The 72089-nt window shown below is 43.1% G+C and overlaps 1 protein-coding gene across 1 annotated transcript; it reads right to left on the reverse strand.

The window, feature by feature from the left end:
- Positions 1-30431: 30431 nt before the first annotated feature.
- FDX1 (ferredoxin 1) lies at positions 30432-55034 on the reverse strand. Its single transcript, XM_040340563.1, has 4 exons — positions 54834-55034; positions 43563-43687; positions 34424-34553; positions 30432-33926 (listed from the first exon to the last, which is right to left on the reverse strand). The coding sequence occupies exons 1-4, from the start codon at positions 54959-54961 to the stop codon at positions 33812-33814; spliced, it is 498 nt and encodes a 165-aa protein (XP_040196497.1). The 5' UTR covers positions 54962-55034; the 3' UTR covers positions 30432-33811.
- Between the last annotated feature and the right edge of the window lie 17055 nt (positions 55035-72089).

The following is a 72089-nucleotide window of genomic DNA, read 5'->3' on the forward strand; positions in this document are numbered from 1 at the left end:
CTAGTAAATGTAATTTTTGTTTTAGTACACTGTAGAGGTGCATCTGTTCACATATAGTTTTAATGCAGCCCCAAGCAAGTTATTTAAAGTTATTGGGCTAGATTCAGATAGATTCAGATAGATTTCGGCGGGCGTATCGTATCTCAGATACACTACGCCGCCGTAAGTTAGAGCAGCAGGTCCTGTATTCACAAAGAAGTTGCGTTGTAACTTACGGCGTAAGCCCGCCTAATTTAAAATAGGCTGGTTGGGGGCGTGTTCTATGCAAAATACTAGTGACCCCACGTATTTGACGTTTCTAACGAACGGCGCATGCGCCGTCCGTGGACATATCCCAGTGCGCATGCTACAAATGACGTCGGCAAATCGTCAATGCTTTCAACGTGAATGTAAATTACGGCCAGCCCCATTCACGGACGAGTTACGCAAACGACGTTAAATTTGAAAAATTGGACGCGGTTCCGACGTCCATACTTAACATTGACTGCGCCATCTTTTTGGTGGTTTATCTTTACGCCTGAAAACCCCTTACGTAAACGGCGTATCTTTACTGCAACGGCCAGGCGTACATTCGTGAATAGGCGTATCTAGCTGATTTACATATTCTAGGCATAAATCAGCGTACACGCCCCTAGCGGCCAGCGTAAATATGCAGTTAAGTCCGAATCCGCGCTGTCGCAACTTTAAGCGTATGCTTAAACTGAGATACACTTAAATGTTGCCAAGATACGACCGGCGTAAGTCTCCTACACCGGTCGTATCTTAGCAACATTTAAGCGTATCTCAGTTTGAGCATACGCTTAAAGTTGAGACGGCGCGGATTTGGACTTACGATGGCGTATCTACTGATATGCCCGTCGTAAGTCTTTATGAATCTGACCCATTGTCTACTTTTAATGTAGAACTTTTAGTATTTTTAAAAGACTTGCTCCTTTTTGAACAGTGTTATAAGTTTTCTATTTTTTATTTTTGCATTGGTTTATGTCCCCCATGGCAGTGGCCAGCTACCCATGCATTTTTTCCCCCAAAATCTTGTGAATTGTCCTTAAAAATGGGCAGAAAAAAATGCAAATTTTTTTTTTCACTTGTACAGAACATCGAGCTAACTGAACTTTGCTTAGTTCCATCATCACTATTCCTGGTCAGTAACTCCAGAGACACCAGAGACAATTAGGCAAATATTGTTCAGCAAAATTCTTTAAAGCTGAATTCTAAGTAAAAGGCTTTTTTTGCAAAACATTTTCTGATTAGATGATGTCACCTTCCTGCCTCTCCACCTCGTTCAAACAGAGACTGACTTGCAAGATGTTCTGTGAATTTAAGATATTTTGTGAATGGCGGGACCCAGAAGATCACAAGGATCATGTTAGTAGAAATGACTAACTACTAAAGTGATTCTCTGCTTTGACAAGAATATCACAGGTAAGGCATATAAATATTTCCAAACTGGGCCAATGTAACTATGCAAAAAAGGGCATACCTGGAATTCAACTTAATAACTTGCATGTAGTCTATGCTCTTCTGCAATGGGAGAGCTATACAGTAGGCTCACAGTGTCCTCTTGTGGACAAGTCTTATAATACATGTGCAATACATAATCACAGTAATTATTTAAAAATTAAAACCATCTTTCAAATGAAAACTTTCAACAGGCAGTGTGAGTGTACAAATTTGTCAGAAAAATGCCAAATGCCGCATACACACAATCGGACATTCCGACATCAAAACCGTGGATTTTTTTCCGACGGATTGTTTGCTCAAACTTGTCTTGCATACACACCGTCACACAAATGTTGTCAGAAATTCTGAACGTCAAGTTAGCGGTCACGTACAACACGACAACTCGAGAAAAATTAAGTTCAATAATTCTGAGAATGCGTCAAATTGATTCTAAGCATGTGTAGGATTTTTGTGCAGCAGAATTGGCAAGAACTTTTGTTTTCGAAAAAATTGAGAACCAGCTCTCAAACATTTGTTGTCGGAAATTCCAACAGCAAAGGTCCGATGGAGCATACACGCGGTCGAATTTTCCGACAACAAGCTCACATCGAACATTTGTTGTAGGAAATTCTGACCGTCTGTACGTGGCATAAGAGTGACTAGCGTGTGCAGGGCAGCCATCACAAATTTTGGGGCCCCTTACACAGCTTTAGGCAGGGCCCCCCTGGAGCTCTTCTCTTTTCTCTCCTGCCACAAGATGATAAGTGGGACAGGGGTGTTGGTGCTGACGAACAAAAACAAAGTCAAGTCAAGTCTTCTCTTCTCTCTCCTGCCGCAAATTGCTAAAGGTGGGGGGTCAGATGGAAAAAAAAATGGGGGGGGGGGCTGGGCCTCTGCCGCGAGTTTATAAAGGTGAGGGGTCAAACGAAAAAAAAAAAATGAGGTGGGGGGCTGGTGACCATCGGGCCCCTTACAGGTGTAATGCCTGTACCCCCCTGATGGTGGCTCTGAGCATGTGTGTCATGCAGGTTTTATTTAGTTAGTAATGCAGCATATGTTTAAGATCTTACAGAACCATTTTTGGAGAAGCATAGCTTCACCTCCAAATTCCTAAACATACTGTAAGACATTAAATACAAAACACTACAAATGTCAAGGTAAAGAGAAATCAAAGACCAGAGGGGCCCACCTGGAACTTACTGGTCTTAACTTTTACTTTAGGAAACAGCAAGACTCAGGTCATTTTAGTGCACACTGGCCCCATTCTCACTAGCCTGGGGATTTTAGCATACTAAGCTCCATTGGCGTGTCCTCCAGGGGTCAGGTTGTGAGGACACAAGGCACTACCACTTGAGAGCAGCAGAAGGTACCACTTCCCTCTGCAGTTTTCTGCCATTTTTCTAGTGTCCCAGGCTTCTCCAGCAAAGGAACTAATTGGTTGACTGATAGGAGACAGCAGAGTGAAATAAAGATGAGCCTATCAGTCTGCTGCTTCAACTTGCACTGTCCAGTCACAGGTTCAAGACAAGTGTTACGAAACTGCAGCAAAAAAAAAATCAGGGCTGTGTTTTGAATCTCATGACTGGATGGGCAAAAATACAAATCCTTTGGCCTGTGAATCAGTTCACATGTGTATTTCGTTGGTGTACTTAGCTGCTTACCCAGAGTTTCGCTTTAAAGCAGAACTCCACCCAAAAAGGGAAGTTAAGTCCTCCTCCCCCCATCATCTGCCTCTGCAGATGAGTGGGGAGAAGCTTAAAATTTCCCGTACACATTAAAAATGGATTCTATATATGGTATATTTTCATATAGTTACATTGGTCCAGCTTGGACCAATGTAACTATGTATTCACAGTACCTGGCCAATGTCCCTGGAAGATGCAAATCCCCATTCTGTCACTGCAGGGAATGATCACTGGTGGCTGGAAGACATCAAGTGCACCCAACCCGCTGATTGTCTCTCCCGCTAGCCAGTGGGAGCGCGCGCAGCCGATGTACAATGACGGCGATTTGTGGGAACCAGACACATTGACGCAGTACCACTGCAACCGCTGGTCCATAAATGGTTAAAGGGAACCCCCATGCCAAAATAAAAAATCCCAAAATCCATACCAGACCCTTATCCAAGCGCACAGCCCGGCAGGTCAGGAAAGGAGGGGACGAGTGAGTGTACCCCCCTCCTGGACCATACAGTACCAGGCCACATGCCCCCCCAAATACATACCAGACCCTTATCCAAGCGTGCGGCAGGTCAGGAAAGGAGGGGACGAGCGAGTGTGCCCCCCCTCCTGGACCATACAAGGCCACATGCCCCCCCAAATCCATACCAGATACTTATCCAAGCGCGCAGCCCGGCAGGTCAGGAAAGGGGGAAGAGCCAGTGTGCCCCCCTCCTGCACCATACCAGGCCACATGCCCTCAACATGGGGGAGGGTGCTTTGGGGCAGAGGGGCTCTGCCCTCCCAAAAAGCACCTTGTCCCCCATGTTGATGAGGACAAGGGCCTCTTCCCTGCAACCCTGGGCGGTGGTTGTCGGGGTCTGCAGGCGGGGGCTTGTACCCCTACCCATTCACTCAAAAATTAAAACAGCACTCAGGTTTTTGACATAGTCCTTTATTAAAGCAGCTCCAGCGTCTCTACCGGTGATGTCTTCATTTTCTGTTTCTTCTCTCTGCACTGATGTCCTCTTCCTCTGCCGGTTCTTCCTTCGTTTATCCAGTTCTTCTTCTCTCCCGTCTTTTTTCTCTGCCGGTTCTTTCTCCGATCTTCTCCTGATGCTAGCTCCCGCTGTGAATGTTAGCGCCGGCATGTGTCATCACTTATATAGCCATGGGGTGTGGCCATCCGGTGACCTCTTCCATAGCCCCGTCCCCTTGTGACATCACCGCCCCATCATACCATGGGTGGTGACGTCACAAGGGGCGTAGTCTCTGGATGACGTCACCTAATGGCCACGCTCTATGGCTATATAATTGATGGCACATGCCGCAGGTAACATTTACAACGGGAGCTAGCATTGAGAGAAGATAAGAGGAAGAAGACTGCAGAGAGAAGAAGAACCGGATGAAGAACCAGAGGAAGAAGACATTAGCACAGCGAAGAGAACCAGAGAATGAAGACATCACCAGAGGGGGAAGAAATCGGAGGGAGAAAAGACACTGGAGCTGCTTTAATAAAAGACTTTGTCAAAATCCTGAGTGCTGGTTTTATTTCTTTGACACTTTTTAGGGGTGAATGGGTAGGGGTACAATGTACCCCATACTCATTCACATAGGGTGGGGGGTTGGGTTCTGGGGACTACCCAGGGTTTTCAGGAAGAGGCCCTTGTCCCCATCAACATGGGTGAGACGCAGAGGGCATGTGACCTGGTATGGTCCGGGGGAGTGGTCGCTCATCCTCCCCTTTCCTGACTTGCTGGGCTGCGTGTTCGGATAAGATCCTAGTATAGATTTTGGAGGGATTTTGGTGTGGGGTTCCCCTTCAAGATCCAAGTCGCATGCCAAAGTCGGATCAGTTAAGATGATGATCCGACTTCAATAATATTCAATGGGCTGAAGAAGAATCAAAGTCAGACCAAAGTAATGCAGGAACCCTTTTCAAAGTTGGATCGACTTCTGTCAGACCAGTTAAGAGGGCTCTCAAAGGGAACCATTGATTTATACACGTTATGCAACATGTGTTACCAAAGTCGGAGAATATGCCATACCAGTGTGAACCCGGCCTAAAACCTGGAAGCTGATTGGTTACGATGCATAGCTGCACCAGATTCGGTGTGCTTCAGTTTTAGTAAATCTCCCCCTCTGATTCTCTAAGATTCTCTTTTTATAGCCAATCAGGATACTGACCAGTTGCCAAATAATATAATTAGTTGCGAAATATTTCTCCTTGTTAGTACTACTTACTTTACCAGTTTTGTCGTTGTCCTCTCACAACTTTATTGAGACGTGTTGCTGACATCAATATTAAAATGACCTTTTTTTTCCTTAAAATTATACATTTTCTCAGTTTAAACATTTGATGTTTCCTATTGTGAATAAAATATGGGTTTGTGAGCTTTGCATTCAATTTTTTTGTAGATTTTTCAAAGTGTACTTACTGGTATTGCACAAAGCAGCCCCTTACCCTCTTACCTGCATCTACACGTAGGTAGATCCAGCATCGGTCCATTGCTGAATCTGTCTCCGCTGCCTCGCTTCTCGGTCTTCAGTGAGCAGAGAGACCGTCCGTCACCATTTGCTCTACCCCTCCAGCACATAGTAGAGAGCCAGGATGTGGAGGGGGCAGGAGCGGCTGGCTCAGGCTCTTAGTGGTGCATTCCCATTAAAGTCAGGAACACTGCAGAGCCTGGACTGGCTGAGTGACGTCCGCAGATTTTAGCCCACCATCAAATTAATATAGGAGTGCAGCACTAAGTGCACTCTTGTGACCCCCAGAACAAGTAGGTCCAAAATAGCTTTGGCCCTACTTCTCCTTTAGTTCAGGGAATGCATTAAGATAAAAAAAAATTATCTTTAGAACCACTTCAACAGTTTGGTTGATAATTTAAGCAACTTGAATATGACTATTTTGAAAAAACGTTAAATTGTTGGGTTTAGTTCCACTTTCAAAACTAAGAAATAGGATTGTTTTAATGCTTTACTGCACTTAAAGCAGAATTAAACGCATCGATTTAATGGTTTACCAAAAGTTGCATTCAAAGGCATACCATAAACGGTACCTGTCACAGTTGCTTGTGCTTTCAGCCGAGTTGCCAATCCATCAAATTGCTGGTGTCGTATTTGATCACACGTGCAGCACCTTGGCAACTGCAGATCTAACAGAGGCTAAGATGGCAGCTTCCCTGACTGTAATGGATAGGGAGGTTAGTTGCACTTTAACCACTTAAGGACCCCTTCACGCCGATATACGTCGGCAGAATGGCACGGCTGGGCGCATCCACGTACATATATGTGGCCCTTTAAGCCCAGCCGTGGGGTCGCGCGTGCCGCCGGCGCGCTCCCGCGACCCGGTCCGAAGTTCTGTGACCACAGCCGCGGGACTCGCGGACCCGATCACCGCTGGAGTCCCGCGATCGGTTCCCGGGGGTGAAAAACGGGGAGAGCTGTATGTAAACACAGCTTCCCCGTTCTTCACTGTGGCGCTGTCATCGATCGTGTGTTCCCTAATATAGGGACACACAATCGATGACATCACACCTACAGCCACACCCCCTACAGTTAGAAACACAGATGAGGTCATACATAACCCCTTCAGCGCCCCCTGTGGTTAACTCCCAAACTGCAACTGTCATTTTCACAATAAACAATGCATTTTAAATGCATTTTTTGCTGTGAAAATGACAATGGTCCCAAAAATGTGTCAATATTGTCCGAAGTGTCCGCCGTAATGTCGCAGTCACGAAAAAAAATTGCTGATCGCCGCCATTAGTAGTAAAAAAATATTTTTTTATAAAAATGCAATAAAACTATCCCCTTTTTTTTAAACTCTATAAATTTTGCGCAAACCAACCGATAAACGCTTTTGCGATTTTTTTTTTTACCAAAAATAGGTAGAAGAATACGTATTGGCCTAAACTGAAGAAAAAAAATAATGTTTTATATATTTTTGGGGGATATTTATTATAGCAAAAAGTAAAAAGTATTGCATTTTTTTCAAAATTGTCGCTCTATTTTTGTTTATAGCGCAAAAAATAAAAACCGCAGAGGTGATCAAATACCACCAAAAGAAAGCTCTATTTGTGGGAAAAAAAGGACGCCAATTTTGTTTGGGAGCCACGTCGCACGACCGCGCAATTGTCAATTAAAGCGACGCAGTGCCGAATCGCAAAAAGGGGCAAGGTCCTTAACCTGCATAATGGTCTGGGTCTTAACTACTTCCCGACCAGCCGCCGTCATTCTACGGCGGCAGGTCGGCCCTCCTGGGCGAGAGCACGTCATACTACGTCGGCTCTTAGAGCGGCCACTAGGGGCGCGCGCGCGCCCCCTGCTCGCCCCCGACTCCCGTGCGTGTGCCCGGCGGGCGCGATCGCCGCCGAGCACCCGCGATTGCTCGTTACAGAGCGGGGACTGGGAGCTGTGTGTGTAAACACACAGCTCTCGGTCCTGTCAGCAGGGGAAATGCTGATCTTCTGTTCATACAATGTATGAACAGAGGATCAGTGTTTCCCTTAGTGAGGCCACCCCCCCTCCTTCGTTTATCCAGTTCTTCTTCTCTCCCGTCTTTTTTCTCTGCCGGTTCTTTCTCCGATCTTCTCCTGATGCTAGCTCCCGCTGTGAATGTTAGCGCCGGCATGTGTCATCACTTATATAGCCATGGGGTGTGGCCATCCGGTGACCTCTTCCATAGCCCCGTCCCCTTGTGACATCACCGCCCCATCATACCATGGGTGGTGACGTCACAAGGGGCGTAGTCTCTGGATGACGTCACCTAATGGCCACGCTCTATGGCTATATAATTGATGGCACATGCCGCAGGTAACATTTACAACGGGAGCTAGCATTGAGAGAAGATAAGAGGAAGAAGACTGCAGAGAGAAGAAGAACCGGATGAAGAACCAGAGGAAGAAGACATTAGCACAGCGAAGAGAACCAGAGAATGAAGACATCACCAGAGGGGGAAGAAATCGGAGGGAGAAAAGACACTGGAGCTGCTTTAATAAAAGACTTTGTCAAAATCCTGAGTGCTGGTTTTATTTCTTTGACACTTTTTAGGGGTGAATGGGTAGGGGTACAATGTACCCCATACTCATTCACATAGGGTGGGGGGTTGGGTTCTGGGGACTACCCAGGGTTTTCAGGAAGAGGCCCTTGTCCCCATCAACATGGGTGAGACGCAGAGGGCATGTGACCTGGTATGGTCCGGGGGAGTGGTCGCTCATCCTCCCCTTTCCTGACTTGCTGGGCTGCGTGTTCGGATAAGATCCTAGTATAGATTTTGGAGGGATTTTGGTGTGGGGTTCCCCTTCAAGATCCAAGTCGCATGCCAAAGTCGGATCAGTTAAGATGATGATCCGACTTCAATAATATTCAATGGGCTGAAGAAGAATCAAAGTCAGACCAAAGTAATGCAGGAACCCTTTTCAAAGTTGGATCGACTTCTGTCAGACCAGTTAAGAGGGCTCTCAAAGGGAACCATTGATTTATACACGTTATGCAACATGTGTTACCAAAGTCGGAGAATATGCCATACCAGTGTGAACCCGGCCTAAAACCTGGAAGCTGATTGGTTACGATGCATAGCTGCACCAGATTCGGTGTGCTTCAGTTTTAGTAAATCTCCCCCTCTGATTCTCTAAGATTCTCTTTTTATAGCCAATCAGGATACTGACCAGTTGCCAAATAATATAATTAGTTGCGAAATATTTCTCCTTGTTAGTACTACTTACTTTACCAGTTTTGTCGTTGTCCTCTCACAACTTTATTGAGACGTGTTGCTGACATCAATATTAAAATGACCTTTTTTTTCCTTAAAATTATACATTTTCTCAGTTTAAACATTTGATGTTTCCTATTGTGAATAAAATATGGGTTTGTGAGCTTTGCATTCAATTTTTTTGTAGATTTTTCAAAGTGTACTTACTGGTATTGCACAAAGCAGCCCCTTACCCTCTTACCTGCATCTACACGTAGGTAGATCCAGCATCGGTCCATTGCTGAATCTGTCTCCGCTGCCTCGCTTCTCGGTCTTCAGTGAGCAGAGAGACCGTCCGTCACCATTTGCTCTACCCCTCCAGCACATAGTAGAGAGCCAGGATGTGGAGGGGGCAGGAGCGGCTGGCTCAGGCTCTTAGTGGTGCATTCCCATTAAAGTCAGGAACACTGCAGAGCCTGGACTGGCTGAGTGACGTCCGCAGATTTTAGCCCACCATCAAATTAATATAGGAGTGCAGCACTAAGTGCACTCTTGTGACCCCCAGAACAAGTAGGTCCAAAATAGCTTTGGCCCTACTTCTCCTTTAGTTCAGGGAATGCATTAAGATAAAAAAAAATTATCTTTAGAACCACTTCAACAGTTTGGTTGATAATTTAAGCAACTTGAATATGACTATTTTGAAAAAACGTTAAATTGTTGGGTTTAGTTCCACTTTCAAAACTAAGAAATAGGATTGTTTTAATGCTTTACTGCACTTAAAGCAGAATTAAACGCATCGATTTAATGGTTTACCAAAAGTTGCATTCAAAGGCATACCATAAACGGTACCTGTCACAGTTGCTTGTGCTTTCAGCCGAGTTGCCAATCCATCAAATTGCTGGTGTCGTATTTGATCACACGTGCAGCACCTTGGCAACTGCAGATCTAACAGAGGCTAAGATGGCAGCTTCCCTGACTGTAATGGATAGGGAGGTTAGTTGCACTTTAACCACTTAAGGACCCCTTCACGCCGATATACGTCGGCAGAATGGCACGGCTGGGCGCATCCACGTACATATATGTGGCCCTTTAAGCCCAGCCGTGGGGTCGCGCGTGCCGCCGGCGCGCTCCCGCGACCCGGTCCGAAGTTCTGTGACCACAGCCGCGGGACTCGCGGACCCGATCACCGCTGGAGTCCCGCGATCGGTTCCCGGGGGTGAAAAACGGGGAGAGCTGTATGTAAACACAGCTTCCCCGTTCTTCACTGTGGCGCTGTCATCGATCGTGTGTTCCCTAATATAGGGACACACAATCGATGACATCACACCTACAGCCACACCCCCTACAGTTAGAAACACAGATGAGGTCATACATAACCCCTTCAGCGCCCCCTGTGGTTAACTCCCAAACTGCAACTGTCATTTTCACAATAAACAATGCATTTTAAATGCATTTTTTGCTGTGAAAATGACAATGGTCCCAAAAATGTGTCAATATTGTCCGAAGTGTCCGCCGTAATGTCGCAGTCACGAAAAAAAATTGCTGATCGCCGCCATTAGTAGTAAAAAAATATTTTTTTATAAAAATGCAATAAAACTATCCCCTTTTTTTTAAACTCTATAAATTTTGCGCAAACCAACCGATAAACGCTTTTGCGATTTTTTTTTTTACCAAAAATAGGTAGAAGAATACGTATTGGCCTAAACTGAAGAAAAAAAATAATGTTTTATATATTTTTGGGGGATATTTATTATAGCAAAAAGTAAAAAGTATTGCATTTTTTTCAAAATTGTCGCTCTATTTTTGTTTATAGCGCAAAAAATAAAAACCGCAGAGGTGATCAAATACCACCAAAAGAAAGCTCTATTTGTGGGAAAAAAAGGACGCCAATTTTGTTTGGGAGCCACGTCGCACGACCGCGCAATTGTCAATTAAAGCGACGCAGTGCCGAATCGCAAAAAGGGGCAAGGTCCTTAACCTGCATAATGGTCTGGGTCTTAACTACTTCCCGACCAGCCGCCGTCATTCTACGGCGGCAGGTCGGCCCTCCTGGGCGAGAGCACGTCATACTACGTCGGCTCTTAGAGCGGCCACTAGGGGCGCGCGCGCGCCCCCTGCTCGCCCCCGACTCCCGTGCGTGTGCCCGGCGGGCGCGATCGCCGCCGAGCACCCGCGATTGCTCGTTACAGAGCGGGGACTGGGAGCTGTGTGTGTAAACACACAGCTCTCGGTCCTGTCAGCAGGGGAAATGCTGATCTTCTGTTCATACAATGTATGAACAGAGGATCAGTGTTTCCCTTAGTGAGGCCACCCCCCCCCCCCCCCCCCACAGTAAGAACACACCCAGTGAACATACTTAACCCCTTCCCCGCCCCCTAGTGTTAACCCCTTCACTGCCAGTGGCATTTTTATAGTAATCCAATGCATTTTTATAGCACTGATCGCTATAAAAATGCCACTGGTCCCAAAAATGTGTCAAAAGTGTCCGAAGTGTCCGCCATAATGTCGCAGTACCGAAAAAAAAATCGCTGATCGCCACCATTACTAGTAAAAAAAATATATTAATAAAAATGACATAAAAATACCCCCTATTTTGTAAACGCTATAACTTTTGCGCAAACCAATCAATAAACGCTTATTGCGATTTTTTTTTTACGAAAAATACGTAGAAGAATACGTATCGGCCTAAACTGAGGAAAAAAAATGTTTTTTTATATATTTTTGGGGGATATTTATTACAGCAAAAAGTAAAAAATATTCATTTTTTTCAAAATTGTCGCTCTATTTTTGTTTATAGCGCAAAAAATAAAAACCGCAGAGGTGATCAAATACCACCAAAAGAAAGCTCTATCTGTGGGAAAAAAAGGACGCCAATTGTGTTTGGGAGCCACGTCGCATGACCGCGCAATTGTCAGTTAAAGCGACGCACTCCCGAATTGCAAAAAGTGCTCTGGTCTTTGACCAGCAATATGGTCCGGGGGGTAAGTGGTTAAGAATACAAGTTTTTTATTATATTAGGAAAAGGTTGCATGGGTTAATCAGAAGCTGTAAGACTAGCGTGACCACTTTAAAAAATCTTCATGAATCATTTGCAGCAAGTACGGGAATTCACCCCCTTGCTAAAATACCAGCAGGTAAATAAAGAATTCAGTGGCACTGATGGTAACTAATATAATCAAAACAAATGCAGAGTCACAGAAATAATCCTCTTGATACAGCTCTGCTTTGGAGGGGGTTTACTGGCAGTTCTGGAATAAAACTTCTGTAATGAGGCTTAAAATGAAAACCGGCAGGATGAAGACACCAAAACAGATGACAGAAGCAGGGCCTCTGAAATGTTCCCCCTCCGGAGATGCAACTACAAAAGGAAAGAGCCCACAGGAGTGCCCGAGCAATTAGCTCACGATGATCTCATTACAGAAATAGAGAGAGTGACTCAGGACCGGTCAGCCATCTGTTTCTGCTCTCTTTCATCTCAATGATGACCAACTAAGTTTTGATAGCCTTGAACTTAGAGGTACATTGCCATCATGACTGTGTACACTTTAACCCAACAAAAGATTCTTAAGTGAAACCAGAAATGTACTTGGTTACATAACGAACCAAGGCAAAAGTTGGAACACCTTAAAAAACCCCTAAAGGGAAACATGAGCCAAAACGTTTCTTCTAGTTTTAGATACTATATACTGGAAGAGTGCTAGAACCTCTATCACAGTGGTTCTCAACCGTTCTAGTGCCGTGACCCCTTGATCCATTTTCCAAAGTTGTGGGGACCCCTAAAAAAGTAAAATTATTTCCGTAGCGTGGGTTGTCGGCATCCAAGGCAAGCCAAGTAATTTGCACCCCTAACCCATGGACATTTAGCACTCCCTGAGTCCCTTCCACAGTATTAAAACCCCTTATAGTACATTTTAGGATGTACCACTCTTTCTATTTGTTCTCATTTCTTTCCTTTTTATCTCTCTCTATCCTAATTTTATTTTTATTTTTTCCCCCCCATCCCTCTCTCTAGCCTTCTTTCTTGTTCTTTCTATTATTCTTTCTCTTCTATTTTTCTTTGTTCCTCCCCCTCTTTTTCTCTCCTTTCCATGTATTCTCTATTTGTATTCCTTCTCTTACTCCTCGGTGGAGGGAATTAGATCAGTGGCAGTGCTGGTGAGGGGTGGGATCAGTGGCAGTGCTGGGGGGAGTTCGGATTGGCCAACTTAGGTGCTCTTGGTCAAGGTCATCTGCTGATCTGAGAACTGTAGTGGGGACTTTTAATGGCAACTATAATCACAGGTAGTGTCGCTGTGTTTCTGGCTCGGTCGCAAAAAGGCTGGGAGAGTGGTGCAGGCTTCAGGAACAGCCCAGGATTCGGTGACCCCTGGCAAATCGCAATTCGACCCCCGAGGGGGTCCCGACCCCCAGGTTGAGAACCACTGCTCTATCAGATTTGAATTGCTGTTTTTTGTCCTCATTGAGAGTACTGCAAGGAAAGTGAGGGGAAATCACATCCCTATTTACAATGAATGACAGGCTGTTTTCGACCACCTTAGTAATCTGCTATTGGTTCTGCCACCTCATGAACCACACACTTTACTGCTGGTTATTTGAATTTTGAATCATGTTACTGGACCAACTTTGAAGTCCATTAACAATGTTGCCGATTCACCATGAACAGGACTGCTAAAGGGAGCCCTGACCTGCTTCCCTTGCTGGAAAAAACACTATAGAATCATGCCTGCCAATGGGAGGTAAGAAGAAGCACATATCTTGCTCATTTGGCCCATGAGAGAATGAGGCTTTAGAACAGCTACCGTGTATCCCCGAAAATAAGACGTACTCCTAAAATAAGCCGTAGCAGGATTTCCAAGCATTTTCGAAATATAAGCCATACCCCCAAAAATAAGACGTAGTGATGGGCGTGACTATGCGTAGCGGTAAACAAGACGTGATAGGCGTATGTACCGTAGTGTACTGGTGCGGAGCTGTAAAGAAGTCGTGCAGCCCTTCTTATCTGCTCCATCGTGACAGCTGCTACGGTATCTCTAGGTGACCGGAGAGGTGTCGGCAGCCCCATCAATAAGGTCGGCTCCCCCTGTCAGGTCCCGCTGAAAGTGAAAGTAAAAAGTCTCCTCAGTAAAGTGAGGACCAGGAGGCTCTGTCCTCAGGGGAAGAAGTAAAGCTGCTCCCCAGCACTGACCAGCAACAGTCTCTCACCCCACACAAACACCAGGGGATAGGGGGAAAAGCTTCAGCAAACAGTCTGCTACTGCATTTGAATAAATGTAGATTGTTGTACCATACTTGCCGGTAATAAAAATAAGACATCCCCTGAAAATAAGCCATAGTGTGTTTTCTTGAGGAAAAATAAATATAAGACGGTGTCTTATTTTTGGGGGAACACGGTAGGTGTTGTCCCTGCTCGTTTATCAATCCTGTCACGGGTGAATTATGGTTAGTTTGATGTGAGGTCTGCTCAGAGCCAGCAAGCCAAGAATTAAACCCTCCTATCGTTTTCAGCCAAGGAAGCTGCCATCTTAGCCCCTGTTTGAACTTCATCTGCCATGGTGCTGCACATGTGATCAGTTATGACACCAACCATTTGACGGTGTAGTTGAGAGCACAAGCAAATGTGACAGTTAGCACTCCCGTTACGTGCCAGAATGTAAATGTTTTTTGAAAACAGGTAAATCAATGGGTTTAGTTGTGCTTTAATAAGACCTGGGTTTCTTTGTTGCAGCGGCACTAAATGGAGATCAAGAGCTGCATCCAGGAACTCTTCATTGTGATGACAATCAATCTGTAAAATGTTTTTACCTTGTTTGGGTGAAGAGCCATATTTACAGGCATCCAGAAAGTATTCACAGCCCTTCTCTTTTTCCACATTTTGTTATGGTACAGCCTTATTCCAAAATGGATTCAATTCAAGGTTGTTAAAAAAAAATGGATAAAGCCTTTAATTATGATAAGATCATTGCCAATAGAGATGGAAATATCCCCCGCTTTTACAAACTGGGATCCTTGGATCCTCCTCAGACAAATTAAATGCTTGATAAAGCGTTTCACAATTTCTTGAGTGTTCTGTATCCTATCCTTTCCAATAATAAGCTAGAGCCTCTAATTCTCAGTTACCATTTCTTTGTGTTTTATAATCTTTGAACCAATACTGTACTTTATTAACGTGTTGAAAATACCTATGTACCAAGTATCCTTGTATATGTTACACTCCACATGCCTCAAGTTATTATGAAGGTCTGTTTGAAGGTACTTCTACTTACGTATTATATGTTTATATGCCTCTTCTCACATGAAAGATTGCCTCGCATTTTCTACCATTGTGGATTGTATTTTGGAAAATTTTCTCAGTAAAAAATATCTTGACCAAAATTGATTAAATTCATTATTTTCCTCAAAATACTCCAGACAATACCTCATAATGGATATAGGTATAAAAGAGGGCGCTAATGTGAGTGATCCTACCAATTAGGACACCCTCACTGGGAGGATCCTAATAGTATAAAATGTAATTGCTAAACAATAAAATAAACGCTCAATAAGTGACAACATTAACTACATCTCTTGAGAAGATGTCATGAGAGTGCACACAAAGTCCAAATTAGGACAAATAAAATATAACAAGCTAATATATAGACTCCACAAGCAAAGTCCAAAAGGTTGTGCAAAGTGAATACGATTAGAATATGCAACAAGGAGGGAGGGGGAAATGGAAGGTGGAAGAGGGGAAAGGGAAGGTCTAAAATGGTCAATGATGGTCGGGGGGGGCGGTGAAGGGAGGCGGGGTGGAGCTACTTGATCGCTCCGTTATTACCCCCAGAGTAGGTACATACCCACGGTGAATACTGGAGAAGGATCCAGTCTTGGGTATTTTTTTTTTTCCTTAGGGACATAGGGGGAGGAAGTAAAGAAGGGAGGGGGGGCTGACAGGGGTTTTTTTTTTTTTTTTTTTTTTCTCTCTCTTTGTCTCCCTCGCTCCTACTCTCGAGATGGGGACAATAAAAATAACCTCTCTGAACGCGAGAGGACTGAATACTCCTGAAAAAAGGAAAATGATTTTGAAGGACTTAAAGAACTGGGATACGGATGTAGCTTTTGTCCAGGAGACCCACTTTAGGGGGGGGAGTTTGCCATACCTCCAGAATAGATTTTTCCCTCACGTATACCACTCAATGAATCAAGAGGCGAAATCTAAGGGAGTGTCGGTTCTGATCTCAAACCGTGTGAACTGGACTCTACAAGATAAACGCTTGGACCCGAATGGCAGGTTCCTCTTCCTAAAGGGTAGCTTGGGAGGGGTTGGAGTTACCCTGGCCTCGTTGTATGTACCGAATACTAAACAAGATAGATTCATTAAAGAAGTTATTACAGAATTGATCGAATTCTCAGAGGGAAAATTAATTTTGGGAGGGGATTTCAACATTACGCTGGATCCCAAGATAGATACATCGTCTGGGACCTCTTCGACCCCAAGGAGGGTCAGAAGGGGGATAATAAAGAAATTGTATGAGGCACAACTAGTGGACGTGTGGAGGATTCTACATGAAGGGGAAAAGGACTACACCTTTTTCTCTAATCCGCATCAGGTTTACACCCGGGTAGACATGTTTTTTGTACCCCACTATTTGATTACTTCTGTAACAGAGACAGTAATTGGTAACATAACGTGGTCGGATCATGCCCCAATTAGTCTATGTCTCTCCCTTTCTAACGAGGCATTCGCCCAAGATAGAAACTGGCGATTGAACGAGGGGCTGCTGCAAAATCCAGAAGTCAGGAATGATGTGGCTAAGGAGATTGCGGCATACTTTCAGGTCAATGATATACCAGGAAGCAATCCAGGAATGGTTTGGGAGGCTCATAAGACAGTCATTCGGGGGATTTTGATAAAACATGGATCTTATTTAAAAAAAAAACGAGATAAACAGATCAGGGAGATATTAGTGGAAATTCAGAAACTAGAACTTCAACATAAAAAAAAACAACTACTAGAGACTGGGAGAAAGTTGGGGCAACTAAGGAGGCAAATTTCAGAGATTATGCGGTATAAAGCTAAGGCGATTATACAGAGAGGAAGGAAGGCCAATTATGAGTTGGGAGATAAATGCAGTAAGCTACTTGCAGGGAAACTTAAGGAAAAGAATAGGTCGGTCTATGTCCCACAGATCAAAGGGAAGGAAGGACAGCTTAAAAAAAAACCTAGAGAGATAGCTCAGACATTTGGGGATTATTACTCGGCGTTATACAATTTACCAACAGTAGGGGACAAACAGCCGGAGATAGAGGAATATTTATCTGGGGCAGGCATACCGAGACTACCATTCTCAGTCCGGAAGAAGTTGGAGAGCCCTATCTCAGTGGAAGAAGTAGGGGAAACCTTAAAAAAAATGAAGTTAGGGAAATCACCCGGCCCAGACGGATTCTCGGTAAGCTATTATAGGGAATCTTCCACGATATTAAATGGACAGATGGCAAAGTTCTTTAATGCAGTGGGAGGTACGGCGGTATTCCCCCCCGAGGCACTTCTGGCTCATATTACTGTCATTCCTAAAGAGGGGAAGGACCCGGCTGAATGTGGGAGTTATAGGCCGATTTCATTATTAAACGCAGACCTTAAACTTTTCTCCAAGATAATAGCGTCTCGGCTTCAACCATGGATAGCTGAATTAGTAGATATGGATCAAGTGGGATTTATCCCAGGAAGGGAAGCTAAAGATAATACGACTAAAATACTTAATTTGGTACACTATGTAGGAGAAAAAAAAATACCCTGTGTGCTTTTGAACACAGACGCAGAAAAAGCGTTTGACAGGGTGAGTTGGCGTTTTTTGGAGGAAGTACTGAGACAAGTGGGAATAGGTGAACAGATGGTCAGATGGATTATGAGTATATACACAGACCCACGTGCCTCAGTAAGGGTCAATGGAGTAATATCACCTCCTTTTAAAATTACAAATGGAACAAGACAAGGATGCCCCCTATCACCCTTGTTATTCGCTCTTACACTAGAGCCCCTATTAAATAGGATCCGACAAAATGTAGACATTCAGGGAATTCAGATGGGAGACCAGACACATAAAGTAGCAGCATATGCGGACGACCTGCTTTTTACAGTGACCAACCCTCATGTATCACTTCCTAATCTCGTAAGAGAAATAGAGGTATATGGTAGACTATCTAATTTGAAAATAAATAACATAAAATCTGAAGCTATGGAGGTGGCGATACCAAAACCTATGGGGGATATAATTAAACAGAATTTTAGGTTTAAATGGGGAAAGGTATTAAAGTATCTAGGCACATATATACCATCAGATATTAAAAATATTTATGCGTTGAACTTCCCCCCATTATATAACGAAATACGAAGACTGTTGGAAAAGTGGAGACATGGAATGCACTCCTGGTTCGGGAGAGGAAGTATAGTTAAAATGTGTATTTTGCCAAAGGTATTATATTTGTTTCAGGCACTGCCAATCCGTATACCAATGACCTTCCTTCGACAGGTAAATACCCTGTTTATGGAATTTATATGGGCAGGGAAAAAAGCTAGAATTAAAAAAGAATTGTTGAGAATGTCGAAAAAGGTAGGAGGGATGGCAGTCCCGGATATAATAAAATACTACAGAGCATCGCATTTAACTAGGCTGGTAGATTGGTGTAGAAACGGGGAGTCTAAACGCTGGGTAAACATAGAGCAGTACGTGAGTCAGATACCCCTGGCTAGAGCACCTTGGTGCTACGCGGTTCTTCCTAGATACCTTAAGAGACACCCTATAATTGGCCCTACACTGCAAATCTCAGCAAGAATTTGTCAAGATAAGAAATATACACCAAGTAAATCGCCATTGATACCTATAATAGGTAATCCTAATTTTACCCCAGGGATGGAAAAAAACATAAAAGAAAAATTTAAAGAAAAGGACCTCTGTCAGGTCTCAGATTTTCTGAGGCCAAATGCGTGGCCATCAATTAAGGATTTGACAGAAGTGGGAGGTACATTTGAACTTGCATTATGGCAGGCATTGCAAGTAAGTCATTTTTTAAGATCTTTGGGCCAGGTAACAGAATTTAATAGGAAATTGACAGTATTGGAAAAAGGTTGCAGCGGGGTGGAACCAGTTTCAAGGACATTATCTAAAATGTATGGGTTTTTGAACGTGCCAGCTGAGGATTATGTGATGCCAGGTATTCAGAAATGGGAAGAAGATCTGGGGAGAATATTCACCCCAAGTCAACGTAAACAAATAATATACCTGACATTCAACTCATCAGTATGCTCAAAAATGCAAGAAGCTAATTACAAGCTCCTTATACAATGGTACTACACTCCAGAAAGATTATATCAATTTGATAAAGAGGTAGATAAAAGGTGTTGGAGATGTGGTAGAGAACAAGGAACTCTGTTCCATATTTTTTGGTCTTGCCAAAAAATGCGACACTATTGGGAGGAAGTAAGAAGAATCTCTCAAAAATTTTCGGAAGAATGGATAGCGGACGATCCTGCTCTCTTCCTGTTACATAGCTCACAGATACCAGTGCAGAAATATAAGAAGTCGGTGGTGTGTCACATGATAAACGCGGCAAAAGTAGGAATCACGTTGAGGTGGAGGGATGTGCGCCCGCCATCTATTGCAGGGTGGCTGAAAAGGATTGATGAAGTAGGAGCAATGGAAGATTTGGTATATACAGCACAGAATAAGAAAACACAGTATGAAGAAACATGGTCGGGGTGGAAGGTATTCATTAGATCAGAAGAAGGAAGGAGGTTGTTAGAGGGAAATTAGAATCGTAGTGAGAAGGAAGTAGGCCAGAGGCAGATGAGAAAGTTCTGAGAGGTTCAAGTCCTAGTTACCGGGAGAGGAGAGAGGGAGGGAAAGGGAGGGGAGGGTGGACGGGGTGGGTTGGGGGGTTTTTTTTTTTTTTTTTTTTGTTTTTTTTTTTTTTGTTTTTTTTTTTGGGTTTGGGAAGGGAGGGAGGTTAAGAAGGGATATAAACGAAGAAGGGTTAGGAGGAAGGAACTGTTAAATGATAATGTGTAGAAGATGTATTTACAGTTGTAACATTTTGTGTTGTTTATTGGAGAAAAACAAAATAAAAGATATGTAAAAAAAAGAATATGCAACAAAAGAAAAAAGAAAAAAGTAGAAAAGTGTAAAAAAGTGTCTCTTGATTGCCACAGTGATTAACACCATTCATAGGAGATCGCTTTTACAGGATACTTCAATTGATGATCATGCAATCAGTTCTGATAATACTGCAGCCACCACCATCTGATTTAACTTTCACCCGATGTGCTCTTATAAAGGCATACTCCCCCCTGATGACGTGTAAACCACGAAACATATGTCGGCGGCGAGTCTGACAGCAACGCTCCCCAGCTGATCCCGCTCCTAGGTCCCTGCAGAGACGAATCCACGTCCAACAATACGGCAACACACGAGACCCAATTGGGGTATCATAGCCACGCATGCAATCCTAGTGCCGGGTAGGCACCTACAAAACGTGGCAGTCCTCAAGTGTGATGAATAGTGTACAGGCACTTAACCTGTCAAGCCTTGCAGACCTACTGTTTCACTAAAGTGGTCCACTTTTTCTGGTAAGCGCATGCCTTTATAAGAGCACATCGGGTGAAAGTTAAATCAGATGGTGGTGGCTGCAGTATTATCAGAACTGATTGCATGATCATCAATTGAAGTATCCTGTGAAAGCGATCTCCTATGAATGGTGTTAACGCTGTCTAAAGACCCAAGGTGTTTTTACAATTTGTCACTGCGCTGCTTTAACTGGTAATTGCGCGGTCATGCAATGTTGTACCGAAACGAAATTTGCGTCCTTTTCTTCCCACAAATAGAGCTTTCTTTTGATGGTATTTGATTGCCTATGCGATTTTTATTTTTTGTGATATAAACGGAAAAAGACCGAAAATTTTGAAAAAAAAAGATTTTTCTTATAACAAAAAGTAAAAAATATCGAATAAACTAAATTTTAGTCAAACATTTAGGCCAAAATGTATTCAGCCACATGTCTTTTGTAAAAAAAAATCGCAATAAGCGTATATTTATTGGTTTTCGCAAAAATTATAGCGTCTACAAACTAGGGTACATTTTCTGGAATTTACACAACTTTTATTTTATGACTGCCTATCTCATTTCTTGAGGTGCTAAAATGGCAAGGCAGTACAAAACCCCCCCAAATGACCCCATTTTGGAAAGTAGACACCCCAGGGAAACTGCTGAGAGGCATGTTGAGTCCATTGAATATTTTTTTTTTTTGTCCCAAGTGATTGAATAATGACAAAAAAATAAACATAAAAAAAAAATTACAAAAAGTTGTCACTAAATGATATATTGCTCACACATGCCATGGTTATATGTGGAATTGCACCCCAAAATACATTCTGCTTCTTCTTCTGAGTACGGGGATACCACATGTGTGGGACTTTTTGGGAGCCTAGCCACGTACGGGACCCCGAAAACCAAGCACCGCCTTCAGCATTTCTAAGGGCGCAAATTTTTGATTTCACTCCTCACTACCTATCACAGTTTCGAAGGCCATAAAATGCCAAAATAGCACAAAACCCCCCCAAATTACCCCATTTTGGAAAGTAGACACCCCAAGCTATTTGCTGAGAGGCATGTCGAGTCCATGGAATATTTTATATTTTGACACAAGTTGCGGGAATATGACAAACTGATTTTCTTTTGCACAAAGTTGTCACTAAATGATATATTTCTCACACATGCCATGGTTATATGTGGAATTGCACCCCAGAATACATTCTGCTGCTTCTCCTGAGTACAGGGATACCACATGTGTGGGACTTTTTGGGAGCCTAGCCACGTACGGGACCCCGAAAACCAATCACCACCTTCAAGATTTCTAAGGGCATAAATTTTTGATTTCACTCCTCACTACCTATCATAGTTTTGAAGGCCATACAATGCCAAGATGGCACACAACCCCCCAAATGACCCCATTTTGGAAAGAAGACACCCAAGCTATTTGCTGAGAGGCATGTTGAGTCCATGGAATATTTAATTTTTTTGCCCCAAGTGATTGAATATTGACCAAAAAAATAAATAAAAAATAAATTACAAAACGTTGTCACTAAATGATATATTTCTCACACATGCCATGGTTATATGTGGTATTGCACCCCAAAATACATTCTGCTGCTTCTCCTGAGTACGGGGATACCACATGTGAGACTTTTTGGGAGCTTAGCCGCGTACGGGACCCCGAAAACCAATCACCACCTTCTAGATTTCTAAGGACATAAATTTTTGATTTCACTCACACAAATCTTGAAGGCGGTGATTGGTTTTCGGGGCCCCGTACGCGGCTAGGCTCCCAAAAAGTCCCACACATGTGGTATCCCCGTACTCAGGAGAAGCAGCAGAATGTATTTTGGGGTGCAATTCCACATATAACCATGGCATGTGTGAGCAATATATCATTAAGTGACAACTTTGTGCCAAAAAAAATCAGTTTATCATATTCCCGCAACTTGTGTCAAAATATAAAATATTCAGAAAAACGATCGCTTAGTGACGCTGGCAATAGGGGGTGAAAGGGTTAACTCTAGGGGCAATCAGGGGTTAAAACCTTTATTAGAAAATGTATGGGGGTACCTAACGCTATAAAAACCTGGCGGGCGAACCTCAAAAAATAACTAGCTACCTAGCGGCACCAGCGACACTAATACAGCGATCAGAAAAACGATCGCTTAGTGACGCTGGCAATAGGGGGTGAAAGGGTTAACTCTAGGGGCAATCAGGGGTTAAAACCTTTATTAGAAAATGTATGGGGGTACCTAACGCTATAAAAACCTGGCGGGCGAACCTCAAAAAATAACTAGCTACCTAGCGGCACCAGCGGCACTAATACAGCGATCAGAAAAACGATCGCTTAGTGACGCTGGCAATAGGGGGGTGAAAGGGGCAATCAGGGGTTAAAACCTTTATTAGAAAATGTATGGGGGTACCTAACGCTATAAAAACCTGGCGGGCGAACCTCAAAAAATAACTAGCTACCTAGCGGCACCAGCGACACTAATACAGCGATCAGAAAAACGATCGCTTAGTGACGCTGGCAATAGGGGGTGAAAGGGTTAACTCTAGGGGCAATCAGGGGTTAAAACCTTTATTAGAAAATGTATGGGGGTACCTAACGCTATAAAAACCTGGCGGGCGAACCTCAAAAAATAACTAGCTACCTAGCGGCACCAGCGGCACTAATACAGCGATCAGAAAAACGATCGCTTAGTGACGCTGGCAATAGGGGGGTGAAAGGGTTAACTCTAGGGGCAATCAGGGGTTAAAACCTTTATTAGAAAATGTATGGGGGTACCTAACGCTATAAAAACCTGGCGGGCGAACCTCAAAAAATAACTAGCTACCTAGTGGCACGAGCGACACTAATACAGCGATCAGAAAAACGATCGCTTAGTGACGCTGGCAAAAGGGGGGTGAAAGGGTTAACTAGGGGGTGATCAAGGGGTTAAAACCTTTATTGGGGGGGGGGCTATCCTGGACCTAACAACTGCCTGACACTAACTGCCTGTCACACTGAAACTAAATGCAGTGATCAGTAAATGATCACTGCAATTTAGTGACAGTGTGACAGGGGGGGGCTGGTGGGGGTGATCGGGGGGTGACCGGGGGGGGGGGATCGTAAGCCTATGTGTCTGTGTGTCAGTGTAGTGCTTGTGTACTCACTGTGTGATGTCTCCGCTCCTCCGCCGGACGAATATACCGGCGGGAGGAGCGGTGACATCACTTCCTCCTCTGCCTGTGTTTACAATGCAGGCAGAGGAGGGCGGGGGAGGAAGCTGATTGGCTGGGGAGCGATCCGGAGGGGGCGGACAAAAACGAACCGCCGCCCCCGCATCCCGGATCGCTCCTGAAGATTACCGACCCGCGCCATGTACCGGGGGGGGGGGTCCCGATCGGACCCCCGTCAAGCAGGGCACGTACAGGTACGTTGATGTGCCTGTCCGTGCCATTCTGCTGACGTATATGTACATGAGCGGGTCGGGAACTGGTTAATCACTGTGGCAATCAAGAGACACTTTTTTACACTTTTCTACTTTTTTCTTTTGTTGCATATTCTAATCGTATTCACTTTGCACAACCTTTTGGACTTTGCTTGTGGAGTCTATTAGCTTTTTATATTTTATTTGTCCTAATTTGGACTTTGTGTGCACTCTCATGACATCTTCTCAAGAGATGTAGTTAATGTTGTCACTTATTGAGCGTTTATTTTATTGTTTAGCAATTACATTTTATACTATTAGGATCCTCCCAGTGAGGGTGTCCTAATTGGTAGGATCACTCACATTAGCGCCCTCTTTTATACCTATATCCAATTGCACAATATATCACTTTATATTTTGATTCAGAGGAGCAGCTTGATATTCTAAGTAGTTATTTATTTCATATGGTGATTTAATAAATTTACTTTTCACATTTGGTGCGAAAATACACCCCACATCCAATACCTCATAATGACAATGTGAAAGAAGTTTGTTTGAAATCTTTGCACATTTATCAAAAAAATAACATGTACATAAGTAGTCACAGCATTTGCCATGACACTCAAAATTGAGCTCAGGTGCATCTGGTTTGGAGTCCACCTGTGGTAAACTCAGTTGATTGAACATGATTTGGAAAGGCACACACCTGTCTATATAAGGTCCCACAGTTAACATCTGCATAGCACAGTGCATTTTAGAGCACAAACCAAATCATGAAGTCCAATGAGTTGTATGTAGAACTCGGAGACAGGATTGTATCGAGGCACAGATCTAGAGAAGGGTACAGAAAAATGTATGCAGCACTGAAGGTCCAATGAGCACAGTGGCCTCCATTATCTGTACAAAGGGGGTTATTTATGAAAGGCAAATCCACTTTGCACTACAAGTGCACTTGGAAGTTCAGTCACTGTAGATCTAAGGGAGACATGCAAGGAAAATAAAAAAACAGCATTTTAGCTTGCACATGATTGGATGATAAAATCAGCAGATCTTCCCCTCAGATCTACAGCAAGTGCACTTGTAGTGCAAAGTGGATTTGTCCTTCGTAAATAACTCCCAAGAAACCTAAGCCTACAGCCAAGATAACAAAGGAGTGGCTACGGGACAACTCTGTAAATGTCCTTGAGTGGCCCAGCCAGAGACCAGACTTGATACCGATTAAACATCTCAGGAGAGACCTGAAAATGGTTGTGCACCGACGCCTCCCATCCAAGCTGATGGATCTTGAGAGGTCCTGCAATGGGAGAAACTGCCCAAAAATAGGTGTGCCAAGCTTGTAGCATCATACTCAAAAAGACTTGAGGCTGTAATTGGTGCCAAAGGTGCTTCAACAAAGTATTGAGCAAAGGCTGTAAAATACTTAACGCACACGTGATTTTTTTAATTTTTTAATAAATTTGCAAAGATTTCAAACAAACTTCTTTCACGTTGTAATTTTGGGGTATTTGTAGAATATTAATGAAAATAATAAATCCATTTTTGAATAAGGCTGTAACATAAAATGTGAAACGCTTAATACTTTCCGGATGCACTGTATTAACAGTGCACTGGCAGGATGCTAAAAAAGTCCTGCTAGTCGCATCTTTGAGGCGCTGTAGGAGTGGTGTATACACCGCTCTTAAAGCGCCCCTACCCATTGAAATCAATGGGCAGCGGTGCTTTTAACCCTTTTTTTGGCCACTAGCAGGGGTTAAGGGCACCCCACTAGCGGCCGAAAAGCGATGCAAAAAATACAGTAAAGCGCCGCTAAAAATAATGCTGCTTTAGCGCCGACGCCTGGTGCTGCTCAGTGTGAAAGCAGCCTTACTTAGATGTTCTTTAGTAGGGAAAGTACTTAACACTGTAGAATGCCAGCAAATTACAGTTGCTTCAGATAAAATGCACATAACACAGTACGGGTGTTTCCTATGTAATTTTGTTTAAATCTAAACTCTGGTGGTCAAAAGTCCCCAGAAATGCTAAATAGTTAAAATACAGTAAAACCTCAGATTGCGAGTAACGTGGTTTACAAGCATTTCACAATACAAGCCGTTTTTTTGCGGTCTGCAAGCATTGTCGCGCAAAACAAGTAGGATTCAAACCTCTGGGGTGTGCAGTACCGCATTTGGCCAGAGGTGCAGGTGACACTTGTAGACACTCGGAAACACTCCGTTCCCAAGTGTCTCCCTCTCCTCCCCACCTCTGGCCACGTGTGTTACTGCATAGACAAGCAGTGGCTGTGGAGCGAATTACCTGAGTTTCCATTAATTCCTATGGGGAAACTTGCTTTGATAAACAAGTGCTTTGGATTACAAGTATTCTTCTGAAACAGAATATGCTCGTAATCCAAGGTACCACTGTAGCTTCAACCTAAAGAACTGTTGGAATCCTCTTTATCCTTAGATATAGAAACACAGTAATTACCAAATTCTGCGGTCACACTGTTGACACCCAGGTTTTGTCACAGCCTGGAATTCGAAATTTAAGACATATCATCTTGACACTTTGCCACACTTTCTTTTTCTGCTGTGTTTGTACAATGTTCATACACAAGGGGTTTCAGTTGTCTTGTATTTGATAGAGCTCTTGTGTGTCACTTATATGGGGTGATCTTTAGTTAAATGTTCCCTAGTAATTGTTGCATACATTATAATTTTGGCACCTTCTTGGATCATAGTAGAAACCAACCATGAAGAAAACCCTTGACTTGGTGTTTGGCTTCTACACAGATTTCCAACTGTAACCAACAGAGACTTTTAAGTCTCAGTTCAGACTGATGCAATTTGGCATGGCTGGTGATAAAATAAAATTCACTGAATCCACTTTTAACCCGCACAGGACCCTTTTTTTAAACCGGATCAGACTCGCACCGCATAGATGTGAATGGATAGCAAACAATGGGGGTCATTTACTAAAGGCAAATCCACTTTGCACTACAAGTGCAAACTGCACCTGAAATTGCACTTGGAAGTGCAGTCGCTGTAGATCCATTTTAGCTTGCACATGATTGAATGATACAATCAGAGCTTCCCCTCATTGCAGATCCACCCCTCAGATATACAGCGACTGCACTTCCAAGTACACTTTCAGTGCAATTTCAAGCGCACTTTGCCTTTCGTAAATAACCCCCAAAGTGAATCTATGCCTTTCAGATTGGAGCTAATCTGTATTGAATTTTCATCTGTATGAACCAGGAAAAAACGGTTCACACACCTCTGCAGCAACTCGGGTGCAAATTGCACAGGAGTCCTAAGCGCCTTTTGATCCATTTTTAGGCCTGAATTCAGCCAAAAATGTGTGCTGAAATCAGACATGAAACGGTGAATGGAGACACACCGGACTCCTGCTGTGAGCCGCTGCATTCTCCAATGTGAACCTAGCATAAATGCTAAAACCGGTAAAGTTTAGAATATAAAAACAAAAAAAAAAAAGACAATTTGGGCCCCAAATCATAATGTTGTAGTATGCATTACACTGGCGGAGCACAGTGCGCCTGTGGCGATGACATCGACAGTAGCAACAAATGTGAACATCTCCTAAACACTACATGTTTAGGAGATATTCACTGCACCTACAGGTGAGCCTTATTATAGGCTTACATGTAGGTAAGTCATAAAGTGGAGTTTACTACCATGTTAAAAGTTCTGCCGGCTAACAGCTATAACCCTATAAGGCTGTAATATTATATCATCAGTTTTAACTCTACTAAAATTAACCAGCATTTTTTTTGTTCACCTAAAGACCAAATTTTCATTGGGTGGTAAAATATGTAAATAGGCCTGTTTATCCGGACATGAAGTCAGTCAACCTATGAACTTGCCTTGAGGCAAACAACTGGACTTGATAAAGGAAGATTAAAATACGTAAAACTGCCCGAAATTTTTTCTGGGATTAATAACATGTCTAGATCAGGCATATATCACAGTATTGTTGAGTGCATTGATCAGATTAGATTTTGAACTTATGTCGATGTTGTAATTTTACAACTTTGGGTTGAAGGAGTAGCAAAATTTGCCTAGGCACCTTGCAGTTTTCACCTGTTCCATCTGGTAAAAAAAAAAAAAAAAGCCATAGAAATACTGTTTGATAATTCACAATACCAGTTTGAGATTAGATCATAAGGGTTTTTTTACTTGAAATTTTAAAAGTTTAAATTAAGGAATAATTTTTTTGACAAAGCCACCAAAAGATATGCTGCCGTTGAGAGGCCTTACATTTTGAGTGTCTATAACAAATTCATGGGCAGTGTGGATACGTTGGGATATATTTGCAGCAAAATATAAAAGTTTCCTTTGAAATGCCACCTCGGCTACATTTACATCTTCTGGCACACCATTATCATAGCTGTGATCAAGGCATGGCTTCAGTACAAATGGGACTGCAATTAATGCTCCCAAGAAAAAGATTCTAAAACAGGAAGTGGTTTCAAGCCAAGTTAGCATCCTCTTTCATTCTAGTCAGCACAACTGTCATAAAACTAAAGAGGGCGACTGGGTTTAATCCATAGGAGCCCAATTCAGCAGACATAGCCCCTTAAATTGATAGGAAGAGACCATCCACAGAAAAGGGGAGTCCTTCAAATGGAACTCCAGGCAAAAAGGTCAACTGTACATCCACCAAAAGACATTTGCAAGGACGTGTATGGACATTTCTCTATAAAAATATGTAGAGGGCGCTGCAGACAATGTGGTAAATGATATACCACTACACTTTGCAGCAAGTGCAATGTCCGCCTCTGCTTCTCAGAGGATAGGAACTGCCTTTGGGACCATCATAACGGAGCATGACTATACACATAGATAAACATAACAAATGTCAAAGTTTTCATTCAATGCAGTAGGTTTTGTAAAAAGTTTGAACATATTGTGTTATTAATAATTATAATAAAACTATGACTTGTATAATTATTTTGTGATCGTGTATAGATATATAGGCTACTGTTGAAAGACTTGATAAGCAGAATGCCCTTCAAATAAACCCTTTGTTGGTCTCTACAATTTGTTCTGACAGTAAGAGTAAAAATTATCGAAAATTCTGCTACCAAATGTTGCAAAATGACAACATTCGCCTAAAAATGCTCTAAAATGTTAAAACCCATCAATTTCTCTATTAGGAGGCCTCCTACAACATCTAAAAAAAAAAAAAAAAAAAAAAAAAAAAACGTAAAAAAAATTTATTGGCAGTTTTGTTCTATATTTGGGTCTTTTGGGGTTAATATTTCCAGTGTGCCCCAACAATGGAACTAGTACACAGATGTGGCATTGAGATTCTTACAGGCACAGGTTTGTAGAACCCAGTTACTTAATCTTGGCTTTCCCCATGTCAGACTGACATTTACTTACAGCTGCACGGGGACTTAGTCTGCCTGACTGCATTGTTTAGAAACACCCCTGTTGGCCCTCTTCCCCAAATCAAATTCTTTACCATTTATTTAGTTATCCTAAGTGCTACCTAGAACACAATAGAGCTTGACTTTGAGAATTATAATACAAAACTACCACAAAGGCTATTGGCCCTGCATTGTACTTTATGACACCATTGTGCAACTGCAGCCCAGAACATTTTACAGAAGAGGCTTTGGGGGACTTGCTGCATAGATGGAGGGACCCTCTTGAAGCAAGTAGTAAAGTAATTATACCTTATTCATCGCCCCCTAAAGTTAACAAGCATTTAACTCTTGCAGTGCAGGGGAGAAAAGGCACTGCAAATGTATCTAATTCCCAGAGTTGAGCTTTCAGATAATCCCAAAGTGTACCTAAAAGCAAAAACAACATTTTTGGATTGGTTGGAGAGGGGTTAGAAGCACTGTCAAGGTTGTATTGCCAATTGTATCCCCCAGCTTGTGAGATTCCCCTATTTATGCTGTTCACCATTTTTTACTGGGACAAAATAAATTAGGGGAAATCACAAGTTTTGAGTCGTCACCAAAACAGCAACAGAATAGAAATGTATTTTCTGATTAATCTTTTAAAAGGAATAATTAAGCTAAAGTCAACAACCCTTTAAATCAATATTCCACAAAACAAGGAAAATGATTTTAAATTGGTATTTAGGATTATAAAGAGATTACAACTGTTTTCACCAATGCAATTCCATGCACTCTCATCGACCGAAATACAATAGTATTCACAAATAAAGTGTCTCGTGCTGCTTGTCGATCATCAGTCTTCTACCCTGGCTGATCAGCTCAGTTTGATCAAACCTGATCTGAATTGTGTATATATTTGATTGTTTGCATATTTGATAGTTTGCTTAAAATCGCACATCGATCGGATAAAAAAAAAAAATGGCCACCATAAGAAAGGTTTTTCCTTCCGATTTCCTCTTACCGCGTCAGGACAGGAAGTAAAGGATAATCTGATTTTTTTATGCAACTAGGCGAGATTATGTGATACATCTTTGATGCGGTTTGCATATTTCATGAGGCCAGAATCGTTTAGGAATCACATGAAAGTAGCACAGACCCTTTTCCAAAATTGCGCTTTGCTGCATTGATGAGAACCAGCACTATTGAAAACACTGATTTCCAGTCAGGTGATTCTGTGTGACATCTGAAAATCAAACTAGTGTAATCGAACGGAGGCCCTAAATGAGGCACAGATGAAAAGTAAAAAAAAAAAATTCATGTTTAAAGTAAACACACTTTATTTGCATAAAAATAATGTAAAATATTTGGTGAATTTTGAGGACTGGTCCAATTGTGAGCAACCAGCAATTTGGTGGATTTCAAACTGCTTTATGACATGTAGAAAAACCACATAAACATTACTAAACAGATTTATTGAAAAAAAAATATTTAATGCATTGTACTATTCTAAAATCAGCATCTATCATTTTATAGTACTTGATGGCTATTGTTTACTTTTCTCAAAAATCTTAATTACACTGTTAAATAAAAAGGTATAATCTTCCAACAACCAATTATCTTCTCAAGTAAAAAAATTACAGCAATTACAATTGTCCAAAAATCCAGTATTACAAACATAAGTATCCTATCTGATAAGGCAGAGAGCAGCTGAAAACTAGTAATCCACAGCCAAGCATTACTGACTGCAGTTAGGCGAAGTCTTTCTGAATGGCTCACTGCTGACAATCATATCTGCTTTTTCCATTTTCTTACCACAAAAAGGTATCAACATCAACGTGTACTTTTGTGGACCATGAGGCTGCAGTAATTTTGTGGATGTATGTATCATGGGTGGAAGCAGATAAGGACATGTCACATAGCTTGGATGGGGCCAGTGCTGTGACTCCTATAGGGGAAAATCTAGCATTTCCAGGCGTAGTTCTTGTACCTATAGAAGTCTCCCCTATTGCATAGATGTCTCCCCTATTGCACAAGCCAGCAGAAGACTTGCAGAATCAAAAGACATTGCAGTAAACGTAGACCAATGTCCAGTTGTGGAAAACTTCATGCAGGATTCAGGTGCCAGAGAGTCCAGGTTAGGGGCCACAGGTCATGTGCTTCAAATAGCAACCAATCAAATTAGAAGCCTCCAACCAACTTCCAATATTTTGGACAAATCCCAAGCTGTTAAAAGTTGACCTGCTGTGGCACTGCAATGTACAGGAAATCACAACTACATTCCAGTGAGTCAGAGTGGAGAAAACAGGTTGACAAAACTGGAAGATTCTAAATTATATTAAAAGGCATATTTAAAAAATACATTGTGTTAACAGGTGCTTAAAAGTATAACTAAAAAGGCAATTTTGTAAAATGTTTCCGATTTGAACAATGGTTAGAACCTTGTCAGGTTGCGATTGCCGTCTACGATTCACTTTCTTTAATTGTCCTGATCAAAGTCATCAGGAATAAAAGCGAGGGAAAAATGTTGTAATGGGGAACTTATTCCCATGACAAGGGAGGCCCCTTTCACACCAGAGGACCCTGTCAGTTTTTCAGGCAGACCCAAATCAGACCACCCATTGGTCAGCAGTCCGCTGACCAATAAAAAAATAAAAATAAAGGGGGTGAAGTGGCACTGCTTTCTACTTGTTGGGTGGTATAAAGATGGAATGAATAAATTGAACAAAATAAATAGTGTACTGTCACGTAAATAGCGAAGACACACTAATGAATAAGTGTATGAAGCGTGCAAGCACATACCTGCTGTATAACATCAATTAGTGACAGAAGATATAAATAAAGTGCCCAGAGTGCAAAAAAAAAACACACACACACACACACACACACACACACACACAAATAAAACAATTTGCAAAAAAAAAAAAAAAATCAGGTTTATAGGCACACAAGTGAGCATATTCAAAAAAGTGGCTGGAGCTTGAGTGAATACTGAAAGAAGTAGAAAATTGGTGAACTTTCATGCGCCCACCCCAGGTCCACACTCGCCAAAAAGATGTACCCCTGCAGGGGTGAAAAGCCTCACAATGGAGTCAACTCTTTGTCCTTTGTTTCCTTCTACTTTGCCATTTGAGGGATGCTGGGAAGTTTATGAAATCCAGCCAGTGGAATTCATTCATGTAGAGATTTTTTTTACCTCCTCGATGCTGGGATATGGTATATATTCGTCTCTCTCTCTGTATACAATCCACACTGTACACATACAGGTTGTGTGTGATCACCAAGCACAACATTTAGACTCCAGGCTGTATGGATGAGCTGTGCTCTAGTCTCTGTTTGCAGGCTCCAAGAAACTCGAGTCAGCTCTGCAGTGTGAGGAAAGTGGCGTTTTACCTTTGTGAATTCATGAAACGATTTTTTTGCTTACAGATTTAAAAAAAAAAAAAAAAAAAAATCCAAGAAACTGACATTACCTTGTTGTTTTGCACTACAAGTACTCTGAGCACTTTGTTTATATCTTATGTCACTAATGGATGTTATTAGACAGCAGGGTTGTGCCTGCACACTTCATATACTTATTCATTAGTGCGTCTTCGCTATTTAAAGCGGAAGTTCCCCCCCAAAAATTGAACTTCCGCTTTAAGTGCGGGTGACCCTCTGATATCACACATTTGGCATGTCATTTTTGGGGGGGTACCCTGCTTTTATGGGCACCCATCTCCCACTTCCTCTCCTGGCTCCGCAGTGCCAGAAGGAATTTCACCTCTCCTCCCCTTACAATCTTCTGGGACAAGTTTCAGGTCCCAGAAGATTGGCCGGCCATTCACATGGCACAGCACGGCTTGCGCATGTGCAATGCAAACAGCCGACCGCACACAGTTAGAATTCCGGCACCTCAGAGAGGAGCGGGGCTTCGTACACACGCATCGCTGGACCGTGGTTCAGGCAAGTGTCTGATTCTTAAAATTCAGCAGCTACACTCTTTGTAGCTGCTGACTTTTAAATGGCTGGAACTGCACTTTAAGTGACAGTGCACTATTTTATTCAATTCAATTTATTCATTCCATCTTTATATCACCCAATAAGTACAAAGCAGCACCTTACCCCCTTATTTTCTTGTTAGTCTCTACGGATGCAACATTTGTGGGCTTAGCTAGGGTGGGCAGCAGCTATTGCATCACCTTAGCACAGAACACCATACTTATTTCAATGAGTCCGCTGGCACCCGCCGGGCACCCAATCCCTTAAAAAAAAAAAAATGCTCATAATAGACATATGGCGATCCGTCCAGCAGGTCCGATTGCATGACAATCGGATGTAAATGGACATGTAGTCCGTTTCCATTCGACCGCCCCATAGAGGAAAGCATACTGTTAGTATCTGCTCTGCATAGTGGAGCAGACACAAACCTATTATTCGCCTGCTCAGCACAGAGATCCGCTCATCTAAAAAGGGGCCCAAGATAGATTTCCTCTACATCGGAAAGATATCCTTTCACTTCCAAGAGAGGCAGAAGTGAAGGGAAATCACTCTAACGAGACACAGATAGCGAGAAAACAGTAGTTTTAAGTACTAAGAGTAGTCTCCTACTCTTTAGAGATAATCATATGTAAGGAGTTGCATTAAAGTAAGAACTATTATAAAAATAAAGAAAAAAATATATATCAAAAGTTAATATATTGCTCCATATTTGGCATATTTCAAGAGCTCTTGCCCATATCCACTGTTTGTCGTACATCTGCTACAGATTCTGGGACTTTTACAGTCATTCCATTCATAAATGGCTGGAGGCAAATTTGGCAACCCAATCGTGACCTGCAAATGGGGGTGAAAAAAAAGAATCATTGTTAAATGAATGTTGGTAAAAAAATAAAAAACCAACACACACACACACACACACACACACACACACACACACAACATTTACGCGTAGAATTCGATCAAACGGTTTTAAATTTGAATCAAATTCATGTATGGGGGGGTATGCTAGTTGTTGGCCATTTTTGGGGAAGGCATTTGTTAGGGTTATATTTGGTTTGGGGTAATTTGCACACAATAGTAAATTGTTGAACATCTATTCATGGACTACCTCTCAGCACTCCACTGCATCATTTTAGAAGTTAAAAGTGTAAACACAGTTTACCAAAGACACTTTACAACATCACCATAATCCCATTGAAACCAATACAATTTAGCAATATACCTGCACATATACTCAGATTGGCAGGCAGTCCTAAAGGCAACTGTACTGCCAGTGGTTGTAGGAAAAAAAAAAAAAGAAGATTTTTTTTTCCCTAAAAATAAATAATTACATTTCAGTGAGTCCATAGGCAAGATCCAGCATGTCCATTTCCTCATCAGTGACTGGTTCCAGCTTCTGAAATATGTGATCTTCAAAGATGAGGTGACACGTAGAGCAGGCCAGCGTCCCCTCGCATGCACCTGTTGAAAATATTTCAGCTATTCAGTAGGGTGAGCATACAGCTAGAGAATACGATTATACAGTCAAATGCAAAACCACATTATTGTTAGGCGGACAAGTGATAAAACCCTACAGAATATAAGCTTCCCTTGTACAACTTTGTTAAAAGTGCATTTAAGAGACTTAGAATAGCATGCCATGCAGGATTATTGGCCCCTTTCAAAATGTCTGTACTATACATGCAAGAGGGAAACCGGTCCTAAAAATTTGAAGAAACCATTTCTTAAAGTCACCACTTTAATACATAAGGTCCAATTGTGGTGATACAAGTTTATTGTCCATGCAGACTCTGTACCTTACCAGAAGAAACAAGTGCAATATGCAGAGTCAAATCATTCACAAAGCAATGTGAATGTTTGGGGGTGGGGGGGGATGGGTCAAAGCTACAGTATAACCTTCATACTTCTACAGAAAACCAGAGGGAATTGGGGAATGGCCTAAGTTGCACACCTGCCTTCCACTTTACAAGGGAAGATGCATTTGTAGGTTGTTTGTACTGGCATGGCCCCCTCCATCAAAACACAGACATTGTGGATGGGATGGCCCTAATGTGCCCATTAAAATCCTAATGTCAATAGCAGGAATAGGTGGCCAAATCTGCCACCTTTCCTGGAGCCCCATTCTGCCTTAAAGCAAGGCTCCACCCAAAAGGGGTATGACCAGGTATGGTATACAAGTAGTTACATAGTTACACTGGTGTAGGTTGGACCAATGTATAAATATACAAATGCCTGTAATTCATCTTTAAGCAATTCTGCTTAGCCAGAAGGACAGAGGACCATGCTAGGGGCTTCATGAATTGAAAAAAAGACAATCCTTAAATGGCACAGCCTGCCTAAAAAGGTTTGACACGGCCAGTTAGAGACCCAAATAGGCTGTAGCAAATCTGGGTGTAAGGTTTTTTTAATCTGTTGACTTGCTTTTTCCTTTAAAGAGAAGAACCAATCATCTTTCATGTTGCTGTCCCCTAATATGACCGGGGAAACCTGGTTTCTCTATATCTAGGCTAAAAGCATGTAATCCTTGCAACTTGGGGGCCCCAATGCAAGGAGTAGTTTTTTCTTTTTTTCTTGTGCCCAAAAGTTAGGCATTAATGTAAACAAAAAAAAAAAAAATTGTATTACCACACACGGCTCTGCAGCATATGCGAAAATTGTAAAAGGGACCCTTTATTCCTGAACTCCAACCTTCATTCTGTCAAGTAATTCCACACATCCTACCTCAGCAAAAACAAATAGGTTATAAACATCCTAGCACAAGGAGGACCAGGCATAAGAATACACAGCAGGTATAATAAAAGGGATTAGCTTGTCACCAACTATAACATGGAGTTTTAGAACAGCTGAACAATGAAATACAGAATATATTAAACTAGATTCTATTCCTTTGCACAACCAATTAAATTGCACAATATGGCGATACTGCAGTTATATAAATAGTATGCAGAGAGGGAAGGAAAGAACATTTTTACACTGGATTTCCAGGAAACTATCACCCCACTGATTAGCAAGTCAGACCCCAGCACTACAAGCGATACTCCCATGCTGCTATCATTTACATTGCTTGGCAAACCAATGAGGAATGACGATACTTCCAGTACAACTCCAATAGGACTGTTCCCAAGGGTTGGGCTGAAAAGGCAATAAGTAATCAGAGAATCTTATAATAGTAAAATGTACCCTTTTTTCTGACCACTGAATACAGTCTTGGTGAAATGGCAGTGGACACAACCTAGCTATGAAGCTTTGGTAAAACCAGGCCCAATACCAAAACTAAACCGCCCTAAACCGCCCCCGCGAACTCTTCAATCTAGTCACCAGTACCATGAACCCAATCTGCCTAGAGGCCCCTAATTCTGATTCACAAGAATTTTGAAACAAATTATCGGATTATTTCATTAACAAAATTGAAAAAATCCGTGAAAGTATTCAGCAAAATAGAACCTTCAACGACCTCCCCCTAAATCACAGAGCAAATACCCACATAAAACCGCCGCAATCAAATAATTTCACTCTAAAACCCATTTCCATCTACGCCACAAAAAACGTCATCAGTACTCTGAGAACAGCACAGCGCCCAATGATATCATCCCCACCAAACTGCTGAAAGAATGTGCCGATATTTTGGCGCCAGCTATCACGCAGCTCATAAACCAGTCAGTCATTCAAGGAGGGCATAGTGCCAACCCTGCTGAAACAAGGCATAATCCAACCCATTCTAAAAAAAAAAAAAAAAAAAAAAAAAAAAAAAACACCCTTGACCCCAAAGACCCAAACCACCGTCGGCCCATAACAGCTCTAAATGCTCTCTCCAAGGTAATGGAGAAAGAAGTTGTACAACAGCTGCAACATCATTTAGACACCCATAAATTACTCGATCCATTCCAATCGGGTTACCGTCCTGGTCACAGAACAGAAACAGCACTTCTCAAAATATGGGATGACGCTCTCGAGGCAGCAGACGAAGGAGAATCTTGTCTTCTGGTACTGCTGGAGCGCAGCATTTGACACGGTAGACCACAAATTACTATTGACTCGGCTAGCTGAAGTAGCCAGAGTCACAGAAGGTGATCTATCTTGGTTCTCCTCCTTCTTGGAGAACCGATCACAAGTAGTGAAACTTGGTCCTTTCACTTCTGGAAAACGCACGGTGTCATGCGGAGCCCCTCAGGGATCCCCTTTGTCGCCTGTTCTGTTCAATATCCATCTCCGTCCTCTCTTTGAAATCATCAGTAACCAGAAGCTACTGTACCACTCTTATGCAGATGACACACAACTTTATTTTCGCATCTGTAATAAAAAGGATCATTATCTCGGACTTGAGAAATGCCTTACCCTGATAGAAAATTGGATGACCAAGAGTTACCTTAAACTCAACGGTTCGAAAACAGAACTTCTCCTGTTTCAAGCCAAGCGAAAGAATCATCCCGCAACAACTTGGACACCCCCGCCCATTCTGGGTGAAACTATCACCCCTAGCACCAAAGTTAAAAGTCTAGGAGTAATTTTTGACACCTACATGACAATGGATGCACAAATATGGTCAGTAGTCAGCGGATCCCATCATCTGCTGCGCCTACTACGCAGACTCATTCCCTTTACTCCAAAAGAAGACATAGCAGTCGTGGTGGGAACAATGATCAACTCCAGACTTGACTATGCAAATCCCCTTTATCTCGGACTCCCCAAATACCAAATCACTCGTCTGCAAGTCGTTCAAAATACAGCCGCCAGACTTGTGACTGGGAAAAAACCATGGGAATCTCACCTTCACTGAGATCCCTCCATTGGTGCCAGTAAAAGACAGAATCACTTTCAAGGCACTCTGTCTAACACAAAGTGTGTGCAAGGAAATGCCCCCCAATATCTATGCGAAAAACTATAAACTCACAACTCCAATCGCGTTCTGCGATCCACCAACCAAAATCTACTCCAGATACAAGTCCAAAGGAGAACGGAGATTTGCAGTCCAAGGATCCAGAGTATGGAACGCTCTACCAACCGGCTGGAGGCAAACCACTTGGCCTTCAGGAGAAAGATCAAAACCCATCTCTTCTGAGGGCCCGGGGAATGGATACCAAGCGCCCAGAGGCGATTCAGTTTGCATGTGTTGCGCTATATAAGTTTCTCACTCACTCAAATCAGAGAACAGCACAAACTTAGTAGTCTGTCTAAAAAGGACTAGAAAGCATCGTATTATATTTGTTCCCAAGCATAGATTAAGGCAGAAACTACTAGATTAAAAGCAAGCACTAGGGATAACAAACGGCGCTCTTCATTTATGGACAAATCATAAATAACAGCTGTAAAATAAAAAAATGTAAATGTTCATTTTTAATATTTTGTTGAGAATCCTTTACTGGCACCAACTGCCTGAAGTCTGGAACCCATAGACATTACCAAAGACTGGTTTTCCCCCTCTCTGATGCTTTACCAGGCTCTAACTGCAGCTGTCCTTAGTTGTTCTTTGTGGGTCTTTCTGCCTTTAGGTTTTGCCTTCAGCAAGTGAAATAAATGCTCAATTGGGTTGAGATCCGGCGATTGATTTGACTCGGACATTGCAGAATATTTCTCTTTTCCTTCAAAAGCTCCTGGGTTGCTTTTGATCATTGTCCATCTGTACCAAGAAGTGCCATCCAATCAACATTGCTGCATTTGGCTCAATCTGGGCTGATAGTATCTCTCTAAACACTGCAGATTTCATCAGGCTGCTTCTGTCATATCATCAATAAACACCAATGACCCAGTGCCACTGGAAGACATGCATGCCCATGCCATCACACTGCCTCCACCGTGTTTTACATATGATGTTGTGCGCTTTGAATCATGAGCTGTTTCAAGCCTTCTCCAAACTTTTTTCTTCCCGTCATTCGGATACAGATTAATCTTGGCCACTCCTAATGTTGCTGCTATCACTCTAATGGGTTTGTTTCTTTTTTGAAGCCTTACAATGACCCGTTTTCACTTGCATGGGCAGTTTTTTTGAACGCATGATGTAGGTTCACAGTAATAGATTCCAAATACCACACTTAGAATCAACGCCAGGCCTTTCAGACCCCTTTCACACCAAGGTGGTCTTCAGGCGCTTTAGCGCTGGAAATGGCCTCTGCTAAGCGCCCTAAAACCGCCTCCAATTCATTCAATTTTTTCGGGGTTAAAAGTGCCCCGCTAGCAAAAACGAGTGGCGCTTTAACACCAAAGGCCGTCGCTTGGACCCAATGGTCCCTTTTTAGATTCAAGTCCATGTGGGTTCTAGAACTCAATGCCTTCTTTGGAAAATATTCCACAAGTTTGACAGTTAATTTATTTTCAGATATACAGTTGTCAAGAATGCCAAATCCCTTTGGGACCACCCCAAATTGTTCACCGCTAGATGTGGTAGAGCTCAGCTTCCGATTCCCCCGTTTTGGCAATATATGTCACTACTGTGCATGGCATTGTCTAACAATATCTAGGCATGATGATTTAAAAGATCTAGAAAGGATATCAGGAGCTAGAGAAATCACTTTCACATCTTTCAGCTCCCCACTTCAACTAGACACGTGCCATTTCTGCACCCAGGTGTGCACCCCAGCTCCATGAACTTGTGTCTGTATTAGGTCTCATGGTTCCATTGTCAAGTTGTTTGGATTTCTCCACCACCAGAGGGATCTCTTTACCTGCCTGGGAAGCTTTCAATAATCCAAACATTTGGACTGCCTATCCTAAACTTGAAGTGCACCAGGAGGAGGAGGTTTTGATTTTCCCCAAGCTGTGGTGTGCAAAACGCAATTATAGACACTTAGATACTAGATAGGGTCAAAGGGACACCAAAAAAAAGTGTACTAAAAAACAGACCCCAGAATGGCAAAGAAGGTGAACAAAATTACAGTATCTCACAAAAGCGAGTACACCCCTCACATTTTTGTAAATATTTTATTATATCTTTTCATGTGACAACCCTGAAGAAATGAAGAAATGACACTTTGTTATAATGTAAAGTAGTGAGTGTACAGCTTGTATAACAGTGTAAATTTGCTGTCACCTCAAAATAACTCACTGCTATTAAAGCGGGGGTTCACCCGTACAATTTTTTCCCTTAGCTTCATGCTCGTTTTGTCTAGGGGAATCGGCTAGTTGTTTTAAAATATGAGCTGTACTTACCGTTTACGAGATGCATCTTCTCCACCGCTTCCGGGTATGGGCTGCGGGACTGGGCGTTCCTATTTTGATTGACAGTCTTCCGAGAGGCTTCCGACGGTCGCATCCATCACGTCACGATTTTCCGAAAGAAGCCGAACGTCGGTGCGCAGGCGCAGTATAGAGCCGCACCGACGTTCGGCTTCTTTCGGCTACTAGTGACGCGATGGATGCGACCGTCGGAAGCCTCTCGGAAGACTGTCAATCAAGAAGGAACGCCCGCTCCCGAAGACCTATACCCGGAAGCGACGGAGAAGATGCATCTCGAAAACGGTAAGTACAGCTCATATTTTAAAACAACTAGCCAATTCCCCTAGACAAAATGAGCATCCATCTAAGGGGATTCTTTGAAAAAATTGTTTTATGGGTGAACTCCCGCTTTAATGTCTAAACCGCTGGCACACCCCAAGTGAAAATATCTAAATGGGGCCCAACTAGCTATTTTCCCTACTGGGAATAATGCGACTCGTTAGTGTTACAAGGTCTCAGGTGTGAATGGGGAGCAGGTGTGGTAAATTTGGTGTTATTGCTCTTACTCCCTCATACTGGTCACTGGAAGTTCAACATGGCACCTCATGGCAAAGAACTGTGAGGATCTGAAAAAAAAGAATTGTTGTTAAAAAATGGCCTAGGCTATAAGAAGATTGTCAAGACCCTGAAACCGAATTGCAGCACGGTAGCCAAGACCATACATCGGTTTAACAGGACAGGTTCCACTCAGAACAGGTCTCACCATGGTTGACCAAAGAAGTTGAGTGCACGTGCTCAGCATCATATCCAGAGGTTGTCTTTAGGGGAATAGACGTATGAGTGCTGCCAGCATTGCTGCAGAGGTTGAAGGGTGGTGGGTCAGCCTATCAGCCTATCAGTGCTCAGACCATATGCCACACACTGCATCAAATTGGTCTGCATGGCTGTTTCCATCCAAACTCCCCAGACAGGCTTCAGACCACTATGGAAAATGCAAAGCATATAAATGACCCCATAAACATGAAAGCCATGTGAAGCACTCTGCTTTCCTAGGGATCACTGTGTCAGGCAAGTCTCACCACCACCCAGCCGTCGCTGTTGTACTCTCCTTGGTGAATCGCTGTCTTTGTACGTCTGCTGCTGTACGACCACTGTGGTGCGTGCCCGTGGCGCATGGCCTGCAGCCATGATGTCTGCCGGCCACCCACAATCACTCCTGAGAGAGACAGAACGGGGATCTGTCAATGTAAACAGACAGATCCCCATTCTGTCAGGGGAGGGGAGACAGAGCTGCTGTTCCTAGTGATTAGGAACAGCGGTCTCCTCCAGTCAGTCTCATGCCCCCCACAGTTGGAAACACCTCACCCCTTCCCTGCCAGTGATATTTATACAGTAAATCAGTGGCTACTTTTTTTTTTTTTTTTTTAGCACTGACCACTTTATAAATGCCAGTTGTCCCAAAAGTGTCAAATTTGTCCGCTGCAATCCCGCCAAGTATATGTATGAGAGAAATTTTAATTATATATATATATATTATATATATATATATATATATATATATATATATATATATATATATATATATATATATATATATATATATATATATATATATATATATATATATATATATATATATATATATATATATATATATATATATATATATATATATATATATATATATAATTTATTTTACACACACACACACACACAACCTGAAAGACAAAATAGAAAATACCCAATAAAGTGTAGTATACAGTGTAGTACATAAAATTGTGTAAAGTCCAAGAAAATATGTCATGCGATTCTTGTGTGATAATACTGAAATCGCAAAAATAAATATCATGTGGTACAAATACAAAAGTTCATAAATGTGTTGAAATCCAACAACAGTGACTCCCAAGTGCAGTGTAGAACACAGGTAAAGTGCTCAGCAGCTGCGATAACTGTCACCACATTTGAGATGGAGGTTTACCTGAAAGCCTGCGACCACCCTTACTCAGGGGGGGTCAAACAAAGCTTAGAAGAATCAAGAACAAATAGTACCCCTAGACAAAGCAGTGTGCTTTCAGTGCAGAGTGATTTGAAAAGGGCCAGGGGACTTTGTTCCCTAAGTTTCTGCAGATAGGCAAGCCCACTGAAATGAATGAGCCAAATGCAGCTGTACAGAAGTGAACCAAGGGCTTGTTCACACGCGAGGTTGCTGGACAGTGACCATGTGGTTAAGCCATATTTACCACCCCCAAAAGCTTCCCCCTTTAGCTGAGGCAGCAGCCAGGGGTTGAAGTATACACCAAAGGTGAACAGGGTCGTTCTGCAATAGCTCCACAACAGCATTGCACATGGCCCCGGCACAGCGATGATACATTTAGGGGGTCAAAACAAGCAGTGAGGAGGCAACATATTGCCCCCTTGATCGCCTGTCAAGCATCTCTGAAAAATGGTCCGAGTATGGATTTTCAGAGGAGGGTTGGGTTTGCCGCTATTGTAAATGAGCCCTGAAAAAAAAAAAAAAAAAAGAAGTTCCGACCATAAAGGATTACGGGATATAATTAGAAGTGAGATTTTCCCTGGTCCTAGCTACACGATCATGCTCTATATAGGCGAGAGCCCAGAGAAGAGTTTTCTACGAGGAAAGGTGAGAATTTCATCAATTTTTTACTGTCAACACCAACTGTTAAAAGGGTAACTCCACTTTCGTGGGGGAAAAAAATGCAAATAAAATATAGCATATACAATTGCGACACATTCATATTGTAATTGAATGTCATTAAAAATTAAATGCTTTCCTTTTCAATCTGGAGCCACTGTAGTTTTCTGTAAAATGCAATATGGCTACCTGGAGGTGTCCCCCGTGTGATTGGCTCATTGATTTTGCCAGAAGTCTGCCCTAAGATAAAAGTCAGATTTCAGGCATCCCTTGCAACAAAAATTTAATTTTTGGTGAGATACTACCAATAGGAAATCGCATCTAAAAAAGGGATGCAAACCCTGCAGGTGCACAGCTGATTGATAATTATGAAACCTCTCCCATTAGATTCACTTTTCCACATGGACACAGACAAACACACAGGGATTTCTTCAGAATAACAAAAAAGGTCAGAATCTGCAAAGGCTGTTAAAATCATAGCAATGTACACCCAGAGGGAAATGTTATGTTTTTTTTCCCTCAACAAAAGTGGAGTTTCACTTTAATGTACTTTTACGTTAACATTTGCACATAGGTTCATTTTATTACAAACTCCGAACCCAAGGAGCAAATACCTCTGGGACCTATGGATAAGTTAAGTGTCCGACTAAGGGAGTACACATACTTACCGAAACCATCAATGTCCAAGTTTTTCTCTACAACAAGATCCAGAAGTGACTCCCCAACTTTCCCCTCCGCTACAATTGTGCCTCCATCCCGATTGATAAACTTCACTGAGACCTTTCCGTCTGAGCTGCAGAAAAAAAAAAGAAAATCAAACAACTATTTTGGGGTTTAAAATACATATTAAACTTTGCTTCTTATGACACAAGTTTATAAAGCCATTCATAAAGAGAAATTATTCCAGCACACCTGTTACTACATTTACATTAAAATGAAGCACATCACTGCGACTAGTGTGTGCATAGGAAAAAACTGTACAAGTAGAGGATTGTGTCAGCCATGGCTGGGTGCCGCAGTCCTTGGGGGCCACAAAGCCTGTGTATATTATGCCACCCACACCAAAGTTATAAAAAGTGTGTGTTCTGCCTTGGAAAGTATCATAGATTCTATTTAAATTTGGCAAGTCCATAAGCCCCTGCCAACAGAGAACGTAGGTCAGTCATTTGTCAAATTCTGGAAAAGGGTGGTAGTAGTAGTTTTGACGATACAACCTTAAGCCTACCATACCTGTAGGGCAGCTCCTTTAAGAGCCATAGCAGGCATACACGCTGCGCGGCAAGGCACTCGATGCATGTGGCCAGTGGCCGTAATGTCGGCCGTCCATGCGCGATTGTGGGCACGACAGCCAAAATGGGGGATTTGTGTGTGTAAATTGTAATTGTTTTTAATGGTGCTAGTTCATGTCTATATGGTGTGTTGGCCCCAGTTTTTGATGCATGGACACAAGTCAAAAAGGATAAACGATGGCAATAGCAGGGCTTATCAAAACTTGACAACGTATGTGGCCAATGCAATTAAACAAAGCAGGTTAAACACAAAAATACATAGCTGTAAAGGCCGCCCTAAGACCCCTTTCACACTGAAGTGTTTTTACAGCGTTAAAAATATCGCTATTAAAACGCTCTCCATGCATCTCAATGGACCCTTTTTACACTGAGTCCTGCAAGCAGCATCTTTGGACGCTGAAAAAAATGCTCCAAAAACGCCCCTCTCCACTGAAATGAATTGAAAGCGCTGTAAAAAACGCCTTACCCTTTCACACTGAGGCACTGCAAAAACGCCCTAAAACGTTAGCAGTGCTTTACCAGAACATAGGGATTGCAGATGAGGCTTCATTCGAAAAACGCTCGAATAACGCCCCAGTGTGAAAGGGGCCTAAAAGAAAGCAAAAAAAAAAATAAAAAAGACAAAAAACAAGCACAAAGTTATCATTACTGTAATGCAGAGGAAAGGAGGAAATTTCCTGTTATGGGACAAAATGTAAACAATGAACAGATTTCATGACTATGGAAGCAGCTCAGTAACATGACAAAACGTTTATGCCTTGTACTAAAACGGTTTATGGAAAAAAAAAAAAAAAAAAAAGAACAAACAACTGATCATCACAATGCTGCAGTGTCATGGTATCAGAGTTCACAATATAGAGTGCACTCTTATCTGCGCAGCCAGTGTGGGAGGAACACTCAGCCCTGCAGTCAGTAAACCTTTGGGGCCCTGAGCTCAGCTTGTGTTATCTAAATAAGGCCCCTGTGTTCTTTACATAGAATCATGCCAGCAGAAGATCTGGTGTAAGAAGTGATCCATACTGCATTTTAACTCATACACACATGTTGTTGAGCAAAAGGTAACATGTCTAGTGTTGTAGACATACACTCAGTAGTCAATTTATTAGTTACAAACAGGTATAGTTAATCACGTGGCAGCAACTCAATGCATTTAGGCATCTAAACATGGTGAAGCCAACTTCAAACCTAACATCAGAATGGTGAAGAGGATTTAAGTGACCTTGAATATGGCATGGTTGTTGGTACCAGACGGGCTGGTCTGAGTATTTCAAAAGCTGTTGATATACACACACACACACACACACACACACACACACACACTAGGGTTTACAGAGAATGGTCAGAAAAAGAAAAGATCCAGCGAGTGGCAGTTGTGTAGAGGAAATGCCTTGTTCATGTCAGAGGAGAATGGGTAGACTGGTTTGAGATGATAGAAAGGCAACAGTAAGTCAAATAACCACTCGTTAAAACCAAGGTATGCAGAATACCATCTCTAAATGCACAACACATCGAACCTTGAAACAGATGGGCAGCAGCAGAAGATCACATCAGGTGCCACTTCCGTCAGCTAAGAACAGGAAACAGGAACGGAGGCTACAATTCCACAGGATTACCAAAATTGGACAAATGTCTGGTCCGACGAGTCTCAAATTTCAGCCGTGACATTCACACGGTAGGGTCAGAATTTGACATAAACAACATGAAAGCATAGATCCATCCTGCCTTGTATCAATGGTTTGGGCTGGTGGTGTAATGGTGCGGGGGATATTTTCTGGGCCTCTTAGTACCAATTGAGCATCGTTTAAACGTCACGGCCTACCTGAGTATGGTTGCTGACCATGCTATCCCTTTATGACTACAGTGTACCCATCTTCTGATGGCTCCTCCCAGCAGGATAATGCACCATGTCACAGCTCAAATCATCTCACCACTGGTTTCTTAAACATGACAATGAGGTCACTGAACTCCAATGGCCTCCACAGTCACTAAAACTCAATCCAATGGAGCACCTTTGGGATGTGGTGGAACGGAGCTCTGCATCATGGATGTGCAGCCGACAAATCTGCAGCAACTGTGTGATGAATGAGGAATGTTTCCAACACCTCGTTAAATCTATGCCACAAATAATTAAGGCAGTTCTGAAAGCTGGAAGGCTCACGGTACCATTTTGCTGGCCAAAGACCTGGCCACTTTTTACAATTTGGCACTGCGTCGCTTAAACTGACAAATGCGCGGTCGTGTGATGTGGCTCCCACACAAAATTGACATTCCTTATTTCCCCACAAATAGAGCTTTCTTTTGGTGGTATTTGATCACCTCTGCGGTTTTTCGTTTTTTGCGCTATAAACAAAAATAGAGCGACAATTTTGAAAAAAATTCAATATTTTTTTACTATAATAAATATCCCCAAAAATATATTTAATAAATAATAAATAAAAAAAAAAACGCAATGAGCATATATTGATTGGTTTGCGCAAAAGTTATAGTGTCTACAAAATAAAGGATAGAATGGCATTTTTTTTTTTTTTTTTTACTAATAATGGCGGCGATCTGCGATTTTTATCATGACTGCGATAGTTGGACACATCGGACACTTGACACATTTTTGGGACCATTTTATTTTTACTTCTCCCTCCCTCACCCTAAAAGATTTTCAACCGAGTTGTACAGTTTATAGGTCACATTAAGGGCTAGTTCACACCAGATGCAGTTCCGTGCGCATTTTTTCTGCACTAAAAATGCATGCACAGTGTCTTCCATGTATTCCAATGGCTCTAGCTCAAACAATGCAGTCAGTTTTCGGTGCAGAAACTGACTGCATGGTGTGAACTAGAGCCATTGGAATACATGGAAGACACAGAACATGCATTTTGTGCAGAAAAAAAATAAAGTGCACGGAGCAGAACTGCGGTGGAAAAAGTTCTGAAATTATTTATCTTTGTCTCAGTTTTTTTTTTCCCCACCATCACAGAAACCTGACATTTTAATAAGGGTGTGTAGACTTTTTATATCTATTGTATATGTACTGGGCAAACCTAAAATCAAAGAGGTTAAGTGATCAATTAGTACCATGCATTTAAAAAAAAAAAAAAAAAACAACAACAGGTCTATTGCCCAGCCAGGCAGACCTGTGTTGTGTGGCAGAGCTGTGGTAAAACACAGAACCGAATGAAAATAAATACAAATCCCATTGCAGTTATAACTGCCCTATATATTGAATGGGTATTCACCTGCTTGCAGCCCTGGAAGGATTTACCCACTTCCTGACTGGGCCATTTTTTGTCATACAGCACTGCGTCGCTTTAACCTGACAATTGCGTGGTTGTCCAACACTGTACCTAAACAAAATTTACGTCCTCTCCCCCCCCCCCCCCCCCCCCCCCCAAATAGAGGTTGCGGTTTTAATTTTTTGCGCTATAAACAATAAAAGACCGACACTTTTGAATTTTTTTTTTTTTTTAAAAAACAATATTTTTTACTATATTAAAATATCCCCCCCCAAAAAAAAAATGTATATAAAAAAAAAAAAAAAAAAAAAAAAAATGTATTTCTTCCTTAGTTTAACCCCCGATCAAGGGGGTTAAATGTATTTCCTTATGTGTGTTTCTAACTGTGGGAGGGGGGGTGGGACTGACTGGGGGAGGAGACCGATCACTGTTCCTAAATACTAGGAACAGATGATCTGTCTCTACTCCCTGACAGAACAGAGATCCATCTGTTTACATTGACAGATCTCCGTTCTGTCCTTCGCATTGGCTTCTGCGGCGCGCGCCCCCTATACTCCTTAAAGGTTTTACATAATGCAGCAACATCAATACATGTAGGACACCCACTGTTAGAGGTGATTTATTCTTCCAAAGCAAATACACTTTTGCAAACTGGTACTGACTAGTATTCCAGCATTTCTCTTCTCCTTCAGTGTCTCTCCATCACTTAGCTAATGAGACCCCAAAGCTGATGGAGAGGGGGAAAGGGAGGGTCAAACCAAAAATGATATGCAACCAACATCCTCCTTAGCAACTGATGTCATTGGTCATTAGGAGGTTGGCAGCTAGAAGGGTTTAATGGTGCACAAATGAAAATCTGTGGCTTTGTGTAACTAAAAGGGCAGGTTTCACCCACCCACTGGGTTCCAAAGTATTTTGGGCCAATTTTTAGGTATTTTGCCAGGGCACCCCTGAAGAAACCTCAAGGCACCCTGATTGAAAAAGGTTGGTCTAAGCTACCATGTAACTGATCACATTACCCTGACCAAACCAGTCTAACAGGCAAAAATTATTTGTCCCTTCAGTATTTTTTACTGTTTTGTATGGAAGGCATGCAGACCTAATCTCATGAGGGTTACATTACAAAATCTGATACGGCGCGAGATCAGACTGGGACCCGTGTATACTGGGCAACACATGTGTACTATACAAACGCATTTCTGAGAAGGGATTGGCCATCTATAATCTGCGCATTCAATTTACAAGTTTACAATTCCCATGTCCTTCACATGCACTCAACAATATAATACTTCAACCGATTCTTAACCAAGCCCTTAAATTATGGAGAAAAGCCTCTGCAAAAATGACATCTATTCTTGGTCAAAGTACAGCTCGTGCAAAAATTCTATATCCATTCCAGACTGTGAAATCTGGTATCATAACGGCATTATATAAATATTCCAAACAAGAGACAACCTAAAATGCATATGCATGTTTTCCTGTGTTTGAGATGTGGTACCAGTGCGTTTTGATATATATATATATATATATATATATATATATATATATATATATATACACACACACACACACACACACACACACACACACATATACATATACATATATATACATACATACACACACACACACACACACATATACACATACACAGAGCAAAATGCAGTGCGTTTTTCATGCATCTTCCATTCATTTCAATGGGCAGCTGCATTTTTGGTGCAGTTTTCAAAACCGCACCAGAGATGCAGCATGCAGGACTTTTTAAGACGTACCGCATCCGTAGCGCAGTTGGTGTAAAAGAGTCCCAAAGGATTTAAAGGGAAACCTTTTTCTTGCAAGGTGAAAAAGCAGGAAAAACGTATGCCCTCGATGTTAATGCCTTCCAACAACACAAAATTAGGAATTACCAAGTAAATATTTTCTCAAGATATATGAAGGTTTTGTCACTAGTATATCACAGACAAGTTTTCCCCTACATCTGGCCACACAAGGATGGAAATTTGACCAGTCCAGCAGGGATCAGTAGTGTCAAGGTCCATGTTCAGGTAGCACTGCCAGGCACTGACCTCCAGGACAGTCAGATTTCACCTACATGCCCAACCACCCTCGGCAGTGGTAGTCACCCATCTAGATATAATTGGCCCCTGAGAGCACACAGGAGTCTTACATAATATTCAGTCCAATGGTACAGAAGACTGTCAGAAACTGCAGACGGTGAAACCTGAAAGCATCACCTCACCTGTGGATTTAGAAAAAAGGGGTGGAGATAAGGGCCGTCTAATGTGAGCCACCCTCACTGCGCGTAGCTGGAGAATAAATGTGAACACTAGTGATATTTATAAAATAAATGAATAAATTAATAAATATGCAAGAGCTGCTGCTTTAAAAATTATAGAATCCAAAATAGTTAATATGCAAATACAGTGATACCTATTATAAATAAGGTGCCAAATGTGATATTAAACAGCGCTCAAAAAAATAGGTGAAAATGTAAATCAACAAATATAATATTGGTACAGTGACATAGTGAAAAATAAATAAATAATCCACCCTCTAAGTGAGTCAATATATAAGTGTCCAAAAATCCGTGCAAAAATCGCATCAAAAAATACCAGGTTGGCAAATAAAGTCCATGAACTGTCTAAGTGAACAAAAAAATATATATAAATAGTTCATAAATGGAGAGCAAAGGAAAAGAAAAAATCCTTCCCGATCTTCAATAAGTGCTTTCACCACACCACAGTGACTGCGTGCTTCCACCACCCATCAGAAATGCAAACTCACCGCAACAAATGGCCTGACACTTTCGTGTTCACCTGTGGATTGTTCGCTGTAGCTGGAAGCTACAATTATAAAATATATAATACAATATAAATATATATTTGTAAAATATTTGTATTCACATTCTTATATAGATATCCTTTTCTTCACGGCCCTTTCCTCCCCTGTGACATCATAAGGGGGGCCTCTATGATGCCCCAGGTACCCCACTTATGACCATGAGCCACAGAAGCAGCAGTCACTCAGAATGAAGTGGGACGTTAAAAGTAATTGCCTGCCAATGGATGACCGCCGGCACCCACCGATTGGCGAGGAGGAACACAGGACATGTAAACAATACAAAGCTATGTCCTGTCAGCAGGGATGTGACGGTTATGGTTTCCCTGCACAACAGGCAATAAAAATCCAGCACATCCCATAGTGTAAACACACACTGGGTAAAGGGGTTGTAAACCCCCCCCCCCCTTTTACTTAACTAAACCCGATCTTTCCATCGACAGGGACAAGCACAGCAACTCCAGCCGCTGTCGCGGGCCCTGATTGTATAGATTGATAGCAGCGCTGCCATGGGCTCCCGTTGCTGTGAATCAAACCCAGTGACACGTGGCGGAGCCGACTTCTGCTGTCTGTGTCAAAAGACGCCGCAGGACTCAGGAGCACGCGCGCACAGGTGTCCCCCAGGAATGCGGCTCATTGAGGGGGAATGCTGCTGGGGGACCCCAGGAGAGGAAGATCGGGGCCACTTTGTGTAAAACCCTGGCACAGAGAAGACAAGTATAACATATTATACAAAAAAAAAAAAAACACACAACACACACCACAAACCTTTCAAGCACACATTTAACCCTTTGATCACCCTAGGGTGTTACCTGTTCCCAGCCAGTGTCATTAGTACAGCGACCGTGCAGTTTTTTTTAGCACTGATCACTGTATTAGTATCACTGGTCCCCACAAAGTGTCAGTTAGTAGTTGGTGTCAGACTGCCCGCCATATTATTGCAATCCTGCTATAAAGTTGCTGATCACTGCCAATGCGAGTATAAAAAAAATAAAAATGCCAGTATATATCCCAGTGATTGTAGATGCTATAAAACTTTTACAGAAATCTCTCTCTCTATATCTATCTATCTATCTATCTATCTATCTATCTATCTATCTATCTATCTATCTATCTATCTATCTATCTATCTATCTATACACACACACACACACACACACACATATATATATATGTGTATATACACACACACATATACACACACACACACACACACACACACACATATATACACACACATATATACACACACATATATACATATATACAGGGCTCGACAAATCCCAGGCGCCAGGTCGCCATGGCGACTAGAAATAGGCTCCTGGCGACTTGGCTTGGAAGGGGGGGCAAAAAATTATTTTTTTTTTTTTTTTTTTTTTTGTGTGAGCTGGAGCCATCTGGCGGTGAGCCATTGGTATTACAAGTTAAACAGCAATTCTAATGTAATTTTTCACTATTTTCACTGCCATCTTCTTCCCTCTAATTAGAACCCCCAAACATTATATATATTTTCCTAACACCCTAGAGAATAAAATGGCAATCGTTGCAATACTTTCTGTCATGCCGTATTTGCGCAGCGGTCTTACAAGCTCACTTTTTTGGGAAAAAAATTACACTTTTTTTAATTAAAAAAAAAATAAGACAACAGTAAAGTTATCCCCATTTTTTTTAATATTATGAAAGATAATGTTACGCCGAGTAAATTCATACCCAACATGTCACGCTTCAAAGTTGCGTCCGCTCGTGGAATGGCGACAAACTTTTACCCTTTAAAATCTTCATAGGCGACGTTTAAAATAATCGACAGGTTGCATGTTTTGAGTTACAGAGGAGGTCTATAGCTAGAATTATTGCTCTCGCTCTACCAATCGCGGCGATACCTCACATGTGTGGTTTGAACACCGTTTACATATGCCGGCGCTGCTCACGTATGTGTTCGCTTCTGCGCGCAAGCTCGTCGGAACGGGGTGCGTTTTCTGGCTCCTAACTTTTTTAGCTGGCTCCTAGATTCCAAGCACATTTGAGATATATATATATATATATATATATATATATATATATATATATATATATATATATATATATATATATATATAACAAATGTGCTTGGAATCTAGGAGCCAGCTAACTATATATATATATATATATATATATATATATATATATATATATATATATATATATATATATATATATATATATATATAGTTAGTATTTTTTTTTAAACCAAAAATATGTAGCAGACTACATATTGGCCTAAATTTAAGATTTTTTTTATTTATTGGCTGTGTTCTATAAGTAAAACATTGTTTATTTTTTCAAAATGATCAGTTTGTTTACAGCATAAGAAAAAAATGCAATAATGAACAAATACCAAAATGAAAGTCAGTTTTTGTGAAAAAAAAATAAATAAAAAATTTCATCCGAGTACAGAGTTGCATGACCAAGCAATTGCCAGATAAAGTAACAGTGCCAAAAAGCAAAAAAATACCTGGCCATGAAGGGGGGTAAATCTTCCAGAGGTCAAATGGATATATAGGGCTGTGTAACAGATTCTATGTATAGTACAGCATTAGCCTCGCTAGAGGAAGCTGTATATATCCGAGAGGAACATGGATCTTGTTGTCCATCTTCGGTTGGTAGGTGGCTGGATGAGCAGCTATTTTTTTTGCACTTGTAGAAGAGAAATAATAAAATCCCTTCATTGGCATCTCTTACAGAACAGGAATGTATAGATAGACTTTCCATACTCTCTCCCCAGTGACTGTAATCATCACTACCACCTGCTGCACTGACAGCTCTCCACCACAAACACACACATGACATGGGGGGGAGGGGCAGAGGAACTTGAACTGTATACATCAGCCTGACTCCTCATATACACCAATCAGGCATAACATAATGACCACCCACCACAACCCACTGAGGCATGCCGTGGTATCTGGCACCAAGCTGTCAGTAGCAAATCATTTTGTTCTGCAAGTTGCAAAGTGGGTCCTCCATGGTTTGGACTTGTTTTTGCAGCACCTTCCACAAATGCTCGATTGGATTGAGATCAATAGAATTTGGAGGCCAAGTCAACATCAAACCATTTTTGAATTCCTCAGACCAGACCACCTTCTTCCATCGCTCCGTGGTCCAGTTATGATGATCACATGCCCACTGTAGGTGCTTTTGTCTGTGGACACGGGTCATCGTGGGCACCCTGATCGATCAGCGGCTACACAGCCCCATAAACAAAATGTGATGCACGGTGTGTTCTGACACTTTTCTTCGCTCCCCGGGTTCATCAATGAGCCTTGGCCACCCATGACTGTTGCCGGTTCTCCAGTTCTCCTTCCTTGGATCTCTATTGGTCGGTCCTGACCACTGCAGACCAGGAACACCCCACAAGAGGTGCCCAACCAACTAGCCATTACAGTCTGCCTCTTGTCAGAGTCACTTAACGGGTTACTAAAGGAAAAAAAATGTTTTTCTTTAAAATAACAAACATGTTATACTTACCTCCACTGTGCAGTTCATTTTGCACAGAGTGGCCCCAATCCTCGTCTTCTGGGGTCCCTCGGCGGCTGTCTCTGGTTCTCCCCGCAAGAACTCATCACAGTCATGCGAGAGAGCGAGCATGGTGATGAGTCCTTGCAGGCGCACTCCCGTGATACAGCGAGCGGCCCCGCGCCACTGGATGTGATGGACAGCAGGGCCAGCCAATGGCTGCGCTGCTCTCAATCCATCCGCTCTAGCCAATCAGCGGGGAGGCTGAGCGGCGAAGAGGATCTCGGGACCGCACGCGGGACTTTCGAAGGGTCAGGTATCATCAGATGTTTTTTCACCTTAATGCATAGATTTCAATAAGGTGGGGGAAAAAAATTCCTTTACAACTCCTTTAAATCCGTAAACTTGCATATTTTTTTCTGCTTTCAACACATCCACTTCAGGGATAACATGTTCACTTCCAGCCTAATATATCCCAATCATTTTCAGATGCCATTATAGTAAGATAATCAATGTATTCACGTTACCTGTCAGTAGCCATAAAGATACGGCTGGTTGGTGCAAGTATACTACTGAGCCAAGACTGACACTGATCAGCCCGTATTACACTACGCACACCTACAGACACTGACAGGGGCCCCCCCAACAGCCCCACCTACAGGCACTGACAGTGGCCCCCCAACAGCCCCCCCAACAGGCACTGACAGTGGCCCCCCAACAGCCCCACCTACAGGCACTGACAGTGGCCCCCCAACAGCCCCCCCAACAGGCACTGACAGTGGCACCCCAACAGCCCCACCTACAGGCACTGACAGTGGCCCCCCAACAGCCCCACCTACAGGCACTGACAGTGGCCCCCCAACAGCCCCACCTACAGGCACTGACAGTGGCCCCCCAACAGGCACTGACAGTGGCCCCCCAACAGCCCCACCTACAGGCACTGACAGTGCCCCCCCAACACCACACATACTGACAGGGTACTCCAACAGCCGCACCTACAGGCACCCAACAGGCACTGACAGCCGTCCCCAAACACCACACACACTAGAGGTCACACAGGGGCCCCCATGGCCTGCATGCAGGGCACTGTTACCTGTACAGGCGGGCCGCCCCGGGCTCCAGCCAGCTCCTAGTCCGCTGTACACCGCCCAGCCAGGCCCGGGATCCGGCCACAATACACCGACAACTCCCCAGTAACCGGACCGCCGCTGCCGCTGCCATCTCTGCTTAGTGTACGAGGAACAGACCAATCAGCGGCCAGTGCCAGACCTGGATGTGACGTCAGTGACCGGGAGAGGAAGCGGGTGGGGAATGTGAGGGCTAGAGAGGCGGGACTATACCTGTATACAGGTTGTGCCAGGAACAGAGAGGAGTCATACCTGTACAGAGCGTCTCCTCAGTCCTCCACACTGCTTTGTATGTCCTTCCTCCCTACTCAGCTCTGTGTGAGCCATGTCCTCCCCACTCGGCTTCCCTCTCACATACTGTACAGAACACCATAATACAAATCAATAATAAAGTGGGGGGGGTCTTGCTGCAATGTGAAGGTATACTCATGTCTTCAGGTGAATATACTAAAGCCACGTTCATATATGTCCTGGTTGGAACACAAAATCATGCTAGCGCACAAATTTTCACGTACGCCGATACGCATGGGACCGCAGCACCATGCGGTTGTGTGTGGCGTAAGTTTGCAAAAGGCTCTGGGGCTTTATTTGCACGTTTCTCATGCTTAGGGTAGTCCCTTGAAATGAACGGGCTGCTCTAAAGGAAATGGGCACATGCTCCGTCACACCTGCATGGCATGAGCCTTAAACACTTGACCTTCGGAAGATTTACCCCCTTCATAACCAGGTTATTTTTTGCAATACGGCACTGCGTTGCTTTAACTGACAATTGCGCGGTCGTGCAAAGCTGTGCCCAAATAAAATTGATGTCATTTTTTCCCCACAAATAGAGCTTTCTTTTGGGGGTATATGGTCACCTCTGCATTAATTTTTTGTGCTATATTAAAAAAAAAACGACAATTTTGAAAAAAAGAAAACAATAATTTTTACTTTCTGTTATAAAACATATCCAATAAAAAAAAGGAAAAAATCGAATTTCTTCATACATTTAGGCCAATATGTATTCTGCTACATTTTTTTGGTAAAAAAAAATCCAACAAGCGTATATTGATGGGTTTGCACAAATGTTATAGGGCCAGATTCTCAAAGGAGATACGACGGCGTATCTCCAGATACGCCGTCGTATCTCTGAGTCTGGGCGGTCGTATCTATGCGCCTGATTCTTAGAATCAGTTACGTATAGATTTCTATTAGATAACTGCATATTTATGCTGGCCGCTAGCGGCGTGTACGCTGATTTATGCCTAGAAATATGTAAATCAGCTAGATACGCAAATTCACGAACGTACGCCCGGCCGACGCAGTACAGATACGCCGTTTACGCTAGGCTTTTCCCGGCGTAAAGTTACCCCTGCTATATGGTGGCGTACATGCGGCGTACCAATGTTAAGTATGGACGTCGTTCCCGCGTCGAATTTTGAATATTTTACGTCGTTTGCGTAAGTCGTCCGTGAATGGGGCTGGACATCATTTACGTCGAAACCAATACGTCCTTGCGGCGTACTATGGAGCAATGCACACTGGGATATTCCACGGACGGCGCATGCGCCGTTCGTGAAAAAACGTCAATCACGTCGGGTTACAAGTTAATTACATAAAACACGCCCCCCTGTTCCAAATTTGAATTAGGCGGGCTTACGCCGGCCTATTTACGCTACGCCGCCGCAACTTACGGAGCAAGTGCTTTGAGATTACAGCACTTGCCCGTCTAAGTTGCGGAGGCGTAGAGTAAATAGGATATGCTACGCCGGAACAAAGATACGCCGATCTACGAGAATCTGGCCCACTGTGTCTACAAACGATGGGATCGTTTTTTGTTTTTTTTTTACTAGCGGCACTGCAATATTGCGGCAAACATTCTGACACTAACTGACACTTTTTAGTACCAGTGGCACTAATACAGTGATCAGTGCTAAAAATATGCACTGTCACTATACTAATGACACTGGCTGGGAAGGGGTTAAACATCAGGGTTAAATGTGCGCCTAGCCTGTGTTTTACTGTACTACGGGATGTTCTTTTTTTTTTTTTAAGGTTAACTTTTTTTTTTTTTATAAAAACATAACAAACAATCACTACACAGGTGTATGATCCTAGCGAGCTTCGCCTCAGTCAAAGTGCAATACAATAATCAGGTATACAGGTAAACATTGTGAAACAGCATACAGAAAAGTCATCACGTAGCACAATCTACTCTAGTCGGGGCCTAGGCATTGGCAGTTCTGGAACCAAGATATCTCCATTAAAAGCTGTACCCTAGGGGCCAGGTGGTATGGTACTATCTAAGTCAGGGGTGGGGAACCTTTTTTCTGCCAAGGGCCATTTGGATTTTTGTAACATCATTCGGGGGCCGTACAAAATGTGAGTTAAAGCAACGCAGTGCCGAATCGCAAAAAGGGGCAAGGTCCTTAACCTGCATAATGGTCCGGGGCTTAAGTGGTTAATTCGCATACAGTTCATACTCCAATTTTATGCACTTTCACAGTGGGGGTGCCACTTTGGGAACACATGAACAGAGGGCAGCAACAATGCTAGTCAGATGGCAATCATGGCTCATTTAAAATAACTCAAAACCATATTTTGCCTGCAGTTTTTTTTTTTTTATAATACACAGTAGTGGTCATTAACCTTGCCTCAGCCAGCTTCTTCTGCTGCCACCACCAGCTCTTGCCACCTTCTGCCACCATCACCTCCTGTCCCCACCAGCTCCTGCCACCTCCTGCCCCACCAGCTCCTGATAACATCACCATCTCCAGCTCATTCTGCCACCACCGTCACCTACTGACACCATCACCAGCTCCGGCCAGAAGCTCCTCCTGCCACCACCAGCTCCTGCCACCATCACCTCCTGCCCTCACCAGCTCCTGTCCTCCAAAGCTCCTCCTGCCATCATCACCAGCTCCTTCTGTCACCACCAGCTCATGTCCCTACCAGCTCCTTCTGCCACCACCAGCTCTTGCCACCTTCACCTCCTGCCCCACCAGCTCCTGCCACCATCACCATCTCCTGCCACCATCACCAGCTCATTCTGCCACCACCGTCACCTACTGCTACCATCACCAGCTCCGGCCAGAAGCTCCTCCTGCCACCACCAGCTCCTGCCACCATCACCTCCTGCCCTCACCAGCTCCTGTCCTCCATAGCTCCTCCTGCCACCATCACCAGCTCCTGCCACCACCAGCTCATGTCCCTACCAGATCCTCCTGCCACCACCAGCTCTTGCCACCTCCTGCCACCATCACCTCCTGCCCCCACCAGCTCCTGCCACCTCCTGCCCCACCAGCTCCTGCCACCTCCTGCCCCACCAGCTCCTGCCACCATCACCTGCCACAAGCTCCTCCTGCCACCATCACCAGCTCCTGCCATCATCACCAGCTCCTTCTGCCACCACCGTCACCTACTGCCACCATCACCAGCTCCTGCCAAAAGCTCCTCCTGCCACCACCACCTCCTGCCACCAGCAGCTCCCTCCACCTCCTGCCACCACCAGCTCTTCCTGCCACCATCACCTCCTGCCCTCACCAGCTCCTGTCCTCCATAGCTCCTGCCCTCACCAGCTCCTCCTGCCACTATAACCATATCCTTCTGCCACCACCGCCGTCACCTCCTGAGTCCTGCCACCACCACCAGCTCCTTTAGTACCTTGAGGCAAGGAAGTCTGAGAATGCAGGCTTGGCTTGCCATGAGCTGGCCTGGTCCGTTTCTGCTGTGGATGTCTGGGTAGCTGCTGGGCTGTCACAGGGCTGTCTGGAGTCCGGATAGACCACGGCCTGGAGCCGACACCAAGAAGGCAAGACTGCTCCATCCATTCCCTCTCGTGACTATTTTTAAAGTTTGGCGCGCCTGGCGGGATGCGCGATGACATCACTCGCATCGCCACCTCTGTCGAATCCGCGGCCGCCCCCTGGGCCTGGGGGGGGGGAACAGGATCGGAGACTCAGCTCGGGACTCGGGCAGCGCAGGGAAACTGCGCATGCGCAGTTTAAAGCCGACGCGGTCACGGCTTTTTTTTACGGGGAATCTTGTCCTATGACGGACATTAACGGACACGGAACTTGCGGCTGCGGGAGGGGGCCGGATGGAATGATTTTGCGGGCCGCAAGCGGCCCGCGGGCCGCAGGTTCCCCACCCCTGATCTAAGTCAACCCAGGAGTTCCATATTTTGGAGAACTTTTTTGGTTATCCTCTAGCTTTGTATGCTAACTTATATAGTGGTATCGCTTGGTTGACAATGGTAAGCCAAAGCTTTATCTTTGGTGTGGACTGAGATTTCCAGTGTATGGTAATCATTTTTTTTAGCGTAAAATAGCACTAGGATTGTACCTTTTTGGATAAATCTTCATCATCAATGTAGCCCAGCAGACATTTAAGAGGATTGCAAATATTAGGAATCTCAGCTACGGAGCTGATGAAAGCAGTAACATCCGACCAGAACTTACTTATCGGAGCACATTCCCACAGCAGATGGAAGAATGAAGGCCCCTTGACCCGCCCTGCATTAAAGCGGTTGTATACCCGCAATCATTTTTATTTTATTTTTACACCTGAAAGGCAAAAGGCATAATGAGCTAGTATGCACCGCATACTAGCTCATTATGAAATACTTGCCGTACAGGTTTAGGAGATATTCTTTATACCTACAGGTAAAACTTATTATAGGCTTACCTGTAGGTAAAAGTGGTAGTAATGACTTTACTACCACTTTAAGGAAAGGGAGTCTTGACTGCTGGATGCTTGGTAACCAAGAGGGGCGTCAACATAAGCAGGGAGTCGGAGCGGCTCCGCTGGGATTGGTTACAACGGCACGAGGTGAGGAGGTGGAGCCGGAACTCTAGAAAAGGCTAAGCAAGGGCACGTCCCACTACTTACGAGGCATTTGACGTCACAAGAGTTGCCCACCCACCCTCCCATGGTGTTTGTTCGTCACAGCTTTTATGGCGGTTTTACCTGGCCAGCAATTGGCATTACTTTATGGCTAAGCCCTTAAGTTGTATTACGGGGTCAGTTTAATGCCTGTCTCGCACTGATGGTGGAGACAGGCCTCTTAGACTAGACAGTTTGTTTAGATGCTCACAGTGTAACCGTGACTGGCATGGTTTTTTTGGATTGGAATTTTGTTATACCAATATGTTTTAATAAAGCTGTGGCCTTGCCCACTTCCAACTTTAAATGGTCTATGTGTAATTATTGGGGGGCAAGGTTTATTATGGTTTTAATTAAGTGGTATTTAAGTTAAGCCTAAACTTCTCAGCAGTCATGTGCCATGGGCCATTCCACATCGAGTGCACACAGGAGTGAATAATCTCTTTAATCTATATAACAAATATGGTGAAAAATATGATCTATGCAATAGTTTGGTCTGGATCACCTTGTCCCTTGAGGAGATGACAGAGGGCACCTGCAGGGGAAGAATCTCTCCCCAGATCTCCTCCGTCAGCTCAGGTATGTCTGCGCGCCATCTCTGTTCAATGGTGGTAAGCCTAGTTGTCGTGGTGTGGAGTAGAGACTTATAGTGAGACGAAACTATTTTGGTGTGGGAGGGGTCAGTCAGTAAGTTTTCCAGTGGGGAAGTTTGCATCTCTATAGTTCGTAGTCCGAATTGTGCAGCAGCGGTAAGTCGTATCTGTAGATATTGGAAGTAGGCCGTGTGTGGGAGTCCAAAGTCTGAGGGATGTTCTTTTACTAGGGGAAGATATGCTTCCATCCCTTCCCTCCTGTCCTGCTATCAGCAGCCATTTACTGTGATCCGTGGTCCAGAGGACCCGGCAGTCACGGATATTTGCGTGTCCACGGCCAAGGGGGCACACGATTCTGGGAGGACATCAATGTACGCCCTCCCAGAGTTATCCAACCTTCCTGTAGCCGTCATTCGGCTAAGGGCCGGTTGGTAAGTGGTTAAAGTCCCCCTGACCAAACTTTCTCTTTTTCTGTCCAAATTTGGGATGGAGGCCAAATTCTCATGGTGCCTTGGACCACGTAATTTTTTCTTACTGTACCTTTCAAATTCTTCTTGGGATGGATCAATTTGCCCATTAAGTTGACTGGATAGGGTGCACTTTCGTCTTCTCTTTTTATCTCTTTCCTTTTTCTCTTACTATTTCCTCTTTCTGCTTCTTCTTTTTTTCTTCTTGATACCTTAATACGGTCTCAGGCCAACAAATCTGGTTTTGTGTGTATTGACTGATGGTGATAGGATCACTCACAGGGAGAATGAAGCCTAGCCATTGCAACCTACATAGTTAAAAATATTAAAAGCCAGCAGCTACAAATACTGCAGCTGCAGACTTTTAATATTAGGACACTTACCTGTCCTGGAGTCCAGCGCCGATCGCAGCAGAGGACGAGCGATCGCTCATCACTCTGCTGCTCCCCCCGCCATCCCGCCTCCCCCCGGCTTCACTGCCCGGTTCCCTACGACGCATTCGCGAGTCGCGCCGCGTCCGGCGATTGGCTCCTGCTGTGTGCTGGGAGCCGAGTGTTCCCAGCACACAACGGGGGGGGGGGGGGGCGACGGGATGTGACGGAATGCCCGTCTTTTGCCCGTGAATGCCGGGCCGGAAGTGGGTGCAAATACCTGTCTTTAGACAGGTATCTGCACCCCCCTCCCCCCTGAAAGGTGTCAAATGTGACACCGGAGGGGGGAGGCTTTCGATCAGCGGGACTCCACTTTAGGGTGGAGAACCGCTTTAAAAGTTTTACCCACCCCTGCCCACTGTAACAGTGGAGTATGGAATGGCTCATTTCTGTTGAAATGCTGTATGCTGTTTATGGCTCCTATTCAAATGGGATAAAGAGGGAATAACACACACCTGGCCATGGAACAGCTGAGCAGCCAATTATCCCATTACTTTTGGTCCCTTAAAAAGTGGTAGGCACATATACAAACTGTTGTAATTCCTACACTGTTCACCTGATTTGGATGTAAATACCCTCAAATTAAAAATGAAAGTCTGCAGTTAAAGCACATCTTGCTTGTTTCGTTTCAAATCCATTGTGGTGGTGTATAGAGCCAAAAACATTAGAATTGTGTTCGATGTCCTAATATTTATGGACCTGACACAATTCGCTCGCCTACTGCGTGGCCTTGAAACGTTGCACTTTTGTGATGCTTGTTTTGCAATACATTTTTGGACGTAATCTACGATCCATGGTGCTGGCGAATATGTTCATGTGTTTGATGGTCCCAGTGCCCAGCTGGTGATCACTTCAGCACCCACTCTTTTTCTATGAGCCTTTTTTTTTTCCAGGAACGTGTGTGATTGGAATATTGACTTGACTGTATATTCTGACTGCTTTGTTTACTAGGTGGGATCACAGTCTCGTTATTTAATAGACACACCTATTATGCCATCAATGTAAGCCCAGGTGTAGTGTGTTATGTTTATTAAAATGTTAAGATGTAGAGCTTTTTGTTAGAAGAACAGACATGCTGCACAGTCTACACATTATGGCTAAAGTTCTGCCATAATGATGAGCTCATACCAAATACCTGAAAAACTAAAACACTGAAAGGGATTTTTTCTTATACTTCAAAATAACCAACAATTTGCTCTCTTGTTAATTTTTAGCAGGCTCGTTTCGAGTTTTTTTTTAAGGCCGCGTAATTCAAATGGGGCTGTTGGGGGCGTGTTTTATTTAAATTAGGCTTGACCCCGTGTATTTTACGTTTTTTTTAACAGCGCATGCGCCGTTCGTGAAAACATCCCAGTGCGCATGTTCGAAAATCCGCCGCAAAACGTCATTGCTTTCGACGTGAACGTAAATTACGTCCAGCCGTATTCGCGAACGACTTACGCAAACAACGTAAACATTTCCAAACTCGTCGCGTGAACGACGCCCATACTTAACATAGGATACGCCGCACATACCCCTCATATAGCAGGGGTAACTTTACGCCGGAAAAAGCCGAACGCAAACGACGTAAAAAAAAAGCGCCGGGCGGTCGTTCGTTTCTGAATCGACCTAAATATTAATTTGCATATTCCTCGCGTAAACAAACGGAAGCGCCACCTAGCGGCCAGCGTGAAATTGCAGCCTAAGATACGATGGTGTAAGGCCCCGTACTCACGACCAAACATGTCTGCTGAAACTGGTCGGCAGACCAATTTCAGCAGACATGTTCCGTCGTGTGTACAGCCGCGCGGACAGGATTCCAGCAAACAATTGTCTGACAGACCGTTTCTGAGCAGACAACTGTTTCCCGGACTTGCTTTAAAACAGTCCGCTGGAAACCTGTCCGCCCGGACATGTACGGTCGTCTGTACAGACCTACCGTACATGTCCTGCCGCCCGCCATCCCTCGCATGCGTCGAATGACTTCGACGCATGCGTGGAAGCATTTTCAAGGCAGGCCGCCCACGCCGGCGCGTCATTGTCGCGGCGACACCGCGTCATCGACGCGTCGACACCGCGGACACGCCCCGCGTATTGTTTACGCGCGGTCTTCTGTTCGATGGTGTGTATAGCCATCGAACAGAAGTCCCCGGGCAGGCCCCGGCCAGACATGTCCGATGGAAACGGTCTGCAGACCGTTTTCATCGGACATGTCCTGCCGTGAGTACTCGGCCTTAGACACTTACACCTGTCGGATCTTAGGGATATCTATGCGTAACTTGATTTTATGAATCAGGCGCATAGATACGACGGCTGGACTCAGAGATACGACGGCGTATCAGGAGATACGCCGTCGTATCTCTTTTCTGAACCCGGCCCAGTGGGTCTAAAATAAGGTATGTAATGAAAATGGAAAGTTTCTGATTGCGTCCGGGCCATCCCTAACCACAGGTAGCCACTTGGTTTGCAGATACATGCATACAGCAGAGGTTTCTCTTAGCCTTTCATTGCTTTGTATAGGGTAAGCAGCCACTGCTATTCTGTATACACCTGTCATTCCAGCCATAATAATCCAATGGTGCATTGTCTGTAAGAAATCACCCATGTGAAGGAGGCCTAAACCTCAGCTTAAAAAAAGAATTGTAATCAGTTGCAGATTGAAATGAAATGATAAAAGGCTATTGTAACAGGATGACCCGTGACACCCAGAGACTTTGTGAGGATGGGGGATACTCCTGTGTCAGCGTCACTGATAACTCTTGGGTCTGAGTCCACCCTGTGCCCTTTGGGCATGGGGTGGCAAGTGAATCATAATTCATGTATTACATGAGATGGGACATTAATAATAGTTCATATTGCAGGATCTTGAGAGATTGCAAGTTGTTGGTTAATTGTGACCCAACCAGTCAATAGTGACTCATTCTATGATTAGCCCTGACTAGTGAAATGCTAATTGAGTCAGGACCTGGAAGACATTTCATTGTCCTTGTGTAAAGGTGTTAATCCAGGTCTGCTCCCAGACCTCTAATTATGTATGCTAAATACTGTTTATGTGTGGAATGTACTTGTCGGAGACAGAACGTCTGCCTAGGGAACTCAGTGTGTGATGGTGTTTTGTTTGTTATGCTGTTAATGAAGGAATGTGCAGTGATGAGATCATGATAATTATAGGCCGGCGCCGACACGTCTAGAATGTTTAGTAATTAGCCTTGGTGTGTGATTAGGGGGGGTGGAGATCTCATTGTCCCTTTGAATACTGTCACATGATTGTAACTGCATAAAAAGCTGAGAAGAAACCATTAAAGTTATCATTACATTTGGGACAAGTACAGAGCTGTGCCTCGTCTTGATTCTGGGAAAATGGGATGCCTGCTGATTTGTCTGTGTGTCAGATGAGCTGTCGTAGTTGATGGAAGGTCGTAAACGGTGGTGACCGTTACAGCTATGTTAATTCAATGCTATACCAATTTTTTTGTTAAAGCGAAAGTAAACATCCAACATTACATTTTATCTATAGGTAAACTTATAATAAGGCTTACCTATAGGTAGCGTACCGTTTAGGAGATATTTAGTGTGCATGCAGCCAGTTAAATCACTGGCGCATACGCTTTGAAGGAATGCCGTGCTGTTCCCTCAGAGCCCTGTGCCGTGAATGGCAGCTCCCACGCGCAAGAGCGGTAGTGACATCATAGCGGCTCCGACCAGTCACAGAGCCAGTGTTCACGGACCCAGAAGCAAGGTGTCATGGTCTTACCTCCTTGCAGGCTTCTTATCACTGACATGTGCTGGCAGCCATCTTGCTTCCTGGGGTTTTTATAAACTTACCACGCCCTGCGGCTCCTCCTTCCCACTGGGAGGAGCTGGATGCTCAGCATATATATATGAGGGCTGTTACAGCATGTCTTTGCTTGGGCCTCTTGTTTACACATTCCTGTGATTGTGCTGCTTGCTCTTTGTTACCGACCCGGCTTCCACGGACGATCCTTCTGGCTCCTGATCCCCGGCTTCGTTTCACCACCTCTCTCTGACTACGGACTCTGGCTGGCTGACTCCCATTTCCTGGCTATCGACCCTGGCTCCGGTGGAAGACTCTGCTTACTGTTTGATCATCCGTTTGGACTTTAACCTTGCTGTTTGGTTTTTAATAAAGCCTTCCTATTTCATTTATCTGTTGTTTTACATCTCATTCATGCTTCCGTGACACAAGGCGGGTGAAGAAGAAAGCAGCCTCCAGTGATGACATCACATCGCTGGAATGCTTCATTTTCAGGTAATTTTCCCATAATGTGCTAGTATACGATGCATACTAGCACATTATGGCTCCACCTTACAGGTAAGAAAAAAAAACGCCCAGTGGTTTACAACCACTTGAATATATTAAAGCAAGAAGGTCTATATGATTGCCAGACAACCAGCATCCTTAGGTAAATTGGAACAATGTAGAGCTAATATCTGTGTAAAGATATGGAAAGAACCCACATCTAAAAGATGACAAACCAAATCTACATATATTAATACATGACAAAATTTTTAAGTGTCACCACGTGACCTTACTAAACATATAGGCCCAGATTCACAAAGGAGATACAACGGCGTATCTCCAGATACGTCGTCGAATCTCTGAGTTGTGCTGTCGTATCTATGCGCCTGATTCTTAGAATCAGTTACGCATAGATTTCTATTAGATCCGACCGGCGTAAGTCTCTTACGCCGTCGGAGGATCGTAACTGCATATTTACGCTGGCCGCTAGGGGCGTGTACGCTGATTTACGCCTAGAAATATGTAAATTAGCTAGATACGCGAATTCAAGAACGTACGCCCGGCCGACGCAGAACAGATACGCCGTTTACGTTAGGCTTTTCCCGCCATAAAGTTACCCCTGCTATATGGTGGCGTACATGCGGCGTACCAATGTTAAGTATGGACGTTGTTCCCGCATCGAATTTTTAATATTTTACGTCATTTGCGTAAGTCGTCCGTGAATGGGGCTGGACGTAATTTACGTTCACGTCAAAACCAATACGTCCTTGCGGCGTATTTGGTGCAATGCACACTGGGATATGTCCACGGACGGCACATGCGCCGTTCGTGAAAAACGTCAATCACGTCGGGTCAGGGTTATTTTACATAAAACACGCCCCCCTGTTCCACATTTGAATTAGGCGGGCTTACGCCGGCCGATTTACGCTACGCCGCTGCAACTTACGGAGCAAGTGCTTTGAGAATACTGCACTTGCCCGTCTAAGTTGCGGAGGCGTAACGTAAATCGGATACTTTACGCCCGCCTATAGATACGCTGCTGTACGAGAATCTGGCCCATAGTGTGCCAACATATAATAAAGGCTTACAAATAATAACAATGAATTGAGAAATTGCATAAAGTGACTAGAATCCAAACGAATGGAAATAAGGGTGACTTCACCACAGGAAAATGCACGAAGTGACTAGAGTCCAAATAAATGTGGATAAAGATGGCTTCACCATAAGGAGATCTTGAAGATGGAACAACAGCTTGACAGAAGTGCCACCACCAATGGTAGAAAAGGGGGCTTACCAAATATAAATGACTAGGGAAGGTATATACCGCCCAAGTCACCAAAGGCTTGTATCGATCACCCTGATCTAAACAGCTGGTCCTGGATCCAAACAGCTAATCGACTTGATGATCCCAAATCACAGCATTAATGATAACTTCATAGATGCTCGGTAACCACATGCCTTGCAAGAAATATTGAAAAGAACTCACATAGCGTGATACCGCATGAACAGTGCTGTTTATTAAAAGTAGGATAAAACTCACATGTTAAACGCTCATCATAGGCTTGTCAGATGTTATGGTACCAAAAGCAATGTTGTGGATGGGTCTAACCGGCGCGTTTCGACTAGAAATTTCATCATCCGGGGTCGAAACATGTCGGGTGGACCCATCCACAACATCGCTTTTGGTACCATAAGGGTGACATGTTAGGTATCTATTTATTCGATGTAACTTCATCTTTCACAATATAGAAAAACATTGGGCTAACTTTACTGTTTTGTTTTTTTAAAGCACAGAACTGTTTGTTTTCCAAAAAAAACGTGATCTAAAAATAAAAAATACTGTGTGAGATAAAAAGTTGCAACAACCTCCATTGTATTCTCTAGGGTCTTTGCTAAAAAAAACATTATATTTATATATATACAGTATATATATATATATATTAAGGCTCGGATTCATATACATCGGCGCATATTTATGGCGCCGTAGCGTATCTCCTTTACGCTACGCCGACGTAGCGCAAAGAGGCAAGCACTGGATTCACAAAGCCAGTGCTGCCAAATCTGCACTGGGTTTCCTAGGCGTAAGCCGGCGTATGTGGAAGTGGGCATGAGTCATGCAAATGAGGCGTGATCCCATGCAAATGATGGGCTGAGTCTCAGACAGATACGTATAATGAACGGTGCATGCGCCGTCCCGTGGACGCTTCCCAGTGCGCATGCTCAGAATCACGTCGGAACTACTCCCTAAGATACGCCTACGGCGTGAACGTAACCTACGTCTAGTCATATTCACGTCCTACGTAAACTACGTAAAATACGTCGGCTTGTGTTCCCTGGTGCAGCCATTTGCATGGATGCTGCTGACTTACACCTGCTTTATGGGGCATAACTTTACGCCGGACGTATGACTTTACGCGCACTGCGTCGGACAGACGTACATACGTTTGTGAATCGGCGTATCTCCCTCATTTGCATATGTGAATAGAAAATCAATAGAATAGAATAGAAAATCAATGGGAGCGCCAAATACGTCCAGCGTAAATATGCGCCCACTCTATGCCGGCATAGGAAAGTTACGTCGGTCGGGTGAAGCCTATTTTCAGGCGTATCTCAGTTTGTGGGCACGGCGCATATTTGCACTTACGCGGCGGATCTCTAGATACATCGGCGTAAGTGCTTTGTGAATCCGGGCCATAATGTTTTGTGGTTCTATGTAATTTTCTAGCAAATAAATGATGATAGAAATGTCAGAATTGGTCTGGGTGCTCCAGAACGCCTGATGGTGCTCCCTGCATGTTGGGCCTCTGTATGTGGCCACGCTGTGTAAAAGTCTCACACATGTGGTATCGCCATATTCGGGAGTAATAGCAGAATGTGTTTTGGGGTGTAATTTGTGGTATGCATATGCTGTGTGTAAGAAATAACCTGCTAATATGACAATTTTGTGGAGAAAAAAAAAGAAAAAAGGAATCTTGATTTTGCAAAGAATTATTAGTATTTGTACTTTTCTGCCATGTTAGGGTCCTCAAGAAATTACATATTTTTTCCTTTATAACGCAAAAAATAAAAAACCCAACGGTGATTAAATACCATCAAAAGAAAGCTCTATTTGTGTGAAAAAAAAGGACAACAATTTCATATGGGTACAATGTTGTATGACTGAGTAATTGTCATTCAAAATGTGAGCTGCCCCGAAAGCTGAAAATTGGTCTGGTTAGGAAGGGGGTTTAAGTGCCCAGTGGCCCAGTGGCCCAGTGGTTAATTATTGCTGTATTATTATGGGTTAGTTTTTGGTTGGTTGTTATACAAGGTCACAACTCACTGCCTGTAACAAATCATAGCCACCAGATGGCAGTATCTGAACAACAGTAAATAATGAGTTTTATGAAAGCACTTAAAAAAATGGATAAGCATAGCATTGAAAACATCTGCAGTGTTGACATAATTCTCTGCCCAAATATTTGCAGTAAGGTACACATTAGGGGCAAATTGGTTCAAAACTGTCAGATTCATTTTCTACTTAGAAGTATAAGAATATATAAAACAAAAGGATAACTAAAAGGTAAATCATTTATTTTTATTTTACTTATGGATAGCGAGGGATTATAAGACCTGTCAGTTTTTATTGCTGTCTGTGCCCACATTAGGAAGATTCACCTTTTCCATTTGCTCTGTTTACTGTTATCACCTAAATTGAAAGTGAAATTTTTGGTTTTCGCCAGCACAGAGAAGAGGTGAAGCCTTCCACTGGGGACACTAGTTCTGGTGAACATGATGACAACCAGGGATTCCCTCACTTTAGAGCAGGGGTGTCCAAACTTTTTTTCAAAGAGGGCCAGATTTGATGAAGTGAAAAATGCGTGAGGTCCGACCATTTTTGCTGACATTCTTTGAACCATCAAAATGAAATGTAAATTAACTAATACAAAAAGAATAATAATAATAATAATAATAATAATAAACGTACATTTTAAATAAAGAACCGTGAAGCAAAATAAGGGTTAGTGCCCATCAATGCAGCCTAATCAGTGCCCATCTAGAGCCTCACCAGTTCCATAAATGCAGCCTGACCATTGCAATGAATGCAGCCTCACCATTGCAATGAATGCAGCCTCACCATTACAATGAACACAGCCTCACAAGTGCCATGAATGCAGCCTCACAAGTGCCATGAATGCAGCCTCACCATTGACATGAATGCAGCCTCACCATTGCCATGAATGCAGCCTCACAAGTGCCATGAATGCAGCCTTACAAGTGACATGAATGTAGCCTCACCATTGACATGAATGTAGCCTCACCATTGCCATGAATGTAGCCTCACCATTGCCATGAATGCAGCCTCACCATTGACATGAACGCAGCCTCACCATTGCCATGAATGCAGCCTCTGAACGCAGCCTCACCATTAACATGAACGCAGCCTCACCATTGACATGAACACAGCCTCTGAATGCAGCCTCTGAATGCAACCTCTAAATGCAGCCTCACCATTGACATGAATGCACCCTCACCATTGTCCCCTATTTTGTAGGCGCTATAACTTTTGCGCAAACCATTTTTTTTTTTACCAAAAATATGTAGAATACAAAGTATCGGCCTAAACTGAGGAACATTTTTTTATATATATTTTTGGGGATATTTATTATAGCAAAAAGTAAAAAATATTGTTTTTTTTTCTCAAAATTGACGCTCTTTTTTGTTTATAGAGCAAAAAATAAAAACCGCAGAGGTGATCAAATACCACCAAAAGACAGCTCTATTTGTGGGAAAAAAAGGACGCCAATTTTGTTCGGGAGCCACGTCGCACGACCGCGCAATTGTCAGTTAAATTGACGCAGTGCTGGAAGCTGAAATTTTGCCTGGGCAGCAGGGGGGATATGTGCCTAGTAAGCAAGTGGTTAAGGACCGCCGCACGACTATATACGTCCTTAGTTTGAAGAGGAATATCTCGGTAACGGCAGCAGTTGCTGCCACAACTGAGGTGTCCATCTCTTCAGGCGGTGGTCCTGTAAACGATAATGTAGTCTCTGCAGGGGATCACCGTTATCGGCGGCGGGAGTAGGGCCCCTCTCCCGCCACTCTCCCGCACCCTCCGCTGCTTACTGGAGGCAGTCGGGTCGTTTCTCGTGCTGGGTATGGATACAAGGGGGAAGATGGCCCCCACCCATCTCCATACCATAGCAGGGCGGAAGCGACTTCAAAGCTTCACTTCCGCCCATACGTCTTAAAGAGACAATTTATTTTTGTAATTTATTCAAATTACAATTATTTTTGATTGCATTTTAATCTAAATATGATCTCATATGTAAGAGGACCTGTCATTCTTGTTTCTATTACAAGGGATGTTAACAAAAACCTGTTTTAAAAAACAGTGTAAAAATAAATGAAATCAAGTAAAATAAATAATAATCAAAAACAATTTTTAAAGCGCCCCGTCCGACTAGCTCGCACGCAGAAGCGAACGCATCAGTGAGTAGCGCCCGCATATGAAAACGGTGTTCAAACTACACATGTGAGGTATCGCCGCGATTGTTAGAGCGAGAGCAATAATTCTAGCCCTAGAACCCCTCTGTTACTCAAAAAATGCAACCTGTACAATTTTTTAAACGTCGCCTATTGAGATTTTTAAGGGTAAAAGTGTGACGCCCTTCCACCAGCAGATGCAATTTTGAAGCGTGACATGTTCGGTATCAATTTTCTCGGCGTACCATTATCTTTCACAATATAAAAAAAAATTGGGTTAACTTTACTGTTGTCTTATTTTTTTATTCAAAAAACTAAATTCTTTCTAAAAAAAAGCGCGCTTGTAAGAATATGTGTGACAAAAAGTATTGCAATGACTGCCATTTTATTCTCTAGGGTGTTAGATTTTTTTTTGGATGTTTGGGGGTTCTAAGTAATTTTCTAGCAAAAAAAAAATGCTTTTAAGGTGTAAACACTGAGTCTGAAAAACAGGCTCGGTCCTCGAGTGGTTAATTAAAGAAAATTGGCTTTAGAAACACTTTAGGTTTTTTATTTATTTGCAGGCTTTCTAAAACCTCATCCAAAATAGTTATAAAAAAAATTCTTAACATGTGTGCCAGATTACTAAACCTGATTACAAGAGACCACAAAACATTTAAAGTGTATGTACACCCTAAAATTATTTGCTCTCTTTTTGTCAGTTAAATATACCATTGAAAGTATTTTGATATATCTGTTTTGTAAGTGAAGAAAATACATTGACCTGATGAGCTTCTCTGCCTCTCCTGCACCCTAAGGCTGCATTCACACCTGAGCGTAGCGTTTTGCTGCGTTTTTTACCGCGATTTGCCGCGACAAAACGCAACGTTTTTTACCGCGATTTTTTACAGGTCTAGGGTCACCAATGTAAAACGCCCAAAAGCCCAAATTCGAGCGACAAAAAAGGGTCCAGAACTTGTTTGGGCTTCAGGCGTTCGGCGTCTGGCGTTTTGTAGTGGAGATGTGAACCATCTCCATAGAGAATAATGTATTTTTTGCCCTCTAGCGTTTTGGGGCGAAAACGCTCAGGTGTGAATGCAGCCTTATCAGTTGCCTTGTGGATTACAGAACACCTCCTCTTACTTTATGGAGGCGAGGAGAGATGTTTTGTAGTCCTAACATG

Source organism: Rana temporaria, chromosome 2, assembly GCF_905171775.1.
Source record: "Rana temporaria chromosome 2, aRanTem1.1, whole genome shotgun sequence".
NCBI classification, from domain to species: Eukaryota; Metazoa; Chordata; class Amphibia; order Anura; family Ranidae; genus Rana; species Rana temporaria.

What these genes read in the sequence shown, in the direction of transcription:
- FDX1 (XM_040340563.1), bottom strand. Translation starts at nt 54,961, where the DNA reads ATGGCAGCGGCAGCGGCGGTCCGGTTACTGGGGAGTTGTCGGTGTATT. An exon ending in GGGGCGGCCCGCCTGTACAG is followed by an intron (nt 43,688 to 54,833) that starts GTAACAGTGCCC and finishes TTTTTTCTGCAG; the next exon opens with CTCAGACGGAAAGGTCTCAG. An exon ending in CTTGGACATTGATGGTTTCG is followed by an intron (nt 34,554 to 43,562) that starts GTAAGTATGTGT and finishes TATTTTCAACAG; the next exon opens with GTGCATGCGAGGGGACGCTG.